This window comes from Suricata suricatta, chromosome 2 (assembly GCF_006229205.1).
Source record: "Suricata suricatta isolate VVHF042 chromosome 2, meerkat_22Aug2017_6uvM2_HiC, whole genome shotgun sequence".
Classification (NCBI taxonomy): Eukaryota; Metazoa; Chordata; class Mammalia; order Carnivora; family Herpestidae; genus Suricata; species Suricata suricatta.
The window spans coordinates 68,929,298-69,001,386 of NC_043701.1; the positions used below are offsets into that span (position 1 = coordinate 68,929,298).

At 33.2% G+C, this 72,089-nt stretch overlaps 1 pseudogene; it reads left to right on the forward strand.

Annotated features, from left to right (window-relative positions):
• The first annotated feature begins 22,779 nt into the window (after positions 1–22,779).
• Positions 22,780–23,217, forward strand: LOC115306456 (annotated as a pseudogene).
• The last annotated feature ends 48,872 nt before the right edge of the window (positions 23,218–72,089 follow it).

The following is a 72,089-nucleotide window of genomic DNA, read 5'->3' on the forward strand; positions in this document are numbered from 1 at the left end:
AAGATATAGTCGTGCTTAAAAATTAGTTCTGTAACTCAATAAAATATTGTGCATCAGTTTCAATGCATTAACTCCAATTTGAAATAAAATATATGCTAGTAATATTGTACTGGAAGAGGCATTATAAGACAATTTGACATGTAATATTTATTTGTTGAATACCTGCCTGAGTATTGTAAGGATAAATGGGCATCACAGGCATCCTTAGCCACAGCTCCAGTTGGTTATCTATGCAATATAATCTCACCTATTTTAGGGATGGGGACAAACATCTAAAGGGAAAAAAGAAAGAGCAATAAAACTTTGAATGCCACCTCACCAATACACACCATCAATCTATACCTTTAAAGATGTGTCAGCCTTAGAATATTGTTTCCCTTATCACTGATATTACCAGTGTCAATCACTTAAAATTGAATGCTAGCACTTTTATCCCTCAATTTCCATTTCTACTTTCAACTGATGTGTATAAATTCTTTCATTCCTCTTTATGAGTACATTCACTATAATTTATTTGCAGGTGCTTTTTATTTTCTGGATGTAATGTAAAATGTAAGAATAACTATTGTAATACCTGTGACATAGATTTTCTACAGGCTGGAAGTTTAGCTTTCTGTTTGGTTTTGGATCACTATTCAGTAAATTCCCATGCCTATAAAAAACATTAGTGAAATAATGGAAATATTTGTTTCAATCTTTACTACAAATATTTTAGTTCAAATATGCATACGTAATAAATGATTTGATAATTTACTTTTATAAATTATAACTTTTATAAATTATAAATGATTATGCAAATAGATCCTTGATAACCTGCCATATATAATAAATAACAATTATTTTATGTTCTTAAGTACAGATTAATATAATTATTTTCATTATTATTAATAATTTCAAATAGTATTTTTTCTTCTGGATAGAGATAATGGATCTTTATGCTGTTTTAAAACAAAAATTTATACATTTCATCTTAGAATCTTGACAAAAAGGTATTCTTATTTCTGTGACACTTATGCCTTTTCATCCTTAAGTAAACAATCTCACTTGAAAGTAATAATAACATTATATAGTAGTAGATCTTAATGCATACCTGTTAATCTGCTTTTGCTCTCTGCTGTGTCTTCATGCCTGTAATAGTATTAAGTGGTCAGTAAATATTGTTGAATGAATGTTAGACTACTTAATAAAATACTTCGGTAAAGAATTTGGGGTGAAATTAAACCTTTTTAAATGCCAGTCAACATTTTAAGGCTCTAAACTTAAATTTAATGAAGACTTATGGACCCAGATCTTAAAAACTTTTTTTCCCCTTAAAACATCAAGTCAACCCTTACCTTAATACTTGCCTAGATTGGGTTGAATCTGCTGATGTTTATGGCAGTGGGGTCTTGAGCAGGCAGGAGCACTATAGATAAAGGAACAAAAACCAGAAAGTTTTAGAAAAGAAACTAGGGGGCCCCTGGGGGCCCAGTCAGTTAAGCATCCGATTCCTGGTTTGGGCTCAGATCATGAACTCACGGTTTGAGTTTGAGCCCCGCATCATCTCAGTGCTGACAGCAAGAAACCTGCTTGGGTTCCTCTCTTGCCCTCTCTCTCTGCCCCTCCCCTGATCTCTCTTTCTCTCTCTCACAAAATAAATAAACTTAAAAAAATAGAAATAAAAAACCACCTATTTTTTTTATCAAATTCAACAAAATTATTAAAATTAATTATCTGCTTTAAAAAAATTAATGTTTATTTTTGAGTAGGGAAGGGGCAGAGGGGAGCAAGACAGAGAATATGAAGCAGGCTCCACACTGTCCAACATGGGGCTGGAACCCAAGAACTGTGAGATTATAACCTGAGCCAAAGTCCACGCTCAACCTACTGAGCCACCCAGGCACCCGGTCTGCTTTGATATTAAACAAATAGCACTGAGTTGCCCAGTTAACACTCCTTTAACAAAAATATAACTTAATCTAAACAAAATGCCAATTAAGTATTTATTTTGTATATGCAAATGAAAATGATATCCTTAAACCCTTTTCATAAAATGTTCTTAAGAAACTAACTGCTGCTAAAGACACTTCAGATTAATCTGCCATTTCTGCAATGAGAAAAGAACAAAACCATGATTATGGCAGATTGCATTGGAATACTTGGGGAGAAGTTTCTAGTTTAACAGATACAATGTTGTAGCAATACAGTAACACATTCCTAGATCCCCTTCCATGGCTTGTGATTTCAGATGGGAAATGGGTGGAAGAGTGGGAAATGGATGCAACATAGACTTTCAAACCCACTATTTTACTCACTGTCTTAGTTTACTATATTTATCAGACAAATGTCTTTTTTTTTTCTTATCTTGAATTATTTGACTGATGGTTTAGGGGAAAAAGCATTCATTTTAGAACCAGAAGATCTTGGTTAACATCCTGTATTAAAATAAAAAACAGCAATGCTATCATCTGTCTCTGAGCTTTGTTTTGATCATCAGCAAGGAAAGCATCTGTAAAGCACAAAACTCATAGGTGCTCAACACATTTTTTTTTCAATTTCTTGTTTCCACTTCCACCATGTCCCTTTTAAGGAATTCATGATAGATCTTATGAGCAATGAACAAATTCAAATAGATGCAGCAATTCAATTCTTACTCTTTGAAGAGATACCACACGACAGCGTAGAGACACATTACCAAAAGTGCTCCCATTAGAATTAGCACCGCAGGAATCCATTATCAGAGCTCCAATAATATGAAATCTTTTTTCTAAGACAGAAGTAATAATCTGAGAAATATAAAAAATGTTTAGTAAGGACCGGTCATAGTGCAGTTAAAAAATGAAGAACAACATATACTTACTTAGTGCTTCGCACCTTTCATTATTTCTTCATTTTACATTATTTAAATAAGATTATCACCTGATACTTATTTGAAAAATGCAAACGACAACAGCTAATTACAATGCATAATAAACTTACATCTCTTTCTGCCACCAAAAACAAATGTCTTTTTTTAGAAGCATATGTCTTTGTTCAAACTATTGCCCCTGGCAAAATCCTCTCTCCTGTCGTGGTGAACTCCTGATAAATTGTTCATTTATGGAGGTCATACCACATCATTGCTTTTATGGCCTGACTTCTAGGTAGATATTACCCACATCTCCTTGTATGTATTTCTACTGTAACATTTTACCACACTTGTATTCTCTCATTGTTCATCTTCTTCTAAGAAATAAATGCTATTTAAAAAGGGCCATTACTTTCTCATCTTAGAGCTATGGATTCTGTAGAATTTTGGCACAAAGAAGATCGCCATTAGTTTTGGCAAGTCTGAACGAATCGAAGAGTTGTTTACAGGTCAAAGTATTATCGTTTTTAATGGGTTGTTCCTTCTCTTGTTCTCTATTTTGAAAACATAAAAAAAGTGTTTTCTCCGATAAATCCTCACATAAAATGTTACCATTTAAGAAACATCTAGTAATATAAAGTTTAATAGACTTTAATTTCCACGACATTATATTCCCAGTAGATGGCAGAGTAGGATAGGATAAGTGTGTGAACGCAGGCATTAGGTGTGCCTTTGTAAGACCATATTAAGTCCTGGGGCTGGTTTAGCAGAAATGAAAAAGGGAGAAAATAGACTTTTGCAAATGACGGTCCATCAACAAAGGTAGTAGCAAAAATAGCACTACTTCTATAAGTCAGTGCGAAGAATCCTGGTTACCTTTTTGAATTTTGGTAGTTATTGAGGTTAGATGTCCTATGACTAACATTCTGTTTTACACTACAATCTGGGCAAGTCTGGACAGAGCAAGATCGATGAATTTGACTAAGTTCCAGCAGTGTCAGTTGAAATACTGTGGCTTTGTTTTCCGAAATAAATAATACACTGTATTTCCAGTAATAAAACAAATAGATGACAATGTGGTTACATCTTAATCACCTAGCTATTTTCAGCTCATTAATATAAAATATTCCTACCAAACATTGGTGGGAAGAATGCCAGTACTAAAAAAAAAAAAAAAAAAAAAAAAAAAGGGCAGGAAAGAACACTAGGCCTAAAGTTGTTAAGTTTGTCTCCCTCCCTTCCTTCCTAACAAATATTTATTGAACACTTACTATATCCCAAGAAATATGCATCAGAATCATCATGTAAAGGAAATACCAAGCTTAAAAAAAACTCTTAAAACTCTAAATTGTAGGAGTAGCATTGATTTAATGCCCAACATGTGCCATGAGATGCTAAGCCGTTTAGGTGTGTTACTTCTTTGCCCTAATTCTAGTTCTAAAAGAATGGTGTTCATTGCTTCCAGTTTATAACTGAGGACTGAGGCCAAAGGAGGTTCTGTGTTACCCAATGTTGCACAGTTCCTAAGTGATAGAACTCGTATTTACATGTAGATAAGGGTGTCTCTGACGATCCTGTTCTTTCTGGTAGACAGTCCTACCTCCCAAGAAAATGAAGACATCGAGAGAATTTTGAGAAAAATGAATTTCTATATAATATAAAGGTATATGTCATATTTGTTATGAGAATTGAGTTGTTTAGATCCAATTAAAGGTATTTGAAAATTACTTAAAGATTAGATAAAGGAATCATCCTTAGTTCTTATACTTGGTTTGCTTAACAAATGTAATTCAGGCATATATACTAAAAACATCCAAAGCCACACCGTTAAAAAAAATATTTGAAAGTCTAAAACAAGTCAAGGTATTACTTCCTCCCCCCCAGAGTTATGTAAAAAAGCAAAATTTCCTACAGGAATTAAGTATAATATTAATGAATTGTATTTACATGTTTATTATAACCCTTTTGTGCCTCTTGTTTTATCTGATCTTTTTAACATCCTTTGTAGAATGCAGAGTTATTCTAATCCTTTAGATAATACATGTACACAGTAAATATTTAAATATGTCTTATATACAGGCTTTGTTCTCTCAGTTAAATGCTCTTTCACTTGATGATTCAAAACAATTTTTAAAAACTGAATTTGAGGATTAGTATTTGACACTCTTAAGTGTTTTCATACTTTATTATATTATCCCTTATGTTTTAGTTGATTTTTAGTTTTTTAGAGTCCCCAGTAAGTAATAATCATGAGAACAAGGACATTTACTCTTGTCTTACTTCCTGCAATAGTGACCTAACTGGCCTTGTTGCACCGGTCTTCCCCTCTTCTCCATCTATCCTCTACTTACTGATACAATTTTAATTCTGACACTTCATTTACACTTCCCGGGAATATAAATTGGCTTTGAATTGTCTACAAAACAAAGGCCTAATCTGTAATATTGACTCCAGACCTGTATCAGTCTACCTAATATCTACCTCCTGAGGCTTACTTCTGACCAGCCCTTTACGTATGCCCTCAACACACTTAATTTTTCTCCTTTCAAGAAGATATAATGTATGCTTACATTTCAGTTCCTCAATTTATATCATTTCTAAATATCTTTGCTTTTTTTTCTACCCATCAAAGGCCTACATAAATTTCAAAAATCTCTTCTTGAAATTACCCATATTCTCCAAGCCAGAATTCATGACTTTGTCTGTACTACCCAACAATTGTTTACTCTTTATTAATAGCGCTTGTCATAATGACTTGTAATTTTTTATTAGCAATAAATCTAATTCCTCTTTGTAGGTATTTGTATGATATGAGTCCTGTCCATCTCTTCACTTTATTTTAGTCTTTTCTCTAGCTCACCACACCAGAAGATTACTTAAACCTCTACCATTTCACTACCTTTTTGCCAGTCTTCTTGGTTCTACCACTTATTAAGTCTGAATTTGGTGAAGTTATTTGAACTCCTAGAATATCAGGAGTATATGTGTATCTATGTATAGTATAATATAGTATAGTATACCTATGTGTAGATAGATTTATAAACATAAATTTCATGACTAGGTAGAAAGTTTTAGTAATATGTTAATGGAATTATTTCCTTGTAAGAAAAATTATTAAAATTTGATTTATTTCATCCTAGAATTTCTGGTACTTAATCTAGATCATATATATATTATTATGCAAATAATTCTCTCTTCATATTTTCATTTTAAACATAGGTTGAAACTTTGTTTTAACTGCTTACGGGCTTCCTTAAGCAGAAACCATGAAGATACTCTTATAGTTAGGGTTGAATAATCAAGCAGTTACTCTTCTTTGTCATGAACATGAGGAGTGATGAAATAAATGGCTAAGGATTGACAGGACACTGGGCTATGTATGTCATCAGACATTTATCTCACCATTAGGTAAATCACCAGTGAAAACAAAAGAATTTCTCATCTGTTATTTGACCATGTACCAAGCTTTTTACATCTGTGTGCATTTAATTTGGTTTGATTCATAACCTTAATCACTTAACTTGTTATATTTTACAGAAAAGACAATAATAATATTCTCCCTGTCATGAAATCTTTCGTCAGTGGGTATTAGAGTCACAGCAGATGTGCAGGGCTGTAACTTGGTAGAGTATAATTTATGTATTTCTGCTGACTTTCAAATTACTTCACTTAACTTTCATGGAAGATAGTTTTTAAAAGTCTGCTAATAAAAAACTTTCTTCAAGTTTATAAAATAGGTGCTTCTCATGCAGTGTCTCAAAGATTTAAAATCAAGTATAAACCAGGTATCTATATAAAATAAGTAATTTTTAGTGTTAAAACAAAGAAAACATGAAAACTTTTTTTTCTTACTTTCCTTATTGGGAACCGCAAATGATAAGTAGAGTATAGGGGAGGAAAGATAATTTTTATTCTGCCTTCTTGCATTTTTGGCTTCAAGCCCTCTGTGATAAAAGAAAGACTAACAGAAAAACAAGCATGTGTTTAATAACACGTAAGCTCCTATATATGTGACAGATACTCAGGAAAATTGAGTAGTTCTCCAAAATGGCTCAAACCACCACCTTAAATACCATCTGCAGTTAAAGACAAAAGATGATGAGGTGTGGGTGAAGTCTGAAGAGAAGCTAGTTATGAGAGATCCCCAGGAAAAGCACAGTAAACAAGGGTAAGGTTGGTATGCCGATTTAAGTCAGTTACTTTTCCATTAATAAAGAGTTCAGAGAAATTCAGTTATCTTCCTCTTGAGTAGAGAGATAGATGCCCTTATAAACAGAGATTTCCCTTACAAATGTCTCTTGCAAAAGGGTAACTTTACTGTGTTTTCAGAGTTTTATTGGTGTTGCTATTTCTTAAAAATAATCTATCTAAAATAAAATAATTCTTATGCCAAAGAGGCATATTTAGGAATGGTAAATTCTGTTGTCCTTCAAGAGGTTTGAACACCTTATCAGCCGTCACTTATGCCAAATATTTTCAAACAATCTATTTCTGTGTTTTCAGCAATTAATAAACATTTATAAAATAACTAATATAATGCTATACTGTTTAATCATCTCCTATGTTCTGGGCACTTTACTAGTAGAGGCTTCTGAAGTAACTTTAAATAATCCCCATTGATAGAAACTGAGGCTCAGAAGTGGTAAATAACTCATGCCAGGCTCACAGCTATTAAAAAACAAAATTCAACTCAGTAAATTTAAAGATCAAGTTGGCTTTATTCAAGGATTCATGAATCTGGCAGCATCCCGTCTAGCAGTAGAAAAGAGCTCTAAGGAGTTGTACAAAATGGAAGGCTTTTAAGGCAGATAGGGTGAGGAACAAGAAAATATCCAGTTACGTCATCCTTCTTTGGGAGGTAGAAGGGGTCTTTCACTAGTGCTGACCCAGAAATTCCAGACTGACCAGTTATGATTACATTCCTAGGAAGGGCTAAAACTGCAATGAAGTTGGGTATTAAGTCTTGGTCTGCTAAGGTGGAGCGTAGCCCAAATGACTCCATTTGGGGCCTGTTCTTTCTTTTTTAACACAGCTATTAAATGGAAGACCAGGAATTCAAACCAAGATCTGCCTTATTTCTAAGACTACATCCTTTGTGTTCCACATCTTGGGCCTTGAGACTCTCTGCTGTCTATGTAAAAATTCTTTTGAGAGAATCTATGTGAAATTATATTATAATTTCTTTCACTTCAAACTTCCATTTGAAAATGTTACTTCCTTTGATTAGGAGAGCTGGTCATACTAAGAATGAATAAGTATCTTAAGAATTTAAAAGTAATACTGTCAAAGTGTTTCCTGAGCATGAAGTTATTATTAAAATTTAATTCCTTTTTTAAAAACTATGATATTACTTCTAGACCTTCTTATTCATTCTCATATCTGAAGTGCTAATGAAATTAGTAAATGCTATAAAATGAGAGTAAATGCAAAAAAAAAGAAAACCATGAAAAAATTATTTAAAAATATAACAACAGAAGTTTAAAGTAATTAATAGCACAATTATTATTTTCCTAGAATGAAAGACAGGGCCACTAGCAAAAAGACAGTATTTAGAAATGCAAAAAAAAAAAAAAGAAAACATTTCCTAAGACTTTTTAATCAGTGATTTGTCTCACTTTGGTTACCTATTATATTACTCATGGAGGCCATGTGACTTTCTTTATATTTTGTAGAATATTATTTTAATATTTTAATAATAATAATTTTAATATTAAATTTTTAAATGTTTAAATTACTAAAATGTAATATGTTTAATGTTACATAAAATGTATATACATTATTGTTTTCTAGTTCATAAAAAACATTTTAAAATAAATCAACTATACAAATAACAAGTTCCAAAGAGAGTTATGCTCTGTTGTAAAATGAAGTAGTATTAAATCTATAATATCAATTTAATTAAATATGTATATATGTGAAATACATGTGATAAAAATTAATGACCCATATCATGAAGCTGAGCATTGTTTTATACTTGTAATAGACTAGCATTTATTTTTTAAGTTTTCATTTAATGTTCTCCATGCAGAAAGAATCTCATATACAGCAGACAATTGTAAATTTTTAAGTTGAAGAAAGTATCCACAACTTTGAGGCCTTATGTGTAGGGATTTTAGTATATGTGACCAAACACATATACTTAAAATTAAAAATATACATATATATAATAAAAATATATATACAATCAAATATATATGCATATATATACAAGCATACACACACACACATATATATCACACACACACACACACACACACACACACACATATATATATACACACACACATACCCACTTGAGGGGAAGAAAGTGTTTATTTGGAAAAGTATTATTTTCCTAAAGTATGTAAGCCACCAATCAAGGGACTAATACAGTTTTCTCTTTTTAATTAGTAAAGTACTATTTTCCTGAAAAATAATCTGTAGGTCTTCCGTTATGTAGCTCAGGTGCGTCTCCCTCTCCTGCCCCCCTTTTTCTCTCCCTCCCTCAGGAGAAGGACCCGTGATGATTCTCCGCCCTGCCGGTCTGGGCAGAGGAAACAGGTACCGCCTAACGCCGGGGCTCAGGAATATTTAGTCATGTATTTTAGACAATAGAATAGTCAAGTAGAATCAAAGAAGAAAATCATTTACCGATTGTCTAGAATGTAATTTGCTTATGAAGTAATAGGCAAAGTTATGCCATGCTGGTTTTCCATGTCTCTGCTTCCACATTTTTAAATACTCCCTTCCCTAATTCTTCTGTTACATTGTGTCTATTTCCTATGGGGACTTAGTTTAACAAAATGACCAAGAGATAAATGAATATAAAACGTGATTCTCACTATTTATTCATGGAGCTGACTTTCTTATAGGGTATATAAATGGGATGCTTAAAATACATGGAAATAAATGCCCAAACACTTGGATAACTATGTCACTTATCAGCATAGAAGAAAAAGTGCAGTGTTTTGAGAGTCACCAAGAGACTTTTCTCACCTGAGAAAAGAAGGGTGACTTAGCCACCTAATTCCCATGTCTGCTACTTAAGAAGAAAAATTACTTGGTTTATAGTTAGAGGTTGAATAGCAGAAGGACTTGAGATATGAAGCAAAGATTTCCATTTTCCCTCATATGTTCTATGGAACTTATATTGCTATTCCCACAGAGGTATACATATATCATATTTCATAATACATCTTCCTGCATGCTCTGTAGGAGCAGATAAAAGTAGACATGCTTTCCTGTTATGTGTTACTACACACTCTCTCCAATTCTGGCCTACCATAAAGGTATTATACTATATTCATCATTGTTAACCCATTACATCAATGCTTTTTTATTGATTTATTCTTAAGAATAATTATAACAAGAGAGATGAATTTGTTATAATTCTGTTACTACATTTAAAAATTATAATTAAATATATAATTTTCTATTCTTATAGAAATAATGTAAATCAATGTTGAATATTTGGGAAGTTCTTTTCTTCCTTTTTTTTCTTTAAAAGAGATACATGGATTAACCAAGCTTAAGAAATACAGTAATAATGGAATAGTAGAACAAATGTGGCAGTTTAAAATAGATTGGTCTGAAATTATGACTGTCAGTGAAATTCAGGGAAATTAGTTCCCTTTTGGAATGGTGCTGCCTTGTTAGTAAGGTTCCTGCGAGGAATAAAAATACTTCTATAAGTTTATAGCAGTTGCTTGGCAATCAATTAGTGACCACAGTTACCAATTCTACTGTGTCATTGTTTCTTCATATTAGGAAAGTCAAAGAACAAGATAAATTTAGTTTGAGGTGAGAGGTGTCGGGTAATGATAGAAATGCCATGATGGTCTCCATTTCCTAGGTGTACAAGGCAGAGTGGGTGTTGAAGCACAGTTCACCACAAGGAACATATGTCCCTAGTTTCTTCTGTAATATTGGACAGGTGTAAGAAATGAAGACTAGACTCAGGTCAGTAGAACATGCCAGTGGCTTTGATGGATACTCTGACCTGTAAAAAATAGGGCTATAGTGCTTTTTGAAATGAAGGGTGAGAAAGTAAAGTGAATGCTCTTTCACTTTTTGGTAGCTTAACTTTTGCTTATTATAACAAGTATTTGCTATTCTTTCTTAAATATTCTTCCTACCCACTTTAAATTTCTTCTACCTTGCTGTATTTACTAAAGAATAAGATGAACAAGTCTAGTAGTGTTCTGGTAAACTACCTCTTAAAAAGCAGGGGAAAAAATCCTGGGATGTATATTTACCCAATTCCAATTTATCAATTCCCTTCATAACTGATTGTAAGCTACCAAAGGCTAAATAATTGGTTGGTTTACAAAACTTCTGAATACTTAACAGTAGTCTCTCATTAGTTTGAATGAGCACACAGCACACCATTGTTCCAAATTATCAGCTGAAAACAAAGTTCTAGACATGTTTGATTAATCACAAATTATCTTGTGAGGTATTATATTAGTAAAGGTTTGGTCTTTGATGAGTCAAAATCAACCTTGGGAAAATAATATGCCTCTCTAGTGAGCACAATAGTGTAGCATGTAAGTTTATAAAGACATAACTCCTCATCTCTAAGCATATTTCTCTAAGCAGCAGTATCTTTAGGATTAGTTTAAAAAATTCAGATTAAGTCACTCTGTGCATCTAATGCCTTTTTTAAGTTCTTATTAGTGGGCTAAAGACCTTTTCATCTTTCTCATACACAGCATGAAACATGGCTGTGTAACTAGAAGAATTGATGACTAGATTGGACAGACTTATTTATAGAAACTTTCTCCCCTCTACTCTTTTACCCATGCATTGTTTATGTTGAAGTCAGAGTAAAAATAGAGTATAAGTTAAAATGACTTATGGGTATTAATTCTAGGGTTTTTTTTTTTACTATTTTTACTATAGAACTCAATTTGCTTTTGATTCATAATCCTTTGAGGATTATATTTACAGGAAATGGTGTCTAGCCAGTTACCTCATTGTCTCTTTAGCCAATCTGGATGTAAATTGGACAAGTTTAATTCATTTCATGAAACATGAGTTAGTTTCTCTCTTCTCTACCTGCTCTGAGAAGGACCTCTGAGTAGGCAGGTATAGGTTTAAAGACAAAGGGTTAATCCGGTGGACGATTTACAGCAGTTTAGTTTATTTTACTAAGTCTGGGGCTAGAGTTGGGCTTATTTATTATTAGCTTCTTTAACTAATTCTACCTATACTTATGATAAAAAGATTTTCTATTTTCTCTTCTAAGCTTCAAGGTATTGTTTACTTATTATAAGAACATAATAAGAACATGCCAAATGCTAATATATTTAAGGAACATATTTATAAAGTTTTCTCCATAGTTATTTTAGTGGCCTTTATTACTTTATTGATTTTATAATAATAGAACTAGGTTTTACCTATGGAAACGTTTTTCCCCCAAGTTCAGAAGCAGGAATAAACCCTTGTTTTTAGTCAGGGTTTCTTTCTTAGTTTGGGTTCCATGGATGGGTTTTACAAGCCTCTAAAGCTGAATATAAAAGTGCATGTGCATATACATGGGTGCATTGTTCTGGAGAGACCATAGCTTTCGTCAGATTCTGCAACAGTTCATGAATCCTCCTTGCCCCCAGTTGAGAACGATCACAATCATATATCTTTCCTATAATGTATAGTTATTGTTTCTTTAACTTATCAACTACCATACTTGGCATTGTAAAAGATGCAAAGGTCTTTATTGACTGCCTTCACTAGAGTACAATTTATGAGCTTAGGATAATGTTTTTTTTTTTGTTAAAAAAATCTGCTTTCATAGTAAATGTCAAGATGAAGATGCCTCCTATAATATTTATAATATGATTGGATTTATTTTTAATTACTTTGAATTTTTTATCCTCAGACCTTAATTTCTGTATAAGTCACAGATGCACATTGCTAGCAGTCTGGCCTTAAGAATGTTCTATTTTTGTAATGGATTTTAGTGTTATATAGTTATATTTTAGAAACAGATAAAATTCTGGCAGTACATTCTAACCACTTAGAAATTGTTTTTAAGTTTTCAGATCTCATTCAACATTTTAAGTTGAAAGAAAGATCAACCTTATTTTTAAAAATGTAGTCTAATTAATAATGACTAAATCCTAAGAGAAATTCTCTTTGCCACAACATATTGTGATACACAAATTCCAAACACGGTAAATGGTGAATATTGTTTACATATATTTCAGATCTAGCACTTCATCTTTCCATGAAGTTTCGCTGCCTTATTTTGAGACCTAACTCTCTTATCTGAGCGATCATTAAAATAAGATCCTAACTGCTTTCATGAGCACTATTGTCTCTGTTCTTCAATCTCCATACCTGATCATACTATCACCCTTTTCTTGTCATACTTTTTTGATCTCTTATGATTGGAAGATGAAGTCCATATTCTTTAGGTTGATATATAGAAATCTTCAAATTTTAGTCTTCATAGCCCAGTACTTTTGGGAACCTGGGTTTTTATTATTTAAGCCATTTCAAGATGTATTCTAGTATTTTTAGCAAGAAGGTTTTTCTCTGACTTATTCAGCTTTGTCCTCCTACTAGCATAGAGCTTCATCATGAGGTTGTTAAATAGATAACCTAAAAACCTAAATGATTTTTACTATGTAATTTTATAACCAATTCAAATATAAATAATAGCTAGTCAATAATACATTAAATAGGATTATAGAAATATTAACTATTAACAGTCTATCTTAAATATGCAGATAGTTTTGTCTATTTACTCACAAGAACATGTAATTTATAACTTATTTGGCTGTTGTTTCCCTTTCCTGCACAATGGATGAACTATAGAATTTCTAAGGTTAGTTCTTGTTTTGTAATACTTTTTGCAAAGAGAAGCATATATATCTCCTTGTAGAGATGTGTGTATTATATATATATATATATATATATATAATACACATATATATATATATATGTAAACATAAAAGCTAATATGGCTTTTGGAAAATAGCAAAGACATTTGACACAGTCTTTGGGAATAAATTCTTTAGTCATACATTTGTAATCATTTCCAGGCAGCATTAATTGGTTTGCCTCATTTAACAGGCCTAATGTAGTTTTTCAAGAGAATTATATGGGTTACAATATTATTCAACTACAAATCTGAAACTTCCTTTACATCTTGCTACAGAATTTTTTTTCTGCCTATTATGCTTTATTATAAACACCCTGCTTTGCTAGATTTTGCTTGATAAATCAGAAATTTGGATGATAAAAACCCATGTGCTGATGTAGGTTAGATATTTTTTTCCACCATGGTACAGGCTAGAATGGTATTTCCCAAAGAAGCAGGACCCAGTGGAGAACATAGACTCAGAATAGGTAGATGATGTTCACGTTTAGTCAGAAATGAAAAGCAGTTCATTTTAATGGTTAGAATGCTGCTATAGCATCTTATAGTATTACTAATACTATAGCTCACTCTTGAGTAATATTTACTTGACTTATAAAATGATTTGAATATATATTTGTGGAATGTGAAAGAAAGTTCCATGGTCACATACCCTGGGGTAGGGATAGGGACTAAGAATTAATCACTGAGTCATCAGGAAAACGTTCATGCTTAAAATAATAGATTTCAGATTTTGACTATAACATATATGATTAAAAGTTCCAAAGTAGACAGTCTTTTATGAAGCTACAAAATGAGTTAGAATATTTTAGTTGTGAAGGACATTTGGGAGAAAATTTGAAGCATTTAAATAGGAATAGCTTGACAAAGTACATAGGAATCTCAGGTTAATTCCTTTCAGTTACTTTACAACTATTATTTTGTGATATCTAAAATATACAGAATTATAAAAAAGTAGTACAATAACTCACCAGATACCCATAACACAATCTCTCAATAACTGTCTACTCATGCCCTATATTGTTTAACTTACTGAGTAGTCTTCTCTAAACTTACACTGGAGTAAAAGTCACATAGTAAAATAGCCTACCATTTTATCTATAATAAGGTCTTGATTCTAAAGTATTCAATTTCCTAATTATTTTCCTTATGGCTAGTTTTTGTTTGTTTTTTGGGGGGAGGGGGTCTTAGTTAAATATTTTCCTACCACCAACTTATTAAGATAGTGTCTCAAATTTTTTCTAAAGTTTAGGTTTTTTAAATTTTTTAATATTTTATTTTTTAAACCATCTCTACAATGAATATGGGGGTCAAACTCACAACCCTAAGATACAGATTGCATGCTCCACTGACTGAGCTAGTCAAGTGCCCACTATTTTTTTGCCATTAAATCCATAAATTCATCTACAAATTTGGGTTTGAGATCATTCTTGTTTTGCCTATATACATGACCACTGCCCAGTATAATCATCCTTTTACTACTGCTCTGTAGCACCACATTTGATATAAATCATATATCTATATGTTGTGGATCATTAAGTGGACTTTCTATTCTGTTCTCTTCTCTATTTGTCTTCATGAACCCGCATCATGCTATCTTAATTTTATATTATCTTTATTTAGGGTAGAGCAAATACTGATTTTTCTTCCTCAAACATAATGAAAACTTTGTTTTCTCTTAGGAATGTTTCCCTTCCCTTCCCTTCCCTGTTGCCGCATCCAGCGGTCTTCCCTTTCATGCTGACATTGATAACATGTGACTTCACTCTTGTTCATGCTCAGGCACCACAGAGTAGTATATAGATTTTATGATCATTTTCAAATAACCAACTTTTGGCTTTGGTTTTCTATGTTTGCTTTCTATTTCATTAAATTCATTTATCATCATTTCATTTATTTTAAAAATATCTAAGCCTATATATTTTTATTCTCTTTCTAACTTCAGATGAAATGTAGTTTTAAATAACATGCAGGGAAAATAAGAAGTTTTAAGGAAATAGATAATATCTTTACATGGATGATAAAAATATTACATATTAAAACTGGTGAGATGGAGTTAAAATGGTACTTAGGGGGAAAATATATAGCTTTCAATTCTGTTTTAACTTCTCACAGTTTTATTATGTAACATTTCATTCATTCATTTAAAATATTCTTTATTCCTTTAACTTCTAAATACCTATTTGTTTTGATCTCTAGTATAATTTCTTAAAGTCACAGATAATAGTCAGCATGATTTCAATCCACTAAAATCTGTTCAGATCTGCTTTATAGCCTAATATATAATCGTTTTTTACACAATCATGTGTGCTCAAAAAATGTATATTCAATAATTGTTCATTGTAGTGTTTATATATCCTGTAAATCAGAATGGTCAGGATTTAATTTTAGCTAGTGTATTCTTAATTTTTAGATATATTTCATTTGTTTTCACATACTCTGTTTTTTATATGGTCTCTCATTCCCTGACCCAATTTCAAACTTGGTTTATATCTCTTGAACTAAATAGGGATAATTATTTTGCTGTTTGATTTTGAACATTTCTGTAGTTATTGTGTTTCTGTTTATGCTTTTTGTGGTTTTGTTGCTTCTTGGTTATGAAATTTTATTTTCTCATGTCCCTAGCTTATTTAATCATGTAGTGTTCAGTGAATTGAAAAATTGTTAGAAATAATTGGAGGCTTAGGATATTGCTGTCTTCTCACAGAGAGAACTTAAATTTCCTTCTGCTAGGCCCTTGGGAACATTACCAGTCCCACATAACTTTAATCCAATGTTTTGTTTTCTTTGGATTAAGACTATCCAAATTGTATTATGATGATTGTGTATAACTAATGCAAAACTTCTTGACTGTGAAGTCAAGCAACGGAGAAATTCAGAGAAATTTTCTGTAACTTTTCCAGAAAATGGCTAATTTATTCAAACATATCTTGTTGGGTTAGCTCAGTTATATAGGGAGCATCCTAATAATGTGAGTGGAGTTATGGATAAGAATCCCTACTTGGATGTTCAAAGTTCACCTGTTAGAAATAAAACAGCATATTCCACAGAAAGTTATCCTACGCATCATTAATTCTCTCCTTATTTCCACATTAACAAAGTTTATGAGGCATTGTGAGTCTGTCTTCTGCTATGAAAGTTATAACTTTTTGTTTTCAGTAATCATCCAGACTTCTAATCTCTGCATTCAGGATATCTCACGCTCAATTATTTTATATTACTTACTATGAGCTTTTTTTCCTAACACAAATCTAGCTTCAAGCTTAACTACCTTCATAGCATTTCCTGGAATAGATTATATTCTTTCTAGGTAATTCTATACCTTCACCCTGCAAAGCTTTTTTCATCTCTTTACTAAAAATAAATAAATTAATTAATTAAAAAAATTTTAAAAACCTGTTCTTAAAGAACTATATTATTATTTTTCTTTTTTATTGTAAACAACTTATAGTTATCTCAGCCCAAATAAACTTACCTTATTTTCAACCTCAAAGTTAAATAACTATTGCCCTATCATTTGACATTGTCCAGTACTTATTTAAATTGTTCTAAATGCGTATCTTGTCTTCCAGTGAAGCTATATACTTTTCAAGGAAACAAGCTTTTCAAATATTTCTTATAAAACTTAGAATGCTAAGTGTTAAGAAAACCTCATGAGTGTTCATTTAAATAGAGAAAAGTATACTATGATGAGAATACAATTACTAAGAATCTAACTAAATAATATCAAAAAGGCCTATAAAATGATTCACATTTATATTCACCTGACTCAAAATTAGCAACTAACAACTCTAACAATTTTTCCTTACTTTAATGATGGAAATATTAATGTATTAAAGTAACATTAATGTCTTTTATTGCCAAACTATAAGAATAATTCCTGTAAGTGTTTCCAAATACTTTCTATGTTTGTAACTAATTCAGACTACTTTAGAATTATATTTCATCACTAAGTACTCACTGTAGTTGTACTTGTTTCTGTGGAAAAAGTTGGCTGCATTGTGGTCCAAGGAAACACTTGAATTATGACTGTTATAGTGGCTGACAGCTGACTAGCTTTATTCCCACCTAATTCATCAGTAACTTCAATAAGTAGCTGGAAAGTCATAGGTTCCTGAGTCCCCTGAAATGCTTCATACTGGAAACGCTGAGTGGTGGCCAAAGAAGGAGGATCAGCACCTAGTCTCCAAAGTGTGAATTGATTACTTGTATTTCCTGAGAATGATGAGGTAATAAAACAGAAATAAAAGTACATTATGTACTATGTTATTTCTGTTGTCTTGTCTTACTTTAAAATATATTGCATGATAATCTGTTCCTAACAGTTCCAAAATATCTCACACGAATTTCTTGTAAAGTAACTTAGAAGTAAATTATTTTACATCTTATGTCTTACCTCCTACAAGTGACTATCTCAGCCGCTCCTGTGGAGAATCCTTGAATAGTTGAACTGAATAAAAGGAGTCCTGAGAGTGAAGTAGATCCTGGGTTTCCAAATGTGGTGGATTGCACACAGGAGGGCCCTCGTTTATATTCTATAATATAAGAATATTATCTGTTTTAGCTTATGTCATAAAAATCTTGTAATATCTAATAATTACTTGATTGTTTTTATTGCTCATTATTTTCACCTTTGTAATATCACTCAACCATACTTTTATAATCCATCTTAATTATTTTACATTTAAAGGGCATATTTTAGTGTTTCATCACAGAAACGTTGCTTGGGGTTTTCCATCAGTATGGTCTATGTTTCATTTTTAATTTTATAAGGAGGATTTTTTTTTAAAAGTATGCTTCACTCCCAACATGGGACTTGAACTCATGATCCCATCAAGAGTCATATGCTCTGCTGACTGAGCCAGCCAGATGCCCCATGAATGAGGAATTGATTTTTAATGTCGGTTTCCAATGTAATTTTGCTCCAACACGGTACACATGACATTTATGAGATTACTGAATTTTAAAATGAGATTATAAACTAAATGTTACTAACTCTAATTGTTTCCCTTTAATCCAGAAGCTATGTGTCATCCAGTCTCAAAATTCTTCATAAGGGGTATTCACTACTTAAAAGAAAGTGTATTTCACTATTGGACAGCTTTACTTGTTAGAAATAGTCATTTTTATTGACTCAAATATGTTTTGCTTGCAGATTTAACCTATTCTAGTTTTTGTTCTGGAAACTTAAAATCTAATAAGGCATGTGACTTACATTTCAAACATGTGAAAGATTCCAGCAATTATAGTGAAAGGGGAACTATATTATCTCTGAGGATGTTTGAATTCTAAGGTTCTTTGATTCTCTAATCTAGAATAGAAAGTTTCTGGTAAACTACTTGCCACTAACCTCCCTCCTCTTCTTGTCTGTAACAGTCATTTTTATATTATCTTCTCTCCTGAAGAATATAAACATACTCAGAGACATTTTCCAAGTAGCTATCAATGAAGACACCAGCAATTTGTCAGAATGGAATGTGAAATAAAACCAATTTATGTCCTCAGTTTAAGAAAATGAATGCCTAATTCCATTTATGCTTTCCTTCCTTTCCTTGGTAATATTTCTTGAACATTCTTGGGTTTCTTCAGTTTGAACAGTCAGTTCCTTAGAAACCACCTGAGAGTGTAGAACAAATTCCACTGCCTTATTTTTCTCTCCAACACAATGCAGCCTGGGTTGCTGGATTGCCCAGTGGAGACCATAAAAGGGCACTTGATAATATTTAAGCCTTATTTCACTAAGTGCTGGTTTCTTTTAAGTTAAAGCCTTGATAGCCATATTTCCCTGAAAATGAATTATACTTAGCTTCCCTTTCTCCTTCCAAGTAAGATAAAAAATAGAGAAAGATAGTATCTATTCTTTCATAATTTCTCATATTTGCTTTAGTACAATAATTATTTAGTACAGTAAGTAATAACTATAACTAATATTGATTGAATGCACAACATATGCTAGACTCTCATATATCTACATTAATACATTAGTATTATTATCCTAAAATAGAAAATGAAGAGATAAAATAGCTCAACAGCTAAATAAAGTCCATAGAAACTGAAATTCAAAAATTAGTTCCAGAGACCAAACTTTTAACCTGTGTACTGTACTGCCTCTCTACTTAATACTGCTTTCTACTTAATCATAATTGGTGTTTACACTATTACAACACTAGCCTACTGTGTTTATATGTTCTTATAAAAAGTTCCTTCTACTGTTTAAGATATTCTGAATGGTATGAATTCTTTGAAAGAGGACTTTCCTTCATCTTTTAAATGATGGTTCAGTTTATATGCCCTCAGAAAGCACTTCCAGTTCTATGAATCTATGGTTTGTTGTTTCACATTTTTCATACTGTGTGCTCCGTATTTGTGCTGAAATTTCAACAAAATAGAGTTCCTTTGTTAACCAGATATTTTTTAAAATTAGCCAAATATGTTTTAAGTATTATCAACTGAAATACTTGTTTTAAAACAATATCTGTTAAATACAAATATAGGTTGCTGTGTTTCTCTGTAAAAGAAAAATAGTATATATGTAATTGTAAATATACTCTATATGACAAAATATAGCAATATATAGCTAAGCACACGCACACACACACGCACACACACATACATGCATATCTATTCCCAGTGGCTCAGATCATGTGACTGCAGAATAGCCAAGATGATTTAGATGCCTAAAATTGGATGTTGGCACAATTCTTCACCTCTACGACTTTGCACAATATTTTCTCTTTACAGAAAATTCCTGTTCTACCACGTATGTTTTTATTGGACTCGTTAATTCATTTACTGTTTTCCTCTATTATCAAGTTACTCATTTGTGAAATAAAACAGATATACTGGACTACTAATAATATTGATTTGAATATGCAGTAGCACTTCCATAAAGATTACATAGGTAAATGTTTCATTTAACTTTAAAGTGAATCACAGTAAAGTGGCATAAATGATATTTAGGACTTCATGGCTTTATTTTGCATGTTGTATATACTACCAGGACTGCACGGGCAGTGTGAATTAATGAAGAGACAACCAGAATTATTGAAGAACTTTGGCTGGCAGGGAAGTACTTTATGGTTATCAGGACAAGATCAAATGTAAGGACTTGAGTTAATTAGTTGAGTTGAAATTATTTATGAATTTTCTCATAACATTTGTTACCTTTAAAAATTAATCCATCTCACAACATTAATGAGGAATTAACAAATCTAAAGACCATAAAAGCATTACTGGAAAGGATCAAATGTAAGAACCAACACACGGTCTCAGATGGAAGCTGTCTAAAAGCTTTCAAAAAAATATTTCCATGATATTTGTGGCTTTTATTTATTGGTGGTGGAATCCAAGTTCATCTCTTGACCTTATTCTCTAGACCTGTATTTTTCCAATGATCTTTGAAATCTCCATTAGTATGTTTCTGAACTCGAGGAACATGTTGGAAGGTAGAATTTCTACTTCTCAAATATTGTTATGGCCAGTCTTTATGCTTGTCTCTAACATTGAGCATAAGGAGACTCTGCCAAGCTTGAATCATCAGCTCCTATTTCTGGGGTGTTGTTTCTATGGCTTGGCATTTAATATATTATGCCAATGTTCCTTGTCAGAATTAATTTTGGCAAAAGACCATCATTATACTAACTGAATCTCCAGTTACAGAATAATATACCACATTCGCTTTTCTAAATGTTCCCAATTAAAATATTAAAAGTATAACTATTGAATTATGGAAATTTCCTCAATAAAAAGTCTACGAGAGAGAGAAAAACTGTTTTAGCTGTTTACACATTTCAGAAACAGATTATTAAGCTTTTAGAATGCAGGAAGCTTTTTTATCTAAGAAAAAAGCAGTAGGTAATGTTTTACCTTTCTCTTATTTTTAACCTTTAAATAAAGTGATGTGACATAATTCATAATGTTATTGTTCATACTCTAGAAGTTTACAATATGTATTTATTAACTAAATTTAAATAATGAGAAATAAATAGCCAGTTTATCTGGGAAGTTCTTTCAAACCTATACCCAATTTAAGGTGAATAAGTTAAGGGTCACCTACCTGTGTGGCTTAGTTAAGCAGCACAGAGCCTGGAGCTGCTTAGGATTCTGTGTCTCCCAGTCTCTCTCTGCCCGACCTCTACTTTCTCTCTCTCTCTTTCTCTCCCCTTCTTTCTCTCTCTCTCTTTCAAAAATGAATAAATGTAAAAAAATGGAGCTCAGTCAGTTAAGCCTCTCACTTAGGCTCAGGTCATGATCTCACTGTTCATGAGTTCAAGCCTGCGTCTGGCCCTATGCTGACAGCTCAGAGCCTGAAGCCTGCTTCAGATTCTGTGTTTTCCTCTCTCGGCCCCTCCCCTGATTGCATTCATTCTCTCTCTCTCTCTATCTTTCTCTCTCTCAAAAATAAATAAACATTAAAAATGTAATGACAAGATTATTTTTAAGAAATAAGGAAAAGTAGACTGGAAAGCTTCACATCTGAGGAAAACTGCTTGGAAACTGGGGAGCAGTGAGGGTACCCATGATTGATGTGGGGAATGAAGGCAAAAAAAAATATACTTCATGACAACTTATAGCCCATTGACCAGTACTTGAGACAGGTGGAGTGACCTTCCTCAAGGATCTTGGCTCCTTTGATGTTAATAGTTTGCTAGAGTCAAAAGGCAGTCTTAGCTTGACATTAGCCTGACCTCCAGAATGCTATAAAAAAACCCCTTTGGAAACGTTCTTTATCTCTACCCACCCCCCCAAGATATATGTTAGCAATCATTCTCCAAGCATAGGGTCACTGAACTATATCTGAAGGGTCTCATAACTACGGTTTTACTAGACAGTAGTAATTGATCTTTTCCTAACAACAGCTTACACTGCAGGGTCCTAGAAACCTTGCTTCCAAATTCCTTAGAGCGTTATGCTATCCTTAACCACCTCCCAACTTGAAAGTATACGATCAGCCACTCCTGACAACCCCAGTGCAGCTCTCTCTGCCCACAGGTTCTGACCCCATGCTTTACTAAAACCACTCTTTTCGCACTGAAGACATCTAAATAATTCTTTCTTCACTCCCATACCTTAACATTTCACATCAGTGAGCATGAGATCTCTGTGGCTGCTCAGAACCCCCTTCATATGTGGCCTACTCTGAGTCTTTTATGCTCTAGGTACCAGAGGTGAGGAGTCAGGGACAAACTTCTCCCATCCCAGCAGCAAGGGCCTAGATAAGAACACAGTGCATGACCAAGAACATATCATGGGGCATCTAGAAGGTTTCATCAACAAACCAGAGGTGGAGATGTTCCCACAGGCACTGCAGCTCCATTATTCCAAACTGCATGATTAGGACATCAATGTTTTGCTTGACAGCCTAGAATTTTCCACAGCCATCACTTGCATCCATGGGGAATAAAATCAACAGACACCACCAATGCATGAGGCTGAACTGATTAACTTAATAAATGGTGTTTTGAGAGAGGATCACAAAAACAATGATGAATATATTGACTGTGCCAAATTTGCCAAATCACTGCAGTAGACATTGCTTGGCATCTAGTTATATGTAAATGTGACCTTTTGTAATGTGATGAACATTTTAGGTAATGCAAACTAACACATTTCCAACTATTGCTACTGTATTTTGGTAAAAACCTGTAGTAGTTTGTTAAGTTGGTTAAGAAAGAGAAAGCAAGAGAAAAAGAAGAGAAATGGGACATATTATAGTCCCCAAGTACTGTTAAATCTCTTATTGGAAAATTGCTTGATTAATGAATCCTTTTAAGACTGTTGGATAATTGGAATGGAGTACTCAGGAACTTGACCGTGAAATACTGCTAGTCTCTTGACTTTCATTCATGCTACCTGAAAAGCAAGACAAGCTTTGTCACGTGCACACATTTTCAGTAACGGTAAAGATGCCAGATGTTTCCCCTCGTGTGTCATGTATTTTCAGATAAATGTGGCCAGTATTCTGGAAAGTTCCCCTGGCCTGAATGATGACTTGCCCCGGGCAAGTGAGTATTAGGCTATTCCAAAGCCACAGCATAAGGAGAATGCCAGATAGTAAGTTCAGCTAGCCATAGAGTCTAAGATTCTGTATTTTCTGGCACTTTGAAAATGTTACACGACTGGCCTAAGTGATCAACATTATTTTAGTTTTTCAGTATTTAATGAAACTACTGCCACATCCTTATACTTTATTTATTTTATGTCTTCCTAAACTTAGGAGAGACCTTGAATTTTAAAAACGTTTTATTCTAACCATTAGCAAATGTTTCAACTTTCTTAATATCTATATTTAACCCTTATTTCTAAGGTTTGTTTTTGTGGTTCAGAAACTATTAGGAATGCAAGGACTTTACCCTTCCATCTTGGTGTAGCAAGGGTAAAGCTAGTAGCTGATCTTACTAAACTGAGGAGGAAAAGGTCACCAAGACCAGGGATTAACCTACTACAAACTGTATTTAGAAGGAATGGCATTTTAATTACCTCTTCAAATTTAAATATATGAATTCTTTCAGATCAGGAAAGACTAGAAAAAGCCTAAAAACTCTTAGTGCAAATCTCAATAATGGTTGAAAATGAGAGTCATTCGTAATTTGGTTTATTGAATGTGGTAGACATACTATAATAAAAAATCGGAAATGATCATTGAATGAGGAAGAAAAACTACATAGAACTTTCTGTAAGACATATGGAGACATATTAAAATAGTCTTATAAGAAAACATGTATTTATAACAATGGTTTCCTGTGTCAAGAATTTTTGCTATCAGAGCTGAATTGTAAAGTATTTTGTAGTATCTAGTTATTTTGATGATTTATATGATAAATCTTTGATATATGAATAATAAAACTGATAAAACTGATAAAAGAAATAAGGAAAAGTCATTTTCATTTCTCTCTTGTTAATGTGCAAAACAAATCCATATTTTCTTATTTTTCATTTAGGAAATTATTATTTTCAATATAGAAATTGTAATTCTTTAAAAAATTTTTTTTAACATTCATTTTTGAGAGATGGAGAAAGAGAACACGAGTGGGGGAGGGGCAGAGAGGGAGACACAGAATCTGAAGCAGGCTTCAGGCTTCGAGCTGTCAGCACAGAACCCAGTGCGGGGCTCCAACCCACAGACTGCGAGACCATGACCCGAGCCAAAGTCAGACGCTTACCCGAGCAAGCAACCCAGGTGCCCCTAGAAATTGTAATTCTAAATAATATTTATCATTTTTATTTTACATTCTGGAGATAGAATTGATTTTCTTTAAGTGTGGAAGTTGTATTGTTAAAATACAAATAAGCTCTTGGACCATTAGTCATCTATGAACCACTTCCTTAATGTAAATCGCAGTTAAATGAAAAGTCTCAAGTGGAAACTTAACTAAGTTAAGCAAGTTTCCTAATAGCTGCATGCTATGCTAACACGAGCATGGTACACTGATTCTAATTATCCACAGTAGTAATATAATATAAAGAAATTAAGAGCTTACTATTCAAGAGCTTGGGTATCTTTAGACAGGACATTATCTTACAGAAATGTTTAGAGAAGGTGTGAGCCTTTAATAATTAATTTAAAATTGTAGCCAATTATTAACATGAATGTTTGTGGAATTCATGGAGAGAAAAACAGAGTTATATATGGTCCAAATATTTTAAAAATATTGCTTCTCATAGATTGATGACATAATAATATTCAAGAAACATGAAAGCCTTTTACATATGCAGTCAAGGCAATGACAAGTTCTTCAATTTTTTCATTTTACTCCCTATATATTTACACACCAAAAATATTTGGAAAGGAAGGAGACTCCAGAAACCAGCTAGGGTATAATACTATACAAGAGATTAAACCAATTAATTTCCAAGCTCCTAAACTGGACAATAATATTATGATTTTGTTATTTATTTAATGTAGCATGCTTTCCATCAAATGAAAAATTCAAATTTAAATATAATTGCTGTATTAGTTTGTAATTATAATAATAAGCATATAAGGCTGCCTATTAAAAATCATATTTTTATACTTTAAAAAATTGTTCTAAAAATTGTGTCAAAACATAATATATGCCATAAGTTTCTAATACCAAGAAGCCAGCATTCTAGCTGTGAAATAAAATATTTTGATAGTTACCTACCAATATGAAATATACTAAATTATGAGAGACTACTATAGACTTTCAAGAGGCAGGCAGGTAGTATTGGGAAAGGAATTCTTATAATAAGTAGAGGAAGAATATTGTGCAGAAATTAACACAAGCCAGAAAATAAAATAGTGATATTTCTTTTTTTGCCATTGTGAATTTTGAAATTATTAATCTCTCTAATTGTGATGTGGGAATTTTATTAAAATAAATTTATGTTCAGTTTTTGGTTAATGCAGAATCCAAAATAACCATAGAATTTGAATGTGAGAATTAAGTTAGAGATGACCTAATTTGAGAATTAACTTAAGTAATTAAGTAAAAATCTTAAATTGTTTATTCTGGGATTAACTGAAAATCTTAAAAATAAAAAATGCCCAGCTTTCATCTCCAGAGATTCTGATTTTGTAGGTCTGTGTTGAGTTCTATCAATCTCTATTTTGAACAAGCTACTCATGGGATTATGATATGCACTATCTATAAAATTATGGATTCAACACACTATTAAATAAAGCCTGGAAAATGTGGCTCAGGATTTGATGGAAAATTCTAAGTCATTATAGTAGGGCTCTAGATTCAAAACACAATTACAGATTCCTAAAGTTTTTCACTTCCTCAATTAGATTTTAGGTATAAGGCTTTCTTCTATTTATCATTTAAGTACACTTGTGTTTATAAAGTGATTGCTTTATGGGTTTAGTTTTTTCTATGCTATTGTAATTAATGTCATAACACATTATGTTAATACAAGTCAATATTTAATAGTTGCATGTTAATAATCTAAATCAAGAGTAACTATCTTAGCAGTACTACTATTCATAGACATCTCTCATTTAGGATAAATGAAGTTTTTGTGGACTTCTGATATGAATGATTTATTCTCATAAATATATGCACTTAAATTCAGCTTCTAATTCTTACAAAGTTTAATACATCCTTTTTTTGTGTGTCTATGTGGTAAAGTTATTAGGTAGCTATTGAAAAGAATCATCTGGAACACATATTGAAATATCTCTTCAAATTAAATATCTATGTATTTTACAATGACCTTTCAACATTTCAAAGGGAAATTTAGAGAAAAAAATGGTGATGCTCATCCAGTTAAAGTTAGGGATAAGTGTGGCTAGTTCTTAAAAATTTTTAATCCAAGTGCTTAATTTTTATCCTAAAATGCTTCTCAATGCCTTGACTGTATACACCAGTAATTCCTCAGCCAGTGAATTATTGTAGAATCACCAGCATACATTAATTGATTGTAAGTATTTAAAAAAACCTGCTTGAGAATTTTGCTTTGTGCCATAATGAAACCAGTTGCTGTGAAAGTCTGTGCTGCAAAAATTAAATTGATTTTATATAAAATAGGATGATTAATGCATTCATGGTATCTACATAACATTTTATATAAAGAGAAAAATTAACATGGGAATTTAAATTAGTAAGTAAATGCTAAGACTGGCCAGTGACCATATCAACATGAGGTTCTGAAATCCAGACTCAAAGCTAGAGAGGTGAACCTACAATATTGTAAGCCAGGCTGCATAAAGAAGATTATAGTAGTTTTTAATGGATAATGAATCCCTCTTAAATCAGAAAGAGTTGCAACAAAGCATCCTTAATTTTCACTCCAGTGTTCATATGTGAGATCATTCACATATGGGTGAACAACAAGGGTACATAGAGATAAAGGCCCAATGAATGGAGCATTTGCTGGTACAAGAAGGCACTTCCAATGGCCACTTATTTTTGGCAGAGATCCTGATCCATTCTCATCCATCCATACCCAGAGCTCCCTGAGCTGCTTTCTCTTGTTAGGTTGGAGATTGAGAAATGAGGGATCTGGGCCACTTTCTTCTACTGAGTAGGAAAACATAAGATAAGTTGCCAGTGTGGTATTTTCTCAAATCCTGGGATTCCAAACAAGTTCATCATCTTAGAATCTTTGAGAACTCTCCTTTGGTTGCTTTCTGTGTTCTAGGGTGTGCAGTTGTGTTTAGAAGGTAGGAAGAAAGGGGACTATCTATACCAGTTTGACTGGAATTTTTGAAAATTAAGAAATTGAAAATTGAAAAATACAAGGATAATTAGTCTATTCTTAAAAACTCTCAGACCAGGAAGAAGGCTGGGAGAATGTTTTGGCAGTTAGAGTATCTTAATTTGTGAACATTTCCAGGATACACTTTGCCCAATCATAAATTTACCAGAAATTCAACAATCATGTGACTATTATTTTTTCCTCTTTCCTCTCTCTGCAAAAAAAAAAAAAAGTGGGGAATAACAACTTTTTTCCTTTTAATTTATTTTTTCTCTATAAAATCAATTTAAGATTTTTCTTCATCTTTCTCAAAATGTTCAATTTCATGTTATTTCTACTGTGGTGTATCTTGGGCTTATCAAATTTCTGTTGGACAACTTTGGCCAAAACTTGGACCCATTTATTTTCATATAATCCTGTGAAATGTCTACCCAACAGTGAATCTGCCTCAAATGAAATAAAAGAACTTTGAACTGATCTCACCATTGCATCATTTCAGCAATAAAAAGACCTGAATACCTCTCACTACTTTGATGTAGAAATTTTTGTTTGCAATCCCACAAATGGTAGACACTCCAGAACTATTTAGGAATACAAATAAAAAAAGAAATTCTACAGTCAGAGGGCAGAGAAGTATGGACATTATCTGAATTTTACACAAATTTCTTCGAGTTTAAATAAAAAGATTTGAAAATAATATACTGTATATCTAACTATGCAGTACTCCCTGCTCCCATCATTCTACTCTTGTACCTGTCCTCAAGTACCATCTCCAGAGAGAAACTTCCACCCAAAACTGGTATACAATATTCTATTGCTTTGTTGTTGTTGTTTTTTCTTATAACTTTTTGAAATGGGTGTAATGGAGCTTCTAATCTTTGGGAACTTACTAACAGTAGCATATTGCTAAGATTCATTGCATATATGGATCTTAGTAATATGGCTAAGATCCATGGCTAATGTCACTATGAATTATTCATTCTGACTACTATACCATCATTTGCCCACTGTTCTACCTTTTCATCATGATCCTGAGTGTTATTTTGTGTGATGAGTTTTAAGATACTAATTATATTATTAAAAATGACTGATAAGGAATGCCTGAGTCAGTAGATTAAGTATCTGACTTTGGCTTAGGTCATGATCTCACGGTTCATGAGTTTGAGCAATGAGTCGTGCTCTGTGCTGACATCTCAGAGCCTGGACCCTCCTTCAGACTGTGTGTTTGCCTCTCTCTCTGCCCCTCCCCTGCTCGCACTCCATGTCTCTCTCTCTCTCTCTCTCTCTCTCAAAAATAAGTAAAATGTTAAAAAACAAAGACTAATAAAAGCACACCATGGAAAGGTAATAAGAGTGACTTCTGAACCAAGGATTACACAAGTGTTCAAGTTTGTGCATGCGAGGTCAACTTTATAAAATAAATGAAAAGGTCTTTTCAGATTCCAATTTCCAGAACAATGCCAGGAACATCGTCTACTACAAATTGCCTAAAATGATTAATTTAAGTTTATTGAATTGAAACAGGAAAGACACAGAAATCCATAGATGTCACCAGTGGTGTGGAAACTGAAAGGCAAAGCAAAAAGATGTAAATTTATTTTGCCCAGACCAAGGAGGGTCATTCACCAGGTTTGCACAGGACCCAGACAGTAAGAAGTCTGGCATTAATATCTGCACAGGGAGGACTTGAGAATAGGCCTCGAAACTATACGCGGCCAGGAGTTGAAACTGATGACTTTACAAAGTCAGAATTCATCAAAGCTGGTCCTTTCACTGGGAATAGGACTACATACATTTTGGTCATCACTACAAAGCTTTTCTCTCCCCAGGGTTCTGGAAAGGAAAATAAAAAATTCCTTGGAATAAATAAAGGCCGCAATCCTGTTTGTTCTGGTATGGAGTTCAAATTTACCCTTTTTTCATACTATGGGAATCTCAAAGAAAAGATTGATAAAATTTGATCCCAAACTTGTAATAATAGAGTACAAAAGAACAATAAACATAAATCTGTTCTGGAGGGATCATTTTACAAACCAGTCAATGGACTTTTCATTTAAGAAAAACAAAAATCCCTTCAAAAGATAAACACACAGTGAAAAATTGCAAAACACAAGCAAGTATTTCTCTAAGAAATGACAGAATTATCTGAAAAAGACAATAAGTATGCTTAAATTGACTAAAGTAAAAAAAAAATCTAAATACACTGTATTATAAACTACATGCAAAACCAAAGGTCCTTTGAAAGATATGACTTGATAAATGTCATTATTTCTGTTTCACTTGGAAATAATAGTAAAGATCATGTAGTAAATATAGCTTTATAAAAGATAGAGTTTATGATAATTATAGTTTATAAACTTATCACTGACATCTTGTCTGCCTTAGTAATAATGACTAAATACACTAAATAAGTAATTTCCCAAATACAGAGATTGTCACCTCTCTATTCTACCTATATATTAGGTAACTCCTTAGAATTTAAGATAAATATGTTATAATCCTACAGCTTTACTTGAAAAGAAATATAAGCACTCACCCACAACACCATATAATATAGGAAACCAATGAAAGTATTGGTCTCTCTCCCCATCCCAGCCTTTTCTCTCCTACTGGTTTATTTTGCAAAATAACAAGACTAGGTAGGAATCTGTACAAGGTTTACTGAAACATTGAGAAGTAATATTGAATTATTAGTTAAATCCTCCCCTTTAAGTCAATCTTTTTTTTTTTAAATTAGGATAAAAGACTGGATTATATCCCTTATATCCCTTAAATGGTGTCGTGTGATTCAAAAGCTGTGCCTTTATTATGTTTTTCTTCTTAGTTTACAGGATCAATTTTCCATATGGTACTTGTAGTTCTTACAGAAAAGTTTGTATTTTGGCTCTCTCTTGTAAAACACATGTTCTTTAGTTCTTGGAATCTGATTGAACATCCTCTGTCTCAGAGGATGCCCAGAAGGCCGTTTTTATGTTATCTCTGGGGTTTATACACACAGAGCCTCCAGCCAGAGACTGGCCTTTAATTATTTTAACTTAAGAGGGCTTTCCAGTTGTGGGTGGGCATGATTTTCCCTTTGTCTTTTTTTTTCCACACAGATTTTTTTATTGAGCTAAAATAACAAAAATAGTAAGAGTAATGCTTCCCATCCATGCTTTCATCATGTTGTTAAGATTTGCTGCTTTGCAAAAAGTAAAGTAGTCTGGATTAAACAACAACAGCATTGAAAATAGAAGCAAATTCATATTCAGGATCAAAGAAATAAAAATAAAAACCAAAACCCTTCAGGCTTTATTTCTACATTTTCTAGTCTTAGCCAAAGAAGAAAAAGAGGAAACTCAGAAAGAAAAGCTCTTGTGTGGGTATATGTATCCAATGTTGCTGTCATGCTAATGTTCAGAATCTCATGAGAAATCTTGGTTTCCATAGTGAGCGCAATTGTATGTCTGACACACTGCACTAATATAAGATGGTATGAATGTTGACAGACTATATAGAAACAAGAAGGCATTGAAGCCAACATAAGAGTATCTACTAAATCATAATCTGGAATTTCCTTTGTTATGGTCTGGCAAATTTCCCATTATTAAACTAGAGTAAATATAGTAGTACTACGGGGGATTATCCAGTATTAACTTGTCCAAGTTTTTCCTTGCCCTTTAAGCTTGCAGTACTTCTTTCTCCCTATTTTAATTGTGTGCCCCTGTCTACAATAATGAAGTAATGAAAGGCATTCAAGTTTAAGACCTTTAATTTCTTTTCTTTAGGTTAAAGATGTATGTGCCAATTTGTCCATTTTTAATAAAAACATGCTACAAATCTATCATAATTTACCATTTGCAAAGTACAGTTTCTCAAGTATGTCAGAGTAGCTCTGAAAGTTAAATGGGAAGGATAATATTCTGCCTTATGAATAAGGAAATAGAGGTGCAGAGTGGTAAATGGCTTGGCTAAGTAACCAGTCTTAGTAAGTGATCAAGTCACAGGATTCTGCCTACCAACCTATCCAATTTGGAGTCATAATTTTGAGACACAATTCTGTCCCTATCACAAGCTTCCTGGGCAAGGAATCTCTCAGTTCCTTAATGGTAAAATTGGAATAAAAACTTTCTGTTTTTTAGATATTTGTGAGACTTAAAAAATATATATGCAAAGCACTTACAGCAACTGGGTAGTACATCCTTAATAAGAGTTAACTCTTGTTATTAACTAAGAAATAAGAATTTTTCCCCACTTGTGTGTAGCCCTACTATCTTAATTGTATTCCTTTCTCCATTCTAGTCTATACATATCCTCCACATTTAAATACTCAACCACTGTCTGCCTTGGAACTTTTTCTGTCTACCAACATGATCAAGACTCTGTCATGTATGACAAAACAATCATTGTTAATCCTTCAAGTATCGTCTTCTCCCTTACCCTTATCTTTTTTGTTCCCCCAAATCACACATTGTTTGACTTCCCAGCTGAAAATGACCTTCCAGTCCATCACTCTTGTTTCACAGGCTAGGCATGGAGAATCTAATGCTCTGTGTAAGGAGAAATAAGGCATCAACCTAGAAGAACAGAACAAAGCACTGAAACCTAGTCAAGTCACTGCAAAGGACCAGTGCTCTTTCACAGTCTCACACTCTTTCTACCCCCACTTTTGCACCCCAACTTACTCATCAAGTTCTTGTCTTTGGGATTTTTGTTCTATGACTCTAAAAGTACTTTGGCTCACTCTTTTCAGCATGTGATACTCTCAATTTCCTTTTACATCTTTGCCTTCCCAAATAATGCACTATATTGAGTTTCATATTTAATTCTCCATTTATTTATTTTTTAATTCTCCTTTTAAAATGCATTCCTTTATGGTTTCACGACTCATGTTTAGGCCTTTAATCCATTTTTAGTTTATCTTTGCATATAGTGTAAGAAAGTGGTCCAGTACCATTCTTTTGCATGTGGCTGTTTTTCCAACTGTGCTTATTCAAGGGACTGTCTTTTCCGCATTGGATAGCCTTACCCCCTTTGTCAAAGATTAGCTGATCTTATTATCGTAGGTTTATTTGTGGATTTCCTATTCTGTTCCGTTGATCTATGTGTCTATTTTTGTGCCAGTACTATATGTACTGCTTTGTAATATAACTTGAAGTCTGGAATTTTGATACTTCCAGTTTTGTTTTTCTTTTCAAGATTGACTATTCAGGGTCTTCTGTGGTTCCATACAGATTTTAGGATTGTTTGTTCTAGTTCTGTGAAAAACACTGTTGGTATTTTGGTAGAGATTGCATTAAATCTGTAGATTGCTTTGGGTAGTATAGACATTTTAACAATTATTAATTAATAAGAATTAATTAGTTCTACCAATCTATGAACATAGAATGTCTTTCCATTTCTTTGTGTTGTCTTCAATTTCTCACATCAATGTTTTATAGTTTTCAGAGAACAGGTCTTTCACCTCGTTGTTTAAGTTTATTGCTAGATATTTTATTATTTTTGGTGCAATTGTAAATAGGTTTGTTTTCTAAATTTCTCTTTCTGGTACTTCTTTATCACTGTATGGAAATGCACAAATTTCTGTATAATGATTTTGTATCCTGAGACCTTAGTAGATGCATTGATCAGTTCTAGTTGTTTGTTTGTTTGGGGGGTGTTGTTTGTTTGTTTTGAGTAGAGTCTTTTGTAAAGCAGAAGTTTTTTGTTTTGGTTTGGTTTTTTGTTTTAATGAAGTCCACCCTGTTTACATTTATTTTATGGACCACATCTTTTTTGTCATCATCATACTCAAAGTCTTCTAGGTTTACTCCTACGTTGTCTACTAAGAATTTTATAGTTTAAAGTTTTACATTTAGATCTATAACCCATTTTGAGTTAATTTTCATGAAAGATGTAAGATCTGTATCTGAATTTTATTTATTTCTTTATTGCATTAGATATCCAGTTATTCCAGCACCATCTTGTGAAAGACCTATATTTGCTCCATTGAATTGCCTGTGCTCTCTTATCAAAGATCAGTTCACTATACTTATATAGGTCTATTTCTGAGCTCTCTATTCTGTTATGTTGATCTATTTGGGCTTTTTTCACCAATGCAAATTGTTTCCATACTATTGCATTATACAGTAAGTCTTGAAGTTAGGTAGTGTCAATCCTTTTACTTTATTCTCCTCCTTCAATATTGTATTGGTTATTCTGTGTCTTTTCCTTCTCTACATAAACTTTAAGATCATTTTGTTGATTTCCATAAAATAAAATTTTGGGATTTTGATTGGGATTGCACTGAATCTGTAGGTCAAATTAGGAAGAACTGGTTTCTTTACAATATTGAGTCTTCCAAACAAAGTATTTTTTTTTTGGTAGGTTTAGAGCAGATAATTTCAGCAGCAAAATCCCTAAAACTAATCTAAAGTTGTCATCCAGAATACTGTAATAGATACATATTTTTAAATGTATTATCAGTAAAAGTATATGTCTAATAGATTCAGTGTTTACTAACTTCTGTATGATTTGAGGTTCATAGTTGTACTAAAATTATTTTTAAATTTAATTTCAATTATCTATTATTTTTGTACATCATTTCTCAATACATGTTGTAAGGAATATAATTTTCCCAAGATATACAATTAAAATATGGTCAATGGACAATGAGTTTGGTAACTATTATAAACTATTACTCCCAGCCCCTCAGAGATTCTAATGCATAGTAGCCTGTGAAAGCACTAACAATTTGAGGAGAGGAATAAAAAATGTTGACCTCACTGATTCCATACTTTAGGTATATTTATCTGTACATCTATCTATACTACATTTGGGTTTGATATTTATCTTACTACATTGATTTATTGATATTGATATCATTGAATTATAATTGAGTTTTCCAAATAACTTTCACCAAAAAGTATGTATATCATCTTACCTAGCTAATGATGATACTATTCTATGAGTTACAGAGAATTTTAGTTTCTCTGTGGAACTGTTCCATGAAAATTGAATAAAACTCAAGGAGTTATAGTAATAGTAAAACAGTTATAAACACTAACATGTCCTGCCATTCTGTTGGATCTGCATTTATGTTACTTGTGAGGGACCTGAGGCCTACAGTTAATTAATTTTAATCAGTATGAAAGAATCCATACTTCCTTTTCAAAATAGAAGTTGACTAAGAAAATGTATGTGATATTATGGGTTGACTGTGAACTCCTCCAAAAAATGTTCAAGTCTTATTCCCTGGTATCTGTGAATCTAATATTTTGGGGGGAGACAGAGTCTTTTATATATAATCATGTTAAGATGAAGTCATGGTGGAGAAATGTAGGGCCTTAATTTAATATGCTATCCTTATAAGAGAAGAGACACCTAGGAAGAACACCAGATGACAACAAAAGCAAGGATTGTACTGATGCATCTACAGGTTAAGGCAGGACAAGAATTGCTGTCAACAGCAACAGTAAAGAACTGTTATCCATCAGAGCATTCAGAGAGAACATGGCTTTGGTGACACCTTGATTTCAGACTCTGAGACTCCAGATTATGAGAGAATATATTTCTGTTGCTTTAAGGCACCCAGTTTGTGGTACTTTGTGATGGTAGTCCTAGGAAACTAAAAACAGGGAATAGTTAAATTTAGTATTTAAAATTAATATGATAGCCATATTTCTCATATTTGTAGAAATGTTTACAGACTATTAAGAAATGGTTGATATAGAACATGTCTCATCACCCATAATTGTGAAATATTTTAAAATAATTAAAACTAAGTTTTCAAGGTAATACATCTAAAATAATAATAATAATAACAACATAATATACATGAATTCTCAATTAGGAAATAGGTATACATATTTTCATTTAAATGTGTGTTATATGTGCCTACTTGTTATCAATTTTGCTCAAATTGAAATTAAATTAAAAAATTTGCATTTATGGTTAATAACATATTGTAGGTAATAAATTCTGTTACTTACCTTTCCAGTCCCACTTGCCAATTGAATTACTTAGAGAAGAATTTCAAATTGTCAAGACAGGAAATATCATTTTATGTTCATCTTTATGTTTTCTAAGGTTTTTGTATAAAGTAATCATCAAATCTCTCCTGCTCCAAAAATTGCATTTTCCCAGAAATGCACTGGTTTCTTGTAATCATATATATCAATCTTGTATAACATTGAGTCATTACCCTCAGGACAATCATATTCCAGTAAAAACAAATGATGAGGACAAGTGAGAGATGATGCTCATCTCAAGAAGTTGATCCCATATATCACTTAATATCGGAATAAAAATGCCATTATACATAATAACTTTATTATTATATAGATATTTCATCTCAATATTTGTGATTTTTCAAAGGACATTATTTATTACCATTATTGTTGAAGTTGAAATGTTTGCTAAAATAAGTAATTATTAATTTTATTAACAAACTTCCTGAGTTTATTTTATCATTCAGTCATACTGCAAATATTATCAAGCAATTAGAAAAGCACTTAGTTGTAAAGAACATTAGCTGATAAAATTTCATATGGAAGATTTTTTCAAGAAAAAGTTATTCACATAAATGTTTACATGTTCTTAGAATCTAAGTAAAACCATAACAGCATATAAGAAATATGTTTTGATATTCTAAAACAAGATTGTTGGTTATTTTCACAGCCATGGAAAGAAATTTATAAGAATTCCAACTATTTTGGAAAATTCAACTGTTATCCAGAATAATTCTGCATTAGGCACAACAGGCTAGAGTATGTTGTAGTAACAATTTACACTTAAAATCCGATTAACAAGAAAGAACAAAATTAGTTCTTCCCTATATCACAACATGTGATGTAACACAGACATGTTAAGTGGATCTTCTTGGAGACTCTTTCAGGTAGTGACTTAGATTTTATAATGTTTCCATTTTTAAAAGATGGCCCTTAAAAATCAGCTTGCAAAAAGGAAAGTGGGTGATTGCACTGAAGTTGTTGTGGCCAGACTTGAGTAAAGGCTCCGGCCCACATACAGCTACATGGTCCCAATCTCACTGAAAATTAGCTGGAGAATGTAGTCTTCCTGTGTACCCAGGAATAAGTATGGTGAGCACAAAGCAATGTATCTGCTATGACCTCAAATTTCAAAGCTACACTTTTGGGAAACCATTGATAATTGGATTGCTTTTCAGCTTCTAAAGGCAAATCCCTTTTGTGTGAAATGAGAGATGCAAGGTTCTCTTAGGCTTTCTCCAGCCCCCAAATTCTCACATTCAATGACAGTACATACTTAGGCACTAATGTATTTCTTCTGACTAATAGTACCTATCAAGTTTATAATTAAGGAAATCGGCTAACAGTAACAGAATAAAAGTTACTTAAGAAAGAATCCTGTGTGGCGCCTTGGTGGCTCACTTGGTTGAACATCTGACTTGGGCCCGGGCCATGACCACAGCTAGTGGGTTCAAGCCCTGCATGGAACTCTGTGCTGACAGCTCAGATCCTAGAGCCTGCTTCAGATTCTGTGTCTCCCTCTCTCTCTGCCCCTCATCCACTCATTCTTTTTTTCTCTCTCTCTCTCTCTCTCCAAAAATAAATAAACAAAAAATTTTAAAGAAAGAATCCTATCAAGGACTTAACAATTTAATAGGATAAAAAATATTTTTGTAATGTAAGCCACAAAGATTTAAGTGACAAAATAAAGTTATAAAATCATCAGAACACTCAGAAAAGAACAATTGATTTCCAGTTCAGAGATCAATGAGAACTATGGAGGGTGAGATTGTTAATTTTAAGTGTCAATTTAACGGGATCGTGGGATGCCCAGATATTTGGTTAAACATCTCCTTCATTAGTGTCTGATGGAATTTTTTGATGAGATTCACATTTGAATAGATCGACTGAATAAAGTAAATTGCCCACTTCAATGTAGGGGGGCATCATCCATTGTATTGAGGGCCTACTTAGAATAGAAAGATGGGAAAAGTGACGGTTTGCTCTCTTTGCATGACTGCTGAGTTGAGACACTGATTTCCTCCTGCCCGCAGCCTGGGACTTACACCATCGGTGCTCCTGAGTCTCCAACTTGCAGACAGCTGGTCGTGGCATTTCCCAGCCAACATAATCATGTGAGTCCGTTTCTTATAATAAATCTCTTAGGTTGTTGGCTGGCTGGCTAATGATAGATCCATAGATAGATAGTTTGGTAGATAGATAGATAGAGATATTTCTCTGGAGAACTCTAATACAGTGTTGTTGTTGTTTTGTTTTGTTTTGTTGTTTGCTTGTTTTTTTCAGCTTGCATTATTTATTTTTCCCAAAATGTGATCTCACACATTTTATAAATAAAACCTGCAGTAGGTTTTTTATGCTATATTTTAAAATTGTTTAAGCTGTGCCAGATCTAGTATATGAAAGTAATTGGGTTACAGTTTCAGTTTCATAATAATATAAATAATTCAAAAACATTATTTTTTAAAAAAATATGCAAGCTTAGTGACTTTTATGCTATAGCTTTATTTTTTCCACAATCTGTAAAAAATAACATTTTGAAGTGCTTATCAGTTACGTTGCAGTGGTTTCTGGCCTTTGTTTTGATGTGTAAATGATGAAAATCCAATCTTAATAGAATACATTTACTCAGCAGAACAATTACCATCCTTTTCTTCTCCAGTTGTGGAAATGGTTCTAGTTTATTTATTACCAAACACTTGTATAGTGCTTACTTATTATGAGCAAGTCAGCGCTTTACAAACACTCATTTTATAAAACCTATATCTACCGTCTGGGGTAGACACTATTATTAATGTCCTTATATAATGTGGAAACAAGGCAACAGAGGTTGAATAACTTGTCCAAGGCCCCCCAAACAGTAAGTGGTAAAGCTGAGATTCATCTCCAGGCCATCTGGCTAAAGAATCTGTGCTCTTAAACCCACGCAGAGGCATAAAAGATGCTTGACAGCACCATCATCTCTAAATACATGTGGATGTAGTTACTGGCTCTGTGGTTAATAGGCATCCAGGTTAAAAAATTTAAAAATTACATGCATATACATATGTGTGTATATACATACACGTATATAAATTACATGTATATACATATGTGTATATATACATACACATACACACATATGTATAAAGAGAGAGAGAGATCCAGTATCCATTTTCCATTTCATTGGCCCAAAAAGATTTCATGACAAAAATAGCCACAGGGAGACATGCAACTCATGATAATGTCTTGTCATTTCAAATGGTTATTTCTGTTCCTCCTAACTCCTGTTAGAAGGCCAAGCTAGTAAAATTTACTTACCAGAATAGGCGATTTATTTATGAAACTGGATTGTATTAGTGTGGCCATTACCATGCTTGAGGATATAGTTCCTTTAGGACAGGAATTAGTTCTAAGAGTTAGCCATATGCAAGAACGGACAAATGGTAATTTATAAGTTATTGGCTTTATTAATAATGTAGAGGTTAAGAAAATGGCTTATATTTTCACATATTCTAGAAATGAAGTAAGCATCTGGCTATAAGAGAGCCACTATACTGTGGTTTGGAAACCAAGGGAATGTGTTTGGTAATAATTTCTTCAAAAGAATCTCTGAAAAGACAGTGATGATTTAGAAACTATCCTCTGAGGATATTTATCATACTCTTTGCAGGAGACAAAACGCCTTCAATTTTGTATGCAAATTCTTGTCAGCAAGTACACAATGGTGTAATAGACAATGTATGATCATGCTAGGAAATTGATTTTATCACTATTCTTCTCATTGTTTGACGTCAGTAAAGAAATTCCTTACTTCTTTTCTTCAAATCTAGGCAGGAACACTGTTAGTGAATACTAATTCACTTACCTTGAATGTTCCAGGTGCAGAATTTGTGTCTTTAACTAGATAAAAACATTTTTTTTTCTCAGTAATTTGCTTTATTATGGCAAGGGCTATTTCTGTGTTCACTTTCTAATTGTTATAAGGCACAACACTAAGAGCTGACTGAAGTCAGTCGTATCTACATAAAAGGACAAATTGGTCCTTCTTTTTAAAAATGTGTTTTAGATATCATGATACAAGTCATAAATTATCATTTGGTAAGAAAACCTGTTGACACTTATTTGATACATCTGGTCTCAGCACCACTTTTTAGTTTTCTATTGAATATGTTTCTCCAGCTTTTTAGGTCCTACATGAAGCTCCTTGTCACATAAAAATGCAACTTGGTTGGATGCTTGTAATAACTTTTCAACCAACACATTACTAAATGACCTCCAGCTTTTCATTACAATTAAATATTGTTCTTCTAAACATCAGGGCCACATCTAATTTCCACTACTGTGCACATGTTAAAATGTTCAGATAGCTTTGATGATTTGAAACCAGGTGCTATGTAAACATTATAGTCATTAAATTCTAACCATTCCCACTGGACAAATGATTTATTAACAATATAGTCACTTTTCTGTAGATTTCTTTCTCCAAAAGTATCTTCAAATACGCCAAAATTAACTATAATTCTTATGCTGATTTAATATGGAGGTAGAATATGTTAATAATTATTAGCTAAATGATATAACAATTATCAGCTAAGTAATATAAAACAAAACTCTAGTATTGCCATATCATCATCTATACATGAGTCAGAAGCACACTTCGTGACACAAGGGAACAAACCGTTTCTGGTTAGTCACATGTCACACTTGGCTACAAGTATGTTTGCCTTTGCATTATACCTGGGCCCTGGCCCATCTTGCCACAGTCATTTCAGCTTACAGCCAGTGAACTGGGCATAAAATAACTGCATTGGAGAATTTAGCCTTCTGTGCACTGTGGCCTTTTTTGAACAGTTTGTGATTTTAGATTCTGAACTCATATTCAACCATTTTTTTTTTTTGTAAGAATCTTCTATAGTCTAACTGGAGTTAGGACTTTACAGAGAAGTTTTGATAATAATTTTGCTAGAAACTACTCAAAACAAAACACCTAAACTACTTTTTTCTAATTTGTTGTCTTGGGTTTTCTATTATCTTACATTATATATAATGCAAATCCAATATATTTGCTTCAAATTTCAGGGGGTGCATTGTTTTCTTTATTTTTCTTTATTTTTTTAAACTTATTTTAAAATTTATTTATTATTTTAATATAGTTTATTATCAAATTGGCTAACATACAGTATGTACAGTGTGCTCTTGGTTTTGAGAGTAGATTCCTGTGACTTAAAACTTACATACAACACCCAGTGCTCATTCCAACAAAAGCCCTCCTCAAAGCACATCATCCAGTTTCCCCCCTCCCCCACACCCCTATCAACCCTCAGTTTGTTCTTTGTATTTAAGAGTCTCTTATGGTTTGCCTCCCTCTCTTGCATTGCTCTCTTTAGCTCAGAGTTCAGGCCTAGACAGGCAAGTTGCTTGTTGCCTTTCTTGGCCAGTACAGAAAGGTGTTTTTTTTTTTTTTTAACCACTGTAAAGGCCACCCTTCTGAGAAAAGGTTCCAACTCTGTGCTTTCCTTGAGGACTTTGTCTTTTTCCTATATTCAAATAGCAGTGAAAATGCAAACTTCTTTACAGAAAAAAAAATCATGGCAACTTTTGCATGGACAACTGGCAACGTTAAGTGGTCTCTTTAATTTTTGTCCTGGAAATTTTCCTTAATTTTTTTAAATGTCAATTTTCTGTCTTAAAGACTTACTTGTTATATTTTATCATAAATTTCCAGGTGTTTTGTGTCCAGAGATTCTTTGGTATATTCACTTTATCTTATAGATGAAAATGAATATACATTGTAAATTATGTAACGATAATTCTGCTGACTTGGAAACTCCTTGGCTGAGCATCAACAAGAGGTAGCATTACTCTGCTTCTTTGTGGCTTTGTGTTTTCTATCATTTATATTCTGAAAGAATTTTCATGTCTCATAATCCCAGAAGAATTTATATGTCTCATAGCCTCTCTGATACCAGCACCTTAATGAGTGATATAAACCCTGGATGAGAATAACTGCATCATGTGGTAAATGTTTGCAGAACACGGAGATCAGTCCGTGGTATGAGCACAGGTGCTGCCATACAGTTTCAGTCAATACTTGCATTTCATTAAAAAAAAATAAGACTTACTGTAGAAGGAATACAATGGACCTTGAGATATACATCAAACAGTAGTAGATACAGAATAAAGGATACATTAAAATGAGAACACAAGCAAAAGCCTGAAAGCACATGTTGTATACCAGGATATCAGGCAATGAGTAAATATAATCAGGTAATGACAACAGCCAAAAGAAAAGATTTTCTAATTTTCTGGGGAATCAAGGTTGTTAGCAATCATCTTTTTAAAAAATAAATAATAATTCCCTGTAGGAAAAAATGGGATGTGTTCTTTACTTGTTTTAAAAATGTTCCCTGAAAGTTTGGTGCCCAATTTAATCAAAATGAAGGCTTGCCACCCCTGCCCCCAAACTCATGCTTCTATGGAATATATATTTTCTAACAAACCTGTTTTGCACCATAATCAACTTTATTATCATGACCTCAGCGTTGTTTAAAACATTTGACTGAAGGAGATAATTATTTCAGAAAGTAGGACTGCACGTCAACTAATCAATAGACAATAACACGTTTTTTTTTTTTTGCAATAGCTAAAGATGTTCATAATTGCTTTCACTAAAACATTTTGACATACATTTTAAAACTAGTTTATCTTGGAGGATATATTAGGAGAATGCGTACCTGCTTTTTAGGTGTTGTGCTGGGCATGTTTTTCATTGTCTTTTTGTCCTCCTGCTGTTTTAGAAACAAAGATAAAAATTTTACAATATAGTCATTTTAATTAAAAATTTCAAAAGACAGATATATGTCAAGAGGAATATTTAATGACATGGACATTTTCAAATGAAAATATAATTTAGAAAATAATATGTTTGCTATGATTTGAGATAATTTTCCATTATAGGAATTAGGCATACAGTCTTTGTGGTTATGCTTTTGAAAAAAATACTTGAAGAGTGTAGTGATTAAAGATATGGGACTAAGAGTTGGCTATGTTTTTGGTAATCATGCTAGGCTGGTTAATTAACCTCTGTAAATATCAGCTTCTTCATGCATAAAATGTGAAGATTACTTTGTACATATTGTCAAAAACTCTTCAGAAAAATTGTACCAATTTTACTTAAATTTCTAGAGGGATGAGTTTTCCATTAATTATACCATTTCTAACACTAAATATCATCTTTTTTTCTAATTTAACACACAAAAATAGTTTAATTTCATTTTCATTCCTTTGCTTACTAATAAAATTGCTAAGGTTTTATATTACCTTATTATGAATTCATAATGAGATTTTGTTTCTGATTACAAAGCACCATTTGTTTATTGAAGATATTATTTGAAATTATGTTATAAAAGTTGAAAATATGTTTTTGGCAAATTTTTTGTTTGCCTTTCAGCTTACTTTTTGTTATTTTTTTGAAATACAAATGGTTTATGTGTCTTTATAGTTAAATCTAGCTATCTTGTCCAATATGTTGCCTACCTTGTTATGATGCTGAAAGGACCCTTCCCAAATTCAAGATTTTCTAATCATTTACTTATTTTTCTTCATTTCTATTTACAGCATATTATTTTACCTTTAAATCTTTAATCATTTTAAAGTAGAAAACATTTATTTTATGACAAAATAGTTTATTAATTATTTTAACCCCATTTATGTGTAATTTATCAACTAAGCTACTATTTCCTAGACTTCCTAGTATGTTTTATTGGTCTTGCTATGTGTCATTTGCTAGGAATATATATTTCTACATACAGTTTATAACCTTTTTATGTTTATTAGGTTGAATTGCTATTTGTCTTAGTCTGATGCGGCTGCCGTAACAAAATATTCTTGACCGGGTTACTTAAGAAATAAAAATTTATTTTTTCAAAGTTCTGCAGAATGGAAAAATTCCAAACTCAAAGTATAGCAAGTTTTGGTTCCCTGTGAGGCCTCTCTCTATCTTGTAGAGAGATGCCTTTTTGCTAGGTCCTTCTATGGCTAAGAGACAATAAGCTCTTGGGTGTCACTTCTTATAAATAAACTAATTCCATCCAACCAGGGCCTCACCCTCATGAACTCCTCTAATGCTAGCTACCTCCAAAAGAACCCATTTCCAACTAACATCACATTGAACATTAAGACTTTAACATATGAATTTTGGTGGGACACAAACATTTTGTCCATTGCATCATTCAGCTTCATTTTATACAATATATGAGGTTTTGGTTTTGTTGTTGTTGTTGTTGTTGTTGATTCATTCTTACAGGTGAAATTTATCTATCCATCTACTTGTAATCTAAGTATAATTGCTATGTTATGTTTATCTTTTATATCACCTTCAGTCTTATTTAAAATAAAGTGTAGTAGGAAAAAACTTATTGTATTTTACTTGGGAATTTTGGCCTCAATTTATTTTCCTGAAAACATATTAATATATTCTATCCCAAGCTTAGTTGGAAGTATCTTGAGAGGAAAAGTATTTGAACTTAGTATCATTGTCTTACATAAAAGTAAGCCCACCTGTCTAATGGTGAGAAATGTGTACTTAGCCCCAAGAAAACGAATATACATTCTTGAATAAATCCTTCTAGCCCCATAAAAGAAAGAAAGGTGAATACTTAAAAAGCTGAATAGCAAAGATCTTTTGTTATCTACCTATCTGGGTATAGGAATTTGCAAACAAAATGAACGTAAAAACAATCATTAATAGAAGTGCAAATGCAAAGGACATCTACTGAAACTTGTAATGTCATTTAGAGTGCACTTGGGGTGTATTATTGAAAGCTTGTATAAAGACAGCAGGTTCATTAACTTATGACATCCTCTGAGTCATGATTGAAAACACTCAAATCACTTTATTAAATTTCTCTCCACAAAAAGATTTGGCCTGGTTTATTGTGTTTTCCAGACATAATGAGCCTATGGTGGGGACTGTAACACTGAGTCACGGGCACCACTGAGGTTAGCTCACCAAGAACACATATGAAAGTGTTCATCATGTAGGAGTATACACAGACTCTAAACAATGTTTGTGGTTTTAAATCATTTTTATTAGAAGTCAGTGCCTGCTTTGAGGGACCCATTGTTGGAATTCATACTGCTCTCAAGTAGCAAGATAAAGCACAAAGTCATAAGATAAAAGAAAATTTGACACTATCTCTAAAGAAAAAAAGTCCCCTTTTGTATAGTTCTGCTAGTAAAAGTAATGCACAGAATTATATTGATGTAAGTCTTGAACAAGCCAAGTCAAATATATTTTTGCCTAGTATATTTTAAAAGTATTTATAAGTTAGAGGTTCTTGCCTATATACTTCATGTTTGGATCCTCTGTAGCTGATATCTCAGAATCTTTACTAGTAAAAACATTCATTATTTCTTAAGTGAAAACTTGAAAGAGGGAATAGCTCAATGAGCAGGGAAAAAAACAGTTTTATAAAGCTTCTCTCTGGTTTTCAATGATGGTGATGTAGGAAGATTCTGAACTCACCTCCTCCCACAGACACACAGAATCTACATGGAACAATTTCCTTTGAAAAAGACATAGAAACTAGATGAACAGCTCCTTTACAAAATATGGTTAAAGAGCCACATGAAGACAAGTAAGAGTGGCAGGGATGTGGTCTCACACACACACACACACACACACACACACACACACAGCCCCACATTTAGCTCAGTGACCACCATTAGGAGGGATCTTAAAAATCTCTAAGTTCACACTGAATAGTGAGGAATTCCTGTGCTGTATTAGGCACCTGAACCCTGGGACCTGCAATAGAGACACAAACTACCAGACTATGTCTTTGAAAACCAGCGTGGCTCACATCCAGGAGACCCAAAGGGCTGTAGAGAACTGAAATACTTCTCCTAAGGGGCTCACATGCAGAATCACTAGGCCTGGAGACCTCCACAAAAAGCACCAGTTTGAAAAGTACCTGGACTATCTGTAAAGAAAATTCATTTGCTTATCTTAAAGCATCTGCTAGAGGGGCAGAGACCTGTTGGGACTCTCTTCTGGGACAGAGACACTGGCAGGTGTCATTATTGCACTCTCCTTAGACCTTGATAGCCTAGCCAGTGCAGATCAGTCCCACACATTCCTGTGGCCCCACGAGAGCCAGTAGGTGCACCTGGCTCTGCACTCTGTGAAAGCCAACAGGTGCACCTCATTCCAGTGGTCTTCCATGGTTCCAAGAAAAGTGCACTACACATAGGGCGTGTCCTGTTACTGGTTCTGGTGGCCAGGGAGGCAAATGCTCCTGGATCCATAGGTCAGTATCAATTAAAGAGACGGGTCATGACAAGCTACCACCTCCAGGGCACTCCAAAGGAGCAGAAATACAGCCCCAGTCTATCTGTGAAAAAGGTCTACTTATGGGTCCTGGAGCTTCAGAATGAGATTTTCCACACATCTGGCAGCTATGGAAAAGCTCTCAGGCAGTGTGGACCAGGGGACACCATCTTTGTACTCTCCCTCAGGCTTGCTGCAGCTTACCAGTAGCTCCTAGAAAAGAACTTGTACACTTCTCTGAAGTGCTGATTTTTGCAGCTGTTACCTAGGGAACACCTCCAGATTGCATGATGGGGAGACCAGGAGGGTTTATGATTGTGGTCTCATATGACAGCATATTTTTCATACTTTGAAAGCCGATATCTGAGGATCTGGCTTCTAATCAGTCTGAAACTAGATGCTGAGTGAGATCCCTTTTTTTTGAAACACTGATGAGTCTTAGCACACAGGGATCTATCGTGAATAAAATATGCTTTTTAGACAATCATCAAGATTTGACAACAACAAAAAGCTAGGGCAAGATTGAAAGATAAGGTTCATCTCCTACAAAAGCACAGCACTCCTTCAAGAACAACACCGAGTCAAGAAAAACCAGGAAATACAGAAATATTTTCCAAATGAAAGAATAAGATAAAACCTCAGAAATAAAACCTTAATAAAATGAAGATATGATCTAATGATAAACAGCTCAAAGTAATGGTTATAAAGATGCTCCCAGAACATCAGAGAATGGATGAACACAGTGAGAATTTCAAAAAGTTGTAGAATATGCAAGAAGGTACCAAGAAGAAGTTATAGAAATAAATAATATAATAATTGAACAGAAAAATACACTAGAGGTCAACCGTAGACTGGAATAACAGAAGAAAAGATCAATGATCTATAAGACAAGGCGGAAGAACTCACCCAAACTGAGCAGCAAAAAGAAAAAAAAAAATTTAAAAAGTAGATACTTTAAGGAAAACATAAGAAAATATCAAATGGAATTACATTTGTATAACAGCCCCAGAAGAAGAAGAAGAGAGAAAAAGGTCAAAAACTATTTGCAGAAATAATGGCTGAAAACTTTTCTGAACTGAAGAATTAAATAGGCATCCAGGTCTAGGAAGTCAAGAAAGTTCCAAATAAGATGAACCCAAAGAGATTCACATCAAGATAGATTATATTTTAAGTATCAAAAGTTAAAGAATCTTTAATAAAAAATTTTTAAATGTTTATTCTTGAGGGAGAGAGAGAGAGTATGAGTGGGAGAGGGTCAGAGAGAGAGGGAGACATAGAATCTGAAGCAGGTTAAGGCTCTGAGCTGTCAGAACAGAGTCCAATGCGGGGCTCAAACTCACAGGCTGTGAGATCATGACCTGAGCTGAAGTCGGACACTTAACTGACTGAGCCACCCAGGTGCCCCTAAAGAGAGAATCTTAAAACACTAAGAGGAAAACAACTTGTTATGCATAAGTGGAAAAATAGCATAAGCGTATCAGCAGATTATTCAGCAGAAACTTTGTAAGCCTGAAGGAGGGAGTATAATATACTCTAAATACTAAAAGGAAAAAAAAAATCTTCCAGCCAAGAATAGTCTACCAACAATGGCAACATTGAGAATTGAGAGACAATGTTTCTTAGACAAGTAAAACTGAAGGAATTTATCAACACTAAAGCATTCTTACAAGAAATGTTAAAGAGACTTCTTTAAGCTGAAAGGAAAGGGCCTTAATTGGTAAGAAGAGAACATGATAGTATCACTTTACTAGTGACAATAAATATACAGCAAAGGCAGTGGATTAATCATTTATAAAACTAGTATGAAGATTGAAATACAAAAGCAGTAAAAATAAATATAACAATCAATTAAAGGATACACAGAATAAAAAGATGTAAAATGTGACCTCAAAAAATGTTGGAGTGGCATAAAAGTGTAGTCTTTGCTATCAACTTAAAATAGACTGTTATATTTTATCAGCTGTTACAGGTGTATCTCATGGAAAAAACAAAACAAAAACCTGTAATTGATGCTCAAAAGCTAGTAAAAAAAGGGATGTAAGCATAACACTAAAGAAAGTCATTAAACTCCAAGAGAAAAGAGCAAGGGAAGAAAAAATGTAATTATGTAATAACATTTGGACATTATTCTCTCATTCATGTTTTGGGTTTTATATGAATTATATTTTTAATAGGAGCATATATGAAATAAATAAGAGCAATGTCATGTATTTTATTATAACATATCAGAATATTTATAAATATGATAAACTTCTAAGAACTATTTTTTGAATTACTTATTATTCAAAATAAATTACTTGTTATGACTAAAAATATTTAAAAATTTATTTATTTATTTATTTATTTATTTTTGGGAGAGAGAGACAGCGTGAGCATGGGAGGGTCAGAGAGAGAAGGAGTCACAGGATCTGAAGCAGGCTCCAGGCTCTGAGCTAGCTCTCAGCACAGAGCCCGACGAGGGGCTCAAACCCACGAACTGTGAGATCATGACCTGAGCCGAAGTCGGAAGCTTAACTGACTGGGCCACCCAGGCGCCCCTGACTAAAAATATTTTAATATTTCAAATTAATAACTCTCACTTGAGAATACAGTTGTTCCTTCATCAGACACTCTCACAAACAACGTATACTTGAAGTGCATCCTTGCAAAAAAGCATTATCATAATCTAGATGTGTAGGTCCAGTCTGTAGGTGAAAAACATTACATTGATGACTATTACTTCTCTCGATTAAATGATTTTATCATTTGCATGAATCTAAAACTAAGACTTGTGAATGCTTTGGTGAAAAATACAGACTCCTAAATATAGAGAACAAACTGACAGTTACCAGGTCGGGGATGGGAGCACTCGTGGTGAGCCCTGGGGGTTGTATGTGAGTGTAGAATTACTAAATTCTATACCTGAAAACTAATATTACACTGTATGTTAGCTAAGTGTAATTTAAGTAAAAAGTTGATAAAAAGTGTAAATCACATTCTATATTAATATTCCATATGATATTCTATATGATATTATACAACAGTGCTGTTCAATATGAATGTGAGTCACAAATCTAAGGCACAAATAACTTTTATACCTCTAGTAGCCTCATTTCTATTACATCAACAAGCTAAAAAGGAAAATCCACAATTATATCAATAGATGCAGAGAAAATATCTGATAAAACCCCATACCCATTCATGACAAAAATAGTAGGTAAACTAAGATTAGAGGGGAACTTCCTCAACTTGGTACAGGAAATCTATAAAAACCTTCAGCTAATATCAGACTTAATGGCGAGAAGCTCAAGGCTTTCCCACTAAGATCAGGTAGATGGTAGGAATCCCTTCTCCCACCTCCCCTTTACAACATTATAATAGAAATTCTAGTAGCTGCATTTTTAAAAAGGAAAACAAGCAATATTAAATTTAATATAGCATTTTTACGATAAAATGTATTCAAAACACTATTATTTGAACATGTAATTGACACTATAAAAGTATTGGTGAGCTGTTTACATTTGTTTGTTCATGCTATTCTGATACATCTGTTGCCTATTTCACACTTGCACCATAAGCCCATTCAGAAAGGTTACAGTGCAGGTGCTCAAAAATGCATGTAGTTAGTGGCTTCCATACTAGAGAACAAACTTTTTAATTATTACTTTATTTGGTAAAAGAATACTAATAGCCAAAGTAGAGTTATGTATTGATGTGCATTTGTTCACACTGACTTTCCATAGTTTGTCTTTTTCCAATTCTATACATATGCATCTTCATAAGTAGCTGCCATATGTATGTAATATTTACAAAATAGTTGTCATAAATTTATTTGCACTTTTAAAAAGAGTTATGTAAGGATTATTATTAGCAGGAATAATCTCTCAGAAACAAGCTTTAAATTGCAAATTTGAAGTCATGCAAAAACAGAACTTGAGATCCACTCTGTGAGAGAGGTCAAAGCATTTCATAGTTTTGCTCTTTCATTTTACTCCCTAGGGAAGGATGTGCAGGGCAGGCATGATACATTTAAGATCTTTCATTTCATAATGTTAAATGAAAAGGGTGATGGTAAGAATCTCCCTCTTCACAGCTCATGAATAATGACACAGTCAGTCCTCAGTGTGGTCATAGCTAGAGAAGGTCTGAGGCCATCTAGGAGAAGTAGAAGGAAAAAGGATGGTGTGCTGTGTTGCCAGTTCTTTTGAGGTCCTCTCTAAGCCTTAGCCACACTCACATTAACTATTTTCCTCAACCGAGAGCCAACACGTCTTTGGGAGATATGTTACTTGTAGCGAATAGGTGATGAGTACCTGCAGAAAAGCATAGACAAATAGCATTGTTTTCTTAAGATTCTGCAGCATTCCAAAAATTGCAAAATCAAGGACTGTAACTGAATTGCCAAATGGTAAAAGATAAAAAAAACCAGTTTCTGCATAAGTAGAGTATTAGGTGATCTCTAAAGTACATTTCAGTCCTAAACATCTGTATTCTAAGTGAGTACAGAGAGTGACACACAGAACGCTGACAGGATTGAACCAGATGTCAGTCAAGAAATGAATAATTCACATCGGTAGGGCTCCTGTTAATTTACTGCATGTCTTTTTTCATCCTGTTTATATCTAAATGATATAGAAAAATGGAAATGAATTGATCATTGGAAAGAACTACAACAATAAGAAGAATATAAGAATCAGAGGCAGACACAAACATACATAAAAATTCCATATATGTCAGAGATGACATTGTGGGTCGCTGTAGAAATAGCACTGTGCAAGTTGGTATTACAGATAGAGGGAAAAAAACAATTGAACCACAAAACCACAAAATGTTTTCCCTTGGATTCAGAAAACTTAAATATGAAGGAATACTTGCTAAAATATTTATAGAAAAATAGAGGATATTTTCCAGAATGTAAATGAATATCATATAAATCAATAAGAAAAACAAAGCAGGAATAAGTGAATATAGTTTACACTTTTTTTCCACACAACTGGTTAATGTATGAAAAGGTGTGCAAACTTTTTACTAATCAGGGTAATGCATGCTAAACTGTGTGGGAGTACTAGATATTACAATGATAATATTAATCAAGATTAATGCTTACACATTGCTAGTGAGAGTATAATGGGATGCAACTACTTTGGAAAACACTTGGCACTACATCGTGTAGTTGACCATTTACGTACACTATGACATGGCAGCTATTTTTAAGTATGTATCTTAGAGGGGTGTTGCACGTAGGCACCAAGTAAAACACACAAGAATGTCTATTACCATCTTAAGCAAAACTCCGGATAAAATCCAAATCTCTATCAATGGGAGAATGGTTATAGTCTCACAATGGAATATTAAGGAATATAATGGAACGTTACAGCAACTAGGTAGGTAGGTAATGATAGAAATGGATGGATAGCTAGCTAGCTAGCTAAATAGATACCATACATGGATGACTGACTCCTCAAGACATAACATAAATGAAAAAATTAAGTCACAGGAGACTGAATAGAATATGGTATCTCTCCTAAACAGTTCCAGAAATAAACTAACCAACACTATTGTTCAAGAATATATGTATAGATGATATGGCCAATACAAAATTTAGGATATTGGCTGTTGGTGAAGGACAAGCAGAAGGATGAGAAAGAGAATAAACATAGATCTTAGTAAGGTTCTCATTCTGAAGAGGGTGAGGGGCTCAGGGTTTATTTAATTACTATGTGTCATAGCTTGCAAATTATGTTAGTTATCTTATCCTATAAATACCAAATATTACATCATAAAATAGTATTTAAAAATGATTTGACTTGTAAAAATATATTGGGGTGATTTTTCAGGTCAAGCTCATTAAAGAAAAATGACCTAATACGATACATGATTAGCAATACCAATATAAAGAAACATCATTTTTATTATTTTGTTACTAAATTAAATATATTACGTATGAAATATTTAGATTGATTATATAGTAATTCATTCTTTAATATTAAAATTACATGGCTATCTTAGGTACCCTGATGAATATCACTCCTCAGTGAATTTAGATACATTTAGAGTTAATGATATCCACTTGACTATTAGAGTTTAATTCATTATTTTAACATAAAACTCTTGGTACTTATTGTAAATTCTAGTTTTAAGTGACTATTAGGACTTTTTTCCACCTTTTAATATAATACACATGCAAATATATGTTCATCTAAGAACAGATTTTTAAAAACTTTTGTATCATAATTATGTGCTTTTGTGGGTTTAAAACACAAGTGTTGTTGGGAAGCCAGACAGGTATGCTTTATATGTCCTCCTAAGGTTTTATTTACTAAGCATTAAAGTTGCATCAGTTTCTTGTTTTTCTATAAGTTGGCTTCTCTTCCTTGGCTGCAGTAAGAAGATTAGACTATTTTAATAACCTTTTCTGAATTTCATCATCTTTTGAGAAAAATATGATTACTCTCATTCCAATAACATAATAGTTTTTAAAAAACAGAAAAGGGGGTTATCCAATATACCAATGAGTTCAGTGGAGGTTAATATTATATATTTTGCAAGAAAAGATAGGAAAAGTCATTGTGGGGTACCCTGATTCAGTGGCTTTGCTTCTAGGAAATTTATGTGGCAGATTTTATGGTTTTTATCAAAATTAGAGTAGGTACCATACAACAATTTGTTGTGATTTGTTCATATATATATTCTGTGTTTTTTTATTCTTGTTGAAAGTCATTTGAATAAGGAAAATTAAAAGTAATGTCAAATTGTTCCATGATCTTAATATTCTTAGGAATATTTTTTTAACTTTAAAAAGATTAAAAAAAATTTAATGCTTTTTATTTATCTTTAAGAGAGAGAGAGAGAGAGAGAGAGAGAGAGAGAGAAAGAGAGAGAGAGAGAGAGAGAGACTGCTATCAGGGGAGGGTCAGTGAGAGGGAGACACAGAATCCGAAGCAGGGTCCAGGCTCTGAGCTATCAGCCAGCACAGAGCTCGATGCAGGGCTCGAACCCATGAACCGTGAGATCATGACCTGAGCCGAAGTCGGACACCCAACCAACTGAGCCACCCAGGTGCCCCTCTTAAGAATATTTTAACATCATTTTCTTTTCTATAATTATCAGAAATAAATTAACATATATAGCTTATGAGGATCCTTTTAACTTTCTGATTATATTAACAATATCTTCTAGTGGCAAAGAGATATGAAAATGTGAAATTGATGCATTTGGGAGTAGTTACTAAATGCTCTCAATGTCTTAAAAACTATTTCACAGCTTAATTTTGTTCATTTATTACTCATTTATTTAGTGATTTAGTCATTGATTAATATATATCCAACAAGTGCTGAATATGTGACAAGTACTAACTTAATGACAGCTTATTTTTTCTTCTGCCGTCTAACTGAGGAGACAGAAATGTGTTAAGTGCTATGGTAGAAGAGAAATAAAATTCTGTGAAAACCCGAAGACTCAGGGAAGAGGGAGAAAAAATATCAGGAATGGCTTCCTAAAAGAAGTTATGTATCAACAAATTGAGGGAGGCTATGCAAAAGTGTGTGGGCAATAGAGGCACAAAATAGGTGGGGGACTTTTCCTAGCAGTAGGAACAGTGTGAACAGGGGGACCAGAAGCTGGAGCTAAAAGACAGCACAGTGTCCTAAGGTTGCGAAAGTGATTCTGTGTACTCTAGTCACAGAATCTGAGGCAGAAAAATGGTAAAGGTTTTAGGGGTTTGTATGAAATGCAGCCCAAACCTTGGGTAGTGGTTCAAATGCAGGGACTGGGTCAAATCAAGGCCAAAAAACCTGTTTATTACCTATTTATGGCTTACTTATTCAGATCATGGCTGATGTCTCAGCCATTTGGCTACATGGGCAATTTTTAATCATAGTATCCAGACATTATACATGAATCCTGGTTGAAACCAATGCCTAATCCAACCCTTCTTATTCAGTTTAAAAATATGTGAAAATAGAAGCATATATAGATGTTGGTCTCAAAAACTATTAAAAAATAAAAATTTCAATTTACTTTATTGGTAAAATATTTAGCCTATTGCATATTTCAAGTTGTGGTAATATGGTATGTATATTTATTCTATTTTTTACAAGCTTAGTAGTTATTTAATATACTTATTAATGATAATTATGGTGATCTCAACACATTCCAAAGGAATAGTCAATACTCTATCATAGAAAAATTTATTTTAGGAAATTCATAACCCTTTTAGTTCAATTCCCAAGATCAAAATTGAATTCCAGCATTCATCCTAAGCTAAGATATTTTGTTGGCAATTTAAGGTTCAGTTAAAGATACAGGAACACATTCTGTCATCAACTATTTGAACTAATGTTATAAAGTAGTTCAGTACAAATTTTATAATAATAAATATAGTTTTTTAAAAATCTAAGGTCAATCACAGGGCCACAATTTCAGAGAAGCTTTAAAATACTTGCTTTTAATTCATTGTATGTGATGGTAACTGTTTCATTTGAAAAAAAGTGTCTATAATCAAATGATAGTGAAACAGTTATTGGGAACAGTTAGCTCCATCCTTATCTGTACAAGTTAGAGAGACTAAAACTAGGATATTTTTAGGAAGTTCAATTCTGTCATGAATAAAATATTAGAAAAGATGTGGTGTAACATGTTAATGTAGATTATGCAGATGATATTTAATTTAAAATGTTTTAAAATGTGTTCATATTTTAACTAACCACTTTTGCCAATAATAAAATCATAATGTTGGTGAAAAGTTATAAAAGATAAGAAATTATTTGGCATCCTTGCTAAAGACTAGGGGAAATGAGCAACTTTTATGTTGGGTTAATAAATGGCAAATTCAGTAAAGACACACACACATACATTATCATTGGAAAAATGGCAGTTTGTATCTCAAATTCATAGATTTTTCTGAAAACTATGACCTGAAAGTGATGTGAAATTGTTTGTTCCATACATTTGCCATTAGTAGCATAAATTATTATTGTTTTATTATTGTTACCATTTAAAAATAAGGAAACTGAAGGTCACGAAGCTCAGTTGGTTAAGCCTCCGACTTTGGCTCAGGTCATGCTCTCACTGCTCCTGAGTTCAAGCCCCATGTCAGGCTCTGTCCCGACAGCTCAGACCCTGGAACCTGCTTCAGGTTCTGTTTCTTTGCCCCTCCCCTGCTCATGCTCGTTCTCTCTCAAATATAAAATAAAACATTAAAAAATAAGGAAACTGAGAACTAGAAAAGTTAACTGACAATGAAAAAGAGACAGGCTAGAGGTGCCTGGGTGGCACAGTCATTTAAACATCTGACTCTTGATTTTAGCTCAGGTCATGATCTCATGGTTAATGATGAGCCCTGTGTTGGGCTCTGTGCTGATGGTGGGGAGCCTGCTCGAGATTCTTTCTCTCCTCTTTCTGCCCGTATGCCCCATGTGCTCGCTCACTCTTTCTGTCTCTGTCTCTCACACACACAAAATAAACTTTTTAAACTTAAAAAAGAAAGATACGTGCTGGAAAAATGAATAAACCCTTGACCTCTTGTCTCCCTGTGCAGCATCATTTTCCTATGTGTTTTAGAATTTAAAACCGTGTTGTTGGTATGAAATATTTCTTAAACTAGTATCAGACTTGAATTAATGTCCATGCATAGTTCAAGTCATGGTAGTTCTGTTACCAACTTTCTCTTAAATCTGCTTAAGAGTTAGCAGGCACTGTTAAATTTTGCCAGGTTAGGGGCTCAGTCGGTTAAGCGTCTGACTTTGGCTCAGGTCACGATCTTGTTCTTAGATTTGAACCCTGCATCAGTCTCTGTGCTGACTGACAGCTCAGAGCATGGAGCTTGCTTCATATTCTGTGTCTCCCTCTCTCTCTGTCCTCCTCTCCTGCTCACATAGTCATTCTTTCTCCCTCTCCCTCCCTCCCTCCCCCAGCGGCGGGGGGGGGTGGCATCCTCTCTCAAAAATGAATAAACATTTTAAAAAATGCCAGTGTTTATACAACTCTCTGTATGTCCTAGATTCCTTACAACTTCCACAGTTGGCTCTGGGGGTGGTGGGGTGAGGAGGGTTTGCTCACAAATGAAATGGAAATGGAAAGGCTATGTATCAATCTAGGCAAGGTGATTAAATATTTGAGATACTTTCTACATACTCTCCCTTGCTTTTGCCTCCTCATGTTGGGGGAAACAAAAGGCAACAACAGGGCAAAGTCAGAGGTTACAATAAACAAGGACTCCTGAGTCACAGCCTAGAGGAGTGCCACTCATTCAAGCCAACCAACCTTCATTGCTCTTTGCATAAGAGATGAAGAAATGGTTTCTAGGTTTAGCCACTGATTTTTTTAAATTTTATTTTTTGTTACAGCAAGTAACATGATTAATAAAGACAATTATAATTCTGATTGTTGATTTAAAAGAATATTTCTAATTTTAATCATTTAAAATAAAATAGATTTGAAAAAAATGGAATAAAAGGTGAGCTAATTTGTTAACAAAAACAATGTTCTAGGAACCAAAAATTCTAATATTCCTCTAGTAACAATCTGTGGGCTACTAGCTGGAATAGAAATTGAAAGCAAACTACAATTAGAGTGGTTACAGAATTATTGTTTACATTTTCTGTCCCTTGTTTTTTTTAATAAAACACATCTCTGGCAAAAGGTTTACAAACAGTTGATTTTTGAAGTATGAAAGAGCAATAGCATTGCTTCTATGTGTGGATTTTGGCTGATGTTTTGTTACTACAAAGTGATAAAATACATGACTGCAAAAATATTTGTAAAATATTATTTTAAGTGGGAGATAAGTTATTCAAGAGCAAACCACCAAACACTTTTACAACGTCATATAAAACCTTGTTTTTGCTATGTAAGGGGAAATTCTGATTAAGCAGAAGATGTCATTGCTCAGATTGCAGGACTACTCAAGTTCTGGTCTATAGGGTTGATTTTAGCTCCATCTAGACTGTGTCTGGTTGCTTAATAATATGAAGCACACATTTCTTTGGTTTTCCTCACGAGTGGATTATTACACGCACCATTAGAATGACATAATGTAACTAGAATACCAAAGAAAAGTGTATCAGAATACTCCCAGACTGGGTTAAGAGTTCTTAGTGATCAGGTATTTTGTAAAGAAAAATAAACCAAGAATCAGGAAATCTGGATTTCAGGATCTAGTTTCTTACTAATTAGTTGTATAGACTTTGTAAGTAAATTAAATCTTACATATTTGGAACTCCGTCCACATTAGGGGAATAACATATCATACCTGCATTTTTAAATCTGTATGTAATTTTAAATGTACCAAGAAAGTGGCTTTAGAACTATCTTTAAATTAATGTCAATAAAATATTTTTAAAAATGATTTGTAACTTTGCTATGTATACAATATACATTTTTAAAGTGTGAAAGTTGTCTTATATCCTTGAAAGCAAAGAGCTAAACCAAAATCATCTTCTGGGATACTTTATAACTTTAAATTTTATAATTTTTGAGACAAAATAAAACAGGTTCAATTGTTCTAGGGAAGAAAAAAGAGAAGCATTGTTTGATAATATAGTAAGAGGGAGATGAAGGGATTCTTCATTCCAGGAATGATATGTTGGTTATCCATTACTTTTTCTCTTTTTCTGTCTTTGCCAAAATCTAATGGCTCAATTGTCTGTAATAACTTACATGTAAATATCCTGAGTGCATTGAGGTGGGTTGTCATTAGCATCTTGAATATCATTGTGAGTGTTCCAGCTTTAGAATGCATTGGTCCATCCTCATGAGCTCTAAAATATAATACTCAATGATGTAAGGTAAATGAATCCTCATAAACCAAAGGATAGGCAGTTGTGACCTCTCCTGTCTTAAAAGACAGACAAATGCAGCTTTGTTCAACATTCACAAGGTGAATATAGTAAGAATAAAAATAAGAATGTGGATAAATAGTTCTAGGGATTAATTTAAGGACAGATCACAGTTGCTGACCTGATAAAGCTCACAAACCAGTCACCATTGAGGGTCTGCAGGCAATGATTAATGACAAGGAAAAGAGAAGCCTCCTCCACTACACAGATCTGAAAATATTTCATAGAGGAGCCATGGTGAGTGGAGGTGAAGAATGTAGAGTGAAGCCTATGCTAAGTGTTGAAAAATGAACACAGAACACCCAGGCAGAAAAGATTCGGGTGGAATGAAGGTTTCCAGGAAGTTAGAGCAAAGGGACGCCAAAGATGAAAAAGAAATAGATGAATACTCCAGACAGGTGGAATACCACAGGATAGAAGGGCAAAAGTACATGCAAAAACAGAGCATTTTGAGAAAAGTAAAATGCACTGCTTAAGACTAGGTGAGAGATGTTGAATTCTGATAGTGATGAAAAGAAAGGATGTAAACTCATATTTAGTAGATGGAATTGATAAACATATCCTGGCTGATTGGACATGTGTATCTTGGGAGACAACAGAAATAAAGGCAATGAAAGAATTCTTAATATCTTTACCCTATTCTATCAATTTTTCAAATTATGTTATTTTAATTATATAACTTATTGCCATCGAAAATATCAATTATATACTTCTGTTATGATGGGGCATATATATTCCTGAATAAAACTTTTTTTATTTAAAAAATTCAGATGTGCCAAACCTAGGAAAATAATACAATAAACCCTCACGTACATATCACTAGCTTCAATAATTATAATGCATGTCTGGTTTTTTTCATCTGTAGCATTGCCTACATTATCCTCTACCTGGATTACTTTGAAGAAAGTACAAAACATGTTACTTCATTTGTAAACATCTTCTTCGACTCGTAAAGGCAAAAGACTCTTCTTTTAAAATACAACTATGATATAAGTAGCATATCTAAAAACATGACGTTAATTTCTTAGCATCCTCATATATCCATTGATGCTCAAATCTATTGGATTGTTTTAGGAAGTTTTGTTGCTTTGCAAATTATCATTTAAATAAAGTTGGTACTTCGTAATTGAATGATACATGTATTAATTCTTCAAGGTTCTCTCACATTTAAAACTTTTTCTTACATAATTCTGTGTTCATTCCTTGATAAATTAAATGGTAACACACTATGAAAACTTTTCTCTACCTTCCCTTCCCCCATTATATCTTGCAGATTTTTACATAATAATAGGAAGAGAAGTTTCTCACTTCTTTTTCTAGGTACAGATTATTCCATTGCCCAGATATATGACAGTTTATACAACCAGTTCTCTATGTATATTTTCAATTTAATCAGCTACTAAATAATGCTTTAATGAATAATATTTGCAGAGGTCTTTTTATATATTTTCCATGGTATTTTGAGATTGTGTCTAGTGGTGGCATTACACATTCAAAATGTAAATGTGTATGCAATTTCGTTAGATTCTGCCAAATTTCCTCGATGACGGTTGTAATATTTTTCATTTTCACCAGCAGCATATGATGTCTATTATCCTACAGCCTTACCAACAGAAAATCAACATGAAGTTTTGCTAATCTGATAGGTTAGAAATAATAATGTAACATCATTTCAGTTATTTATTTTATTATGACCAAGATTGAGCATTTTTCATGTTTGAGTCATTTGCAACTCCTCGAAACTATTGATTCTTATCTTTAGTCCATTTCATGCATGATTGCTACTTTTATTTCTTCTAATATGCCAATATTTTTCCAATGTCTTATTTGGATTTTTACTTTGCTTATCGTGATTTTTGTGGTTTTATTTTTATTTTTTTATTTTTTTGCCCTAAAAATATTGTGATGATGATGTGATGATTGTGTTACATGCATCAATTATTCTTATGTGCTGTTTGGATTTTGGGTAATAGTTATAAAAGCTTATCCTACTCCCAGATTATAAAGAAATTTATTCATATTCCTTCTATAACATATATGATTGCATTAAAATTAGCTAATCAGTTTGATGTTTTTCTGGTGCACAGTATAAAAAAAGTTGTATTTTCCTAATACTATCCACTTGTTATATCATTTATTAAAATGTCTATGTTTCTTCAGTTTTACTGAATATTGTATTTTCATGATCACTTGGAACTCTTATCAAGATTTTATTTCTGTTCCATATATCTGTCTGCATAGTCATTTGTCAGTATCTTACTATTTGCAGTTCAGAGGCATTATGTTTTGATATTTGCTAAGGTCAACTTCCCCTAATTGCTCTTCTGTTCCCTTCTTTTCTCTTCTGTTCTTTTTTTTTCCCTACTCTACATGCTTTTTGTTCTTCCAGCTCCAGGTAAGGTGAGATCAGGGTTGGGGTCTATATGCAAAGAGAAAATAAAAAATAACAAAAATTAATAAAAATTCTAACTAATAATATTTTTCTTGCGGTTGATTTTTAAATTATTATATCTATATTTGCAGAACATATATCCTCCATGTGTAATACACTGTGGTTTTTAAACATTATGTATTTTTAGTTCTATAAGTAACTATGTATTTAATTCTCACCATTTCTTTTGCTGATATCTCTTCAGCTCTTTTGGTTCTCTGGAGTACATTCTCTAGTAAATTCCTCAGGAAGAACTCATAGGAACAATATTTCCTTGATGCATTCATATTCCTAAAATTTTATCTGCTTTTTTGTCTATGAGGTCATTTTCTAATGTATAAATGTCTTTAAGTCTCATTTTGTGTCTTTAAGTCTTCTAAATATTATATTCCATTAATGTGCAAAAAATATTGTAGAAAAATCTGTTTACAATTTATCACTCTCTATTAAGTGACTTATCTTTCTTCCTAGAGGCTCAGTTTTTTAAAAAATATCTAATAGTTTACTAGAATAAACTCAGATTCAGCCTTTCTGGACTGGTTTTCCAGAAACCTAGTTTGCCTTTTTTAATGGGTAGCCTCAAATCTTCTTTTATTTTAGGAAAATGTCCTTGAATGTTTTTAGTATTTGTTCTGTTCTCCTGCTCTATGCATGCTTCCTCAAGAATTTTTAGAATATGATTTAAGATGTTGTCTCTTCTCTGCCTATCTTCTATATTTATCTTTTTTTTTCTTTCTCCCTTTATGTTTTTCGTCTTTATAATTTTTCAATGTTTTAAATTATCACAAACAGGTGGGAAATTTTTTTCTCCTGAACCATTTAAGAATAAGTTGATTAAATGTCTCATCATTTTCAAATATTTTAATGTACATTTCCTAATAGTATTCTCCAACATTATCAGAACAAAACTAATAAAATCCTGAGGTTAACATCAATAGATCTAATACTGAGCCCCTTCCCTTTCAAGTTTGACCAATTGTCTTAATAATGCTTTTTTTATTTTAAAAATTTTAAATGCTTATTTACTTTTAAGAGAGTGAGGACAGAGCTCAAGTTGGGGTGGGCAGAGAAAGAGAGGGAGACACAGAATCCCAAGCAGGCTCCAGGCTCTGAGCTGTCAGCACACAGTCCCACGTGGGGCTTGACCTCAGGAACCACAAGATCGTGACCTGAGTCAACGTTGGATCCTTAACCAACTGAGCCATCTGGGCACCCCACAGAAGGAAAGTTTTAGAAGTGTGATAACTTCAACTATAACCAAAATGTATACTTCTTTAAGAAGTTTAGAAGAGAAAACAGAAAAAATAAAAATACTTGCAGTAGGGCATTGAGATTTAAGTTGCTTTAAGATGTTTAGACGACTGAATCACCCAGGTGTCCCGTCTCAATAATATTTTTATAGTAAAAAGATACAGTTCAGAATCACACATTGTCAAGTCTCTTGAGTCTTCTTCAATCTGGGAAGTTCTTCAATTTGCCCTTAAGGTTTTTTTTTTAAATAATTTTTTAATGTTTTATTTATTACTGAGACAGAGAGAAACACAGCATGAGCGGGGGAGGGACAGAGAGAGGGAGACAGAATCAGAAGCAGGCTCCAGGCTCTGAGCTGTCAGCACAGAGCCTGATGGGGGTCTCGAACTCACGAACTGTGAGATCGTGACCTGAGCGAAAGTCAGCTGCTTAACCGACTGAGCTATCCAGGCGCCCCTGCCCTTAAGTTTTATGACCATTTTAAAGATTTAGTGCTGATAGTTTTGGAAAAATTTCCTCAAATTGGATTTGCCTGATATCTGCTCATGATAAGATTTGGGTTATGCGGTTTTGTTTTAAATATCACAGAACTGATACTATGTTCTTATTGCATGCTATTAGTTTGTCTCATTACTGATGTAGTCCACGTTAATTACTTGACTAGGATGGTATCTGCCAGTGTTCTCCACTCCAAAGTTCTATGTTATCCTTTGCAAATAATAAATATTTTGTGGAGATATTTTGAAAATATCTCTGTTCACCATCAAACAATCCATCTCTATGGATTCATGGTATCCTATTTTATATAATGGGTTATAATCTATAACTATTACTAATTTTGAAGTTCAAATTGCTCTTGAATTGACCAACAGGAACCAATTCAAGGTGATCTCTGTGTCTTTTTAATACAGTCTCATCATCCTTTGAGCATATTCTTCCTTTCTGTTACTAAAAGATATTTCAGGCTCCTCTTGTATTTTAACTCCTGTCACCTCAAAAAAAAAGTCATTTCTCTAATATACAGGATAAAGTGGTATTCATGAGTCAGTATCTGTGTACTAGGTGTGTTCATTGCTATTGGTATCAATCTCCTAAGCTCTTTTACTCTTTTAGGAGACATAAACTATAGAAATGCATGTGTGTGTGCATGTGTGCACACAGATAATTACATCAAATTTATTTATGTAACTATACACACACACTCAAGAAAAACTAAAGTTTACTCTAAAACCTTTGATTCAAATTCATCCTTATATTATTCTTTTTTCCCCCATTTTGTACATTTGTAACTCCCTGTTGACAGGAGAAACCAGCCTCTGTTATTATTTAACAGAGTTATTTTATCAATCTTCCTATATGTAAGTAATCTATTTTTGCTGCCCCTCGGTTGTCTTTACTACGGGCTGGGGCAGCCTTCTCTCTTTGCTTAAGCTCTTACTTACCATGGGTCCAGTCTTCCACAGATCATCTTCCTCATTTCTCTCAGATTCTACTTCCCACATGGGGCTCTTTCTACTGATACGATAGACGGTGGGTGTTCCATCCTGTTCTTTTCATGTGTGAAAATGTATGTAACCTCTTAAGAAAGGAAGCAACTTTTCTTTCTTCTCTCCATTTGCTTTATGCCTTGGTTGTTGGAGGCAGGACTCCTAAGCTTGCGGTCAGAGTGTACTTATAGTTGAACGTATCATAATCAAACAGAAAATGCAGCACAAGTTCTTCCATGCAAATTCGCTGCATGAACTTGGGTAAGTTAAGATTCCTGTCCAGGCATCATATGTTAGATGAAGATCAATAAAGTAAAAACCCAAAGAAATTATTATGTATGCAAAATGCTTATGAGAATGTATAATGGGGAATAAATATTCAGTTCAGTATCATGGGTTCCATGGGAAAATCCTCTTCTCAGAGAGAAATCACACAGTAAAATCCCAGAGAACCTTGCTGTGGGTCTGAATTGTTTGGGGGTCCCTTGGAGCACACACACTGCACACACGGTTTCCATATTTATGATAAAGAAGGAATGATCACTTTTTATCTAATATAAAATATGTTAAATATGCTGTTGAATATTTTTAAAAAAGCATTTGTCCTAATAGAAGACAATCAGGCTTATTTTTAACTAGTGAAAACATACATTATATTATACTATATGAAATGATTTGCACCAAAAAATACTCTACCTTCATTTATTGAAAATTCTTTTTGTGTACCTGTAAATTCATAGTGCACCAAGTCCCCTATGTCTCTATCAGTTGCTGTCAACTGACTAGCTTTGTTCCAACAGGCAGATTTTCATAAATATTTATAGGTGCATCTGGTATGTATCTGTGGGACAAAAGAGATTTTTTTTATCACTTAGTGTAAACAAATGTCTCTTTTCATCTATGTCACACAACAAATATTTAAAATTTTATGTGATACATATTTTGTAACATTTTCAAACTCTTGGCCTTAAGAAATTTCTTTACAAGTGTATATACATGTATATACATATTTATATACAAAAATGTGTATATATATACACACACCACACACATATATATGAGAATGTTTGTGTATTATAAAACAAAGTTAAAAGTTTCCTCCTACCTATACCCTTTTCTAGACCTTCTACTGACTGATACATTATACTTTATTCCAGAAAACAGAATACAACAAACACTTCTGCAATTACTTTTTTTAAATTTTATATATGTTTGGAAATATTTCCATATTAGCAAGTACTTATTGCCTAACTTCTCTTTAAAAGCTACATTAATTTTGTAATATGGATGGTTCAGTATTCATTTTATAGAATATTTACTTATTAAAGACAAACAAAAGGAAAACAGAAACTTTAAATTCTTATTCCGCCCAGTAAAATTGACTCTTTTAGTCATATCAAGAACAAAATGTAAATGAGTTTTATTTTTGTAGGTAAAAAGAGAAATCATATAAAGTTTATAGATGATTCCCTTCTAAGTCACTTTGAATATTTTTAAGAAAACTGACGATAGAAATAATAGCAACATACTGACATTTACCCCATTATAAAGATGGTTTTAGAGGTTAAACCTTAGCATTTAAATATTTAAATTAACCATTGCTTACATAGGAACGGGACTCCCATCATTAACATTCCTGATATTTACAGGGATGGCACCAATACATGACTCCAGAGACAGGCAGTCTCTGTTTCTCACAGCAACCTCCATCTGGAAATGCTAAAATACCTAAGAGAAGACAGAATAAGTGAAGGAAGTTTTTGAGTACTTAAAATATGCAATGTCCCTTTACATAAAGACTGCTTTAAAAATAAAATTGAAAAACACTTTAAAAAGTTGCTAGCATAAAAATGTAGATCCATTCCCCAAATAGCGTAAGGTCATTCATTAAAGGGAATATCTTTCTGTGCTCTCATACAGAATTTGGTGATTAATGTTACCTGTTATGGAACTGTTACAGAACTTTGACTGTATTTTTAAACACTGGTTTGAGTAATGCTACATTTAAGGCAATATAACCAATTTAAATTTTTTTGAGACACCTAACCAAGAGAGTAAATTAAATTTCATTGTTTAGGGGAAAAATATGTGAAATTAAACAACTGTCTTACTTTTGGAAAAATTTGAAAAATCATGGAGACATTAGAAACCTGAAAAAAAAGTTGTAAATTTTTATTCAAAAAGTTGATATTCCAGGGACACCTGGGTGGTTCAGTTGTGTGAGCATCTGACCCTTGATTTCAGCTCAGGTCATGGTCCCAGATTGATCCTTGTGAGACTGAGCGCCACCTCGGGGTCATTATGGAGCCTATTTAAGATTCTCTCTCTACCACTTCCCCTTTTCCCTACTCATGCTCTCTCTCTCTAAGAATAAAATAAATCTTTTTAAAAAAGTTGGTATTCCAATGCCCATATAATTAAAAAATGCAAGTTAAGTAAAATAAAAAATAATAAATTTGATGAAGTCAAAGAATGTTTAAAATTTTCCCTTTATTAAATGTAATTCTATAATTAATAAGTAGATTTTGTATATGACTAAAAAAGTATGTTAAAGTGCTTTTAATTTTATTGAATTATGTCCTATTGAGCTATCTATTTTAGCAATATCTCTATAAGTGAAAAACTAAAGATTACAAGGAATATTTAACTAAAATGTGGCATGACAAAAATATTACTACTAAAGTAAATTGTTAACCTAGAGGGACAAACGTACAAACAGCCTAAAAATCAAGGGCTAAAGAGTGATTTAAAATGAAAAGTTTATCTTCACATATCAGATTTCCCTTTCTTTGACATTTTATTTAAAAAATGAGGTTTCCTATGACAGCATAGCTGTTCTAAATTAAGTGTTCATATATTTATTCATTCTCAGTACCTCCATTAAATATCAAATACTGATAATTAAAATGAGCAGCACATAGATTTTGCCTATTGGGGGCTCAGAGAAGAGCATAAAAGCATGAGGTAGAGCAGTAACAGCTTCTCAGTAGAGATGACAAGACAAGTGACAAGGCACGTGGTAGTGAACTGAAGCTCAGCTGCTGGTGGTAGAATCATGATTTGTTCATTTACCAGAGAGAGGATCTTGAGTAAGTTACTCATTTATTTGGACTTACTGTCTTCATCCATAAAAGTGGATCTACCTCACAGGGTCATAAGAATGAAGAAATTGATTATTTGTAAAGCACCTTACTGGTCCCTAACAGATACTCAACATAAGATAAGTATTCTGCTTCTTTAGAAAACAAGTAAGAGAAATATAAATATGAGATCTCTTAGACATCAAGGTAGGGGTGTCAACACAGTATTAGTCATACAACAGAGATTAAAAAATGTTTCAAATCAATTAATTTCTTGTTTCTAGCTGTTTTAAGCCTTAACAAAACAGAGACCCTTGAAATGGGTAGAATTCATGGTTTCCGTTAAGAATAATTTCTGAGCACTGGCCATATGATGCCTGGTGCAGTACGCTGAAGACAAGAACTTAGTAAGAAATAGCCTTACCTTGGACAAAATCCAATTCTGATGGGAACACTGACATGTAAACCAAAGGAGGGTGAAAGTTTATCAAATGAAAGTTTGCTTTTAGATCAGGTTGGTCAACAGAGTAAAATAATTTGCTGTAATCCTTCCAGAATATCACAGAAATAAAATTATGGGAGAGAAAAACAGAGATTGAGAGAGTGCACAAGAGAGAATACTAACATGTGGTCCAAAAATAGCTAAGCCATAAAATTAACAGATCAACTTTCCTGAGGCCAGTGATGCCCACAGGATGCCTGGCACAGTCAAAAGATAAAAAACTTTTTTGGGGAGACATTTGCTCAATACTGTCTGAATATGTAAACATGTAAAGCTCTTTTATTTTTTTTTTGAAGGTTTTTAAAAAAGATTTTATTTCAAATCCAGTTAGCCAACATATAGTGTCATATTAGTTTCAGGTGTACAATATAGTAATTCCACACTTTATGAAAGTTTTTTAAAACTCATTTTTCTTCTTGAGTTTTCAATAAAAAAAATTTTAATGTTTATTCATTTTTGAGACAGAGAGAGAGCACAAGCAGGAGAGAGCAGAGAGAAGGATACACAAAATCCAAAGCAGGCCCCAGACTCTGAGCTGTCAGCACAGAGCCCGACCCAGGGCTCTGACCCACAAACTGGAAGATCACGACCTGAGCCAAAGTCGGACGCTTAACGGACTGAGCCACCGAGGCGCCCCAAAGTTTTAATAATTTTTAATGGCCTGTTTTCTCTTTAAGAATTAAAAGTTAACATACTAATTTAAAAAAATCTTCCTTTGTAAAAATAACTGATGCCCATTCAAAAAACTTTTTAAAATACAGAGATGTATACTATAGAAGTTTCTTGCTTGACTTCTAAACATACAGAACATATGATTAGTAATTAAAAATGGCATTATAGGGGCGCCTGAGTGGCTCAGTCAGTTAAGCGTCCGGCTTTGGCTCAGGTCATGATCTCATGGTCTGTGAGTTTGAGCCCCGCATCAGGCTCTGTGCTGACAGCTCAGAGCCTGGAGCCCGCTTCAGATCCTGTGTCTCCTCTCTCTGACCCTCCTCCGCTCAAGCTCTGTTTCTCTGTTTCAGTAATAAGTAAAACATTAAATTTTTTTAAATTAAAAAATGGCATTATGTGTAAATATATGTGTTATATACATATATGTAGATATATGTCTAGGTAGATATTTCTGTAACTTGCTTTTATCCCTTCAAAGTAGATTATGGAGATGAGCTCATGTGTGAGAAAACAGACAAGCAAACAAAGAAACAAAAACATGAGTGAACAAACCTCCTTGAGCTTTAGTCAGTAAAGGTAGGGAGGATAAAGATTAGGATCCCAGAATTAAGATATTAGCAAACTGCATATAGCAATTTATATTGAAAACTACCTTATGTAGAGTACTTTAATGCCAGAAACATCAAAATGCTATAAGAATAGAAAATATATTAAAGTAATGGATTTTTTAAATTGTATCATTTTCTAAGCAAATGAAGAAAAATGTTATAAAACTCAACATCAAATTCCTGATAAAAACTTTTAACAAAGTATAAAGGAAATTTTTGTCACTTAATATGGGCTGTCTCCCAAAGCTCTTCAACAAATATTCTCATTTGAAACATTTAAACAAAAACATATAAAATCATGACAAGACAAAGATGTCTCCTTTGTTACCAGTTTCCCACTTTTAGGAAACATTGATGTGGAAGTCCTCATCAGATAAATAAGGCATATAATACACATAAAAAGTTATAAGACTTAGAAGGAAGCAGCAGTGATTTTTCATAGATGGTTTATTAATATTAACACATAGAAAATGAAAGATTATCTAGAAATTGTTAGAGGTATTAATAAAGTTGCAGTCTTCAAGATCAAAATAAAAAAATCAATTGTTTCCTCTATAACTTTGAAGAACAATTAGAAATGAATAGTTAACCACAAAATCCAAGTAATCTAAGAATATCATACATGCAACATGTACAAATACAAAATTTTATGGAGAAAAGCATAAAATGCTTTTGAAGTACTTAATGAAGTTCTCAGTGAATAAATAAGTCTACCAGGTTTATGGATGATAAAGATACCAATTCTCTTTCATCTAATTTAAAAATTCAATGCAATTAAAACAAAATGTCATTTGGGCTTTTTTCAAAAAATTAATACTGAGTGTTATATGAAAGAAAGGAAAAGAACAAAGGAAACTTGTTTGAGAGTAAATGAAAAACAGCAAGTAAAATTGATAATATGAGAGACGACTCTACAACAATAGAGTGAATGTAGTATGTTAAGCTTTCAGCCAAATGTCATGGAGAAACAAACAGTTATTGCTATTTTTTTTTCTAATCTCCCACAGTGAAAAAAACTCTTGGTCAAAGTGTTTGTAATTTAGGGCACATAGAGGGCTCAGTTGGTTAAGTGTCCAACTCTTTGATTACGGCTCAGGTCATAATCTCTCAGTTCGTGGATTTGATCCCCTCATCAGGCTCTCTGCTGTCAACACAGAGCCTGCTTCACATCCTCTGTCCCCCTTTTCTCTTTTTCTCTGCCCCTTCCCCACTTGTGTGGATTCTCTCTCTCTCATTTTCTCTCTCTCTCTCTCTCATCCTCTCTCTTTCTTTCTCTGTTTTTCTCAAAAATAAACACTAAAAAAATATTTGCAGTTTACAAAAGCATGTTCTAGGTGAGATATTTTAAAAAGTGCCCAGTTAGTGACTACTGGAAACTTGAAAAAATGTTTAAAGAAATGAAAACATTTGAAATTCAAGTAGTCCCATTTCCCAGAAAGATTTGGTAGTAAAAGCAATTTATGTTTTTCCATCCCCTTATACCTCACTCTTCTTTCCAAATATTTGTGAATTTGAATTTTGACCAGAACACAGAGGGAAAAGAGGCTTATGCCAGATCTCTACACTCAGGAAAGCCAACGATGGAGGCAGTTTTCCAGATAATTCACAACTGTAAAGAGTGTAATTTTATTTAATTACTGAGAACATTGCCTTAGTTCTATGCTTTCAAGTATGGAGACAATTCCTTCTCCAACTTTTATACATACCTGAAGACACAAACATGAAAATTGAATTTTAAAAAACTCAAAAATTGAATTTAAATAAAGTCTAATGGAAAAGTGAAATGAATCAAATAAGCTTCTACATTTATTCTCTTAAATTGAATTTGTGCTTATCTATGTGAATATGAAAATGCAATTACATTTTATATTTTTAAAATTCCAATTTATGTAAGTTTTTAAAAATTTATTCTTATTGAAAATACTGGAAATTATTCTTATTAAAGCTTACTTAAAGATATTTATCATTTTAATGTTAGAGTTTATATTATTTCTCACCTTATGATTTGTTTCAGAGTCTAAAAGTAGTTCTTTGGTTTTAAAAATAACACTGTTATGCAAATCCAAAACAAAGTAGGCAGTGACATTAACTGAAGAATTTAATATTTTTTTAAAAGCATACACAAAAATGGTTAATACATTACTGGAAAGGCATGGATTCTGAACTGATGGTTTTGATGTAATTATTTGTCAAGTCCTAACTAAACCAAAGTTAATTCTGTACATACCGTGCCCACAAAATTAAAGCTAAACTTACTTTCAGTTCCAGTCCTCAAAAGCAATCTGAAAATACTTTCACATTTTTATTTTTTTCTCAAAAGAGTTTTTTAAAGTTTTATTTATTTGTTTTTGAGGGGTGTGGGGAGAGAGAGTGCATGCATGCACATGCGAGGGAGAGGCAGAAAGAAGAAGGAATCCCAGTCAGGTACCAAGCTGTCAGCACAGAGCCCAACGCAAAACTCAGTCATACAAACCATGAGATCATGACCTGAGCTGAAATCAAGAGTTGGTTGTCCAACCGAGCCACCCAGGCACTCCTTTCCAAAGATTTTAATTTTTTTTTGTTTCCTTAATGTTTTATTTATTTTTGAGAGAGAGAGAGCATGAACAGGGGAGGGTCAGAGAAAGAGGGCAACAGAATCTGACAGGCGCTAGGCTCTGAGCTAGCTGTCAGCACAGAGTCCCCGGGGTGGGGGGTGGGGGGCTCAAACCCAGGAACCGTGAGATCATGACCTGAGCTGAAGTTGGATGATTAACTGACTGAGCCACCCAGGCACCACCAAAGATTTTTATTTTAAATTAATTTTTTAATGGTTATTTATTTTTGGGAGACAGAGAGAGAGAGAGAGAGAGAGAGAGAGAGAATGAGCAGGGGAGGGGCAGAGAGAGGGGGAGACACAGAATCTGAAGCAGGCTCCAGGCTCTGAGCTGCCAGCATAGAGCCCAACATGTGGCTTGAACTCAAGAACCAGAAGATCATGACCTGAGCCCAGGTTGGAAACAACCAAATGAACCACCCAGGCATCCCTCCAAAGATTTTTATACTTAAGTATTAAAGCTTTTTTTTTGGTATATAGCTATTATTGATTTTATTATTAGTTTACTTTCTAGTGTTACATTTATAGATTTTTCTAATATATTAAAAAGTCATTCTCTCTTGTATATTCAGGAAATGTATCTAAAGGAGCCACATGTACTGAGTTATTTGAAAGAAGCCATTTGATCTCATCTTTTAATGATTTTCTGTATGGCACATTAAAATACTGCTTTAGACAAAAAAAAATATGGTTATCATCATGTTCCTCTCCAGTGTTATCACTCATGCTTATAACTGGGCCCAGTTTCAAACTAAATATTAAAGATCTTGAAAGGGATTCAATAAAGACATTATACATTTTAAAGATTTACATCCAGTTTATAGCCCAAAGGAAAACAGTAAAACCTGGGAGATGTGGTATCTAATGCCATTTCCAAAAGACATCACAGTCATTTTGATGGGCGTATTAACTGATTTTTTACTTGTCTATACGTGAACACCCAAAGTTGGCTTATATTTGCCTAAATTCCATTAAATGTTCTCATAAAAACTTCTTTTCTTTGTTTCTGCTCTTTTTATTATAGTTTTGGATATGTTAAAAAAATATCATTTTCCAAGGTTTTTTGTTTTTCTGTCCCAATGACTTTTATAATAAAATTCAGATATTCTACCTTAGTTATGGAAAATATACATATAAACATACAATTACAATTATTTGATAGATACCCATCCTCCACATGCAAGGATATACCCTGGCCTAAGCTCACACTTACATAGGTCCACCTACTACAGGCGTTCACACTCCCTAACCCTGCCTCCCTGCACACACTCACATCCTCACATAGGCGGAGCTTCTGAACCTGGTAAGCCAGAACTTACATTTTTTCTCAGTCTAAGATTCACGTGAGCAAAAATCTGAAACTGGAAGGGCTGATCAATTCCTTTTTTATAGCCAGGTCCCCAGAAAAATTATATACATACTAACTACTGCAGCAAGCTTCCCCTTAAGGGATCCCCAAACGGACGTTTGTGAACCAGTTGTTAGAGTAAGTATGAATAAATGGAAAAAACTTAATTTT